Source organism: Schistocerca serialis, chromosome 5, assembly GCF_023864345.2.
Source record: "Schistocerca serialis cubense isolate TAMUIC-IGC-003099 chromosome 5, iqSchSeri2.2, whole genome shotgun sequence".
Lineage (NCBI taxonomy): Eukaryota > Metazoa > Arthropoda > Insecta > Orthoptera > Acrididae > Schistocerca > Schistocerca serialis.
Window position 1 is genome coordinate 674,972,158 of NC_064642.1, and position 72,089 is coordinate 675,044,246.

The window sequence follows — 72,089 nt, forward strand, 5'->3', positions numbered from 1 at the left end:
CTCGGCCGGTGCAATTCGCAAGTCTCTGTCCGTGCCACACGGTGGCGCGAGTCCTGCCCGCATCTCGTGGTCGTGCGGTAGCGTTCTCGCTTCCCACGCCCGGGTTCCCGGGTTCGATTCCCGGCGGGGTCAGGGATTTTCTCTGCCTCGTGATGGCTGGGTGTTGTGTGATGTCCTTAGGTTAGTTAGGTTTAAGTAGTTCTAAGTTCTAGGGGACTGATGACCATAGATGTTAAGTCCCATAGTGCTCAGAGCCATTTGAGTCCAGAGAGATTGCATGTGCTGCACCGCTATCGATTATCGCAACCTCTAGCGTGGTGTCCAACGTTGACACTACATATGTATGGTGAAGTCCCACCTCATGTCTTACTCGTGAACACACGCATTACATGATCCCTCAATGGTAAGTAGGAAGGTGGTCAGTTCGTTCACCTTATCTGACACAATTTTATTTCTTCTTGCAGGGTCACATGAAAAGCTCTGTATATGGGACAACTCCAACGACCGACATTTACTGTGACACTGTTTCAGTCCACAGAGGTTATATGAATAGTAAAGCAGAAACTTGCATAATGGTATTATTTGTGCAGAGAATTAGACAGGTACTAATTTCTACTACAGTTCCTAACGTGGTATCTCGTGAAAGATGAGCAAATAATAAGTTTTTTACAGAAATATACAACAACATTAATGATTCTAGTATTGATACTGAAATGCTGTAGGGATGCTGGGAGTAATGGAGTAAGGGTGTTTCTACGACACTCTGCATTGTTGCCAAATTAATTCAATATGGTGGACATCCCCTACCTCCTCTCCCTTGGGAGAAGATGTGGCAACATCATAACACACCATCATCCCCTCTCCTCCTATCTCCCCCACTTCCCTTCCCCTCCACTCCACCATTTACCCTCCCTTCCCCACTTGGAAATTGTGGGAAGAAGACTCAGTCTGTGCTGAGCTGCTGGCGAGAAAGGCTGTAAGGTAGTGTTTTTATTTTATTTCTGTATTAATTTTTCAAGGTTTTATCCTGTTGCTGGATTGTCCTAAGCTGCCTCTACATTAACTGCCCACCGCCCCCTTTCCGCCAACCCCCACCCCCCACTTTGTCCAATTGCCCATGTGTATACTCACCTTGAAGTTTGAAGAATGGCTGCTCTAGTCCACAATACCACCACCAGAGGGTGTTCAAAACTGTCCTCCAGCTGTCCCCACAAATACCTGATTCTCATCCCCCCCCTTCCCACTTGTGAATTGTAGTGAAAAAGAATGGAGTGGAAGGTACTGCCTTTATTTGGTGCGAAAGGTGTTCAGTTGACATGATGATGATGTTGGACAGAGGTGAGTTTAATAAGCGTATTACCTGTAAGCGTACAGCTGAGGATTGCATCCATAGCCTCCAACATGAGAAAAGGAAGGAGGCGATAATGGATCAGCGTAGGGGAAATACTTTGCAGCAAATAATTGTGACGTACCAGGATGCGCTGAGGATGCATTTCGCAAATCATAGAGGCCACTGCTTGTGCTGGAGCTGTTCATGTGTTTTTAAGGGGCTGGTCACTTCACAGTGCAGGAGATGTTTGTGGAAGTCATATAAATAGATACTAATGCATGTGGGCATTACATACATTTCGGACGCATAAATATCAATACAGAACAGCGGCCTTCACGCTTTTTATTCACGTGTCGGAAACAAACACATGAAGTCTTACACTCCACAGCAAGTTACAAGTCACACCCATCCCTCCTCATTATTTCGAAGAAAACAACTGAGTGAAATTATGAACTCGGTTTACGATAATGTTGTCGATGACAAATGAGGGCCGGCCGCTGTGGCCGAGCGGTTTTAGGTGCTTCAGACTGCAACCGCGCTGCTGCTACGGTCGCAGGTTCGAATCCTGCCTCGGGCATGGATGCATGGATGTGTTGGGGTTGTTTTTTCGGAAGGAGACCAGACAGCAAGGTCATCGGTCTCATCGGATTAGGGAAGGATGGGGAAGGAAGTCGGCCGTGCCCTTTCAAAGGAACCATCCCAGCATTTGCCTGGAGCGATTTAGGGAAATCACGGAAAACCTAAATCAGGATGGCCGGACGCGGGATTGAACCGTCGTCCTCCCGAATGCGAGTCCAGTGTCTAACCACTGCGCCACCTCTCTCGGATGGATGTGTGTGATGTCCTTAGGTTATTTAGGTTTTAGTAGTTCTATGTCTAGGGGACTGATGAACTTAGATGTTAAGTCCCGTAGTGCTTAGAGCCATTTGAACCATTTTTGAACAAATGAGGGAAGATTCATCACACATGCGTTTGAAGTCATCTGCCGCCTGTGGTATGAGGAAGGTTTGCTGTTAATGATTGCAGACAGATAGCACTCTAAGTCACACACAGGACATACGAACTGTATATGAGTCGAACCCAGGTTATATCATACAACTGACACAGCCTGAGAGGACATAAGAAAAAGAAGAAATGTGGGATAACTAACCTGCTATAACCTCTCCCTTCCTCCAGTGTGCCTTGTTACAAACCCTGTCAACCGATTACTCCATCTGCTTTCTATCAACCTTTAACTTAGGTCCATGTCAGTTTATAGGCAGATGGTTCTCTTTTTTTTAGGAAAGCAATCAAGAGAGAAGTCAACTGGAACGAGTTCCTATTACCTCAATAGACATTTTGCAAAATGTTGTTAAAACCGTGTATCAACTGTTCTGTATGTTACATAGCTGACACCACATGGTTGTAGTTGGTAGAAAGTACAGGGAACTATACTGTAAATACTGTGCATTAGAATCTAAAACATTTACATAGTCTTGTGCGAGGGAAACACGCTATCCATTCTGTAGTTGTATATTGCAGTCCCGAAGATGGTAATACAATGCTCTTTAGATAAACTCGTATACAACTGATATGGTCTTGCTATGACTTAGAGCGCTATCTACCTACTTTCATTAATAGTAAACCTCCCTCATTCTACAGCTGTCAGAGGACTTCCAGTGCATGTGCGATCAGTCATGTCCACCAAACCAACGGAAAAACTTTTTCGGTACCCTCCTCTAGACGAATGAACATGAATGCAAAGAACACAATTTCTCCACTACATAAGAATCTACGAGTTTTTCTTTTTGCTGTAGAAGGTAGTATTTTTAACATTTTAACGTTTGCCAGCATAGTCAGTGGGATAGAAAACTTGCTGTGGTGTCACCGCCAGACACCACACTTGCTAGGTGGTAGCCTTTAAATCGGCCGCGGTCCATTAGTACACGTCGGACTCGCGTGTCGCCACTGTCAGTGATTGCAGACCGAGCGCCACCACACGGCAGGTCTAGAGAGACTTACTAGCACTCGCCCCAGTTGTACAGCCGACTTGGCCAGAGATGGATCACTGACAACTACGCTCTCATTTGCCGAGACGATAGTTAGCATAGCCTTCAGCTACGTCATTTGCTACAACCTAGCAAGGCGCCATAGCATTTTATATAGAGATTATAGCATGTACCATCAAGAGCGATGTACACCAATTGTGGATTAAAGTTAAGTATTATATCAACTACGTACTTTATTTGCTACTATTAATTCCTTTAACTGTTCCAGACCTCACGCCAATCTGCGTGAGCTTAACGCGTACCTTTCGGCTTCCTCTAATTGTGACTTGGCTGTCTTGCCAAGTCACAACACTTGCAGGGTGAATACATGTCAGAAGTCGGAAATATATTTCATGCACTGGAGTATTAACAGCGATGCATTCCGCGACTAATGTACTGTAGACCATGTTGCCTTAACATTATAGCCGGACCGTATATCCTTAGGAGTGTTTGTCTGTGTTCTATAATCATCTCTCTCTTTCCAATACCTTCTTGGTACGTACTCCATACAATAGAACGATATTCCAGAATAGGTAGCACAAGTGACTGACGTAAAACATTACCTTTCTTCTAGGGCTCCATCATGCATAAACCATACGTTTCTTCTTCTCCTTGACTGTCAGTTATATGAGTACAACACTATCGACTGTGTCAGGCTCGTATCAGCAATCTGTAAAACAGCAGTTACGGTATTGGGTCCGCCTGCTTAGTGGGCGATAACGGGCTCGTCTCCCATGCAAACTGGCCCGGGTTCGATTCCCGGCCGAGTTGGAGATTTTCTCCGGTCATGGACTGGGTGTTGTGTTATCTTCATCATCACTTCATCCTCATGACCGGCGCGCAAGTTGCAGTTGGCGCCCGAACTTCCCGATAGTGCCTCCCACCTAACGATCCACACGCTCATTTCATTTTATTTCGTATGGTATTGGAATGAGAGTACCGGTCAATATTACTAGCGTCAGTCGGTTGTACAAGTTTGAAATATGTGTTAAACTCTTTCCAAAAGCAAAATACCAAAGGGTATTGATTATGTGGAACTCAGCTTTTTCTGTTCTTTCATGAGACATCGATTGTAGTTGGTATAGTGCCCTCCTACCTCTGGTCAGTTCCAAATAAAATCGGAGGCAATGTTTCATGGAGGGTTGGTTATAGGCACAGGCAGAGCTACGAGATGCATAGGGAGAGACAATCTGGCGTTTCACTCAGACTACTTAGCTGATAGGATCAAACAGGTTGCAGCTCGTGTCGAAATAGAGGACAGAATGCTACAATGGATGTGATTCGTTTGTTGGGCTGATATAACTAAATGTGTTGTCAGATCTTTCAATCATCTCCTTCATCCTACGAATGCGAGAATACTTTGTGACATCCATCCACATAGGGAGAGATGGCCAAATGTAATAAAATCTTACCGAGTTCATTGCTTCAGCTAAGAAAGATGGTTTTTGCAGTTCCTCTCTGCTGCTGGCTATTTCCCACACTACGAAACAGTATTTGTGTCGTTTGAGAAAATGGTTCAAATGGATCTGAGCACTATGGTACTTAATTTCTGAGGTCGTCAGTCCCCTAGTACTTAGAACTACTTATACCTAATAACCTAAAATGGTTCAAATGGATCTGAGCACTATGGTACTTAATTTCTGAGGTCGTCAGTCCCCTAGTACTTAGAACTACTTATACCTAATAACCTAAAAACATCACACACATCCATGCTCGAGGCAGGATTCGAACCTGCGACCGTAGCGGTCGCGCGGTTCCAGACTGCAGCGCCTAAAACAGCTCGGCCACTCCGGCCGGACGTGTCATTTGATGCAGACAGTGTAAAGGTTCACGATATGTCCAAATGTTTACAGCACTCACAAAGTGATGGAGAGGGCGGTTTAGTAAAGATACAGAAATTGAGATCCATCCTGCAATGTCATTGGCTGATAGCATCACGAGGTCAAATCGATGAGACGTTTTGCTGACAGGAGAAGTCGTTGAGAACAGTGGTTTTGAAATCGAGTAACTCGGTAAAATGCGTTGGAATTTCTGAAAAACGTGGTAAAATTTGGGACTGATGGAAAATCCGATAGCTCCGAATTCGACAGTTTCCTCATCCGTCATCGACAACACTGTTGTAGACCGAGTTATAAATTGCACTCAGTTGTTTGTTACGAAATAACGAGAAGGGAGAGATGCAACTTGTATCTTGCTTTGAGGTGTTTTTTCCCTCGACCTGTGCATATAACTTAGTGTGGAAGGCATTGTTCTGTACTGATATTTATGCATATGAAACGTATCTAATACCGACATGAATGACAATTTATTTACACCACTTCCACAGTCAGTAACTGTGACTGCTTGGGCGACGAGAGGCTGCTGCAAGAGGACGGCGGCGGCGGGGTGACTGGCGCCAGTGTACTGTATACTAGCCACCCTCAATGGCCGCCGGTGACTGGAGACAACCTCATGACTCCATAGGGTGTCAGCAGGAGCCTGTTCAAGTTGGCGGAGGCTCTGCAATGGTGTGGGGCGTGTGCAGTTGGAGTGATGTGGGACCCCTGATATGTCTAGATGCGACTCTTGACAGGTGACACGTAGATAAGCATCCTGTCCGATGACCTGCATCCATTCACGTCCATTATGCATTCTGGCGGACTCGGGGAATTCCAGCAGGAAAATGCGGCACCCCACTCGTCCAGAATTGCTACAGAGTGGCTCTAGGAACAGTCTTCTGAATTTAAACGTTTCCGCTGGCTACCAAACTCCCTACACACGAAAATTTTTGAGCATATCTGGGATGCCTTGCAACGTGCTGTTCAGAAGATATCTCCACCTCTTCGTACTCTTACGGATTTACGGACAGCCATGCAGAATTCATGGTGTCAGTTCCCTGCAGTACTACTTCAGACATCAGTCAGGTCCAAGCCACATGGTGCTGCGGAACTCCTGAGTGCTCTTGAGGGCCCTACATGATATTAGTCTGTTATACCAGTTTCTTTGGCTCTCCAGTGTAAGAATTATAACAACACAGATATTCAGTGTATGAACTACAACTGTAAGGTGGCATCATTTTGAGCGACATAACAACTACCATACGACATCTTGGCAGCGCGCCAGCGGCGGACTTAGCGCACAGTGGACTTCCGTATAAACATCGAGACAGGAAACCATTAACGATACTGACATTGGCTAGGGATCTTAATTTGTAGCAGAATATCTGCACGTTGGGCGATAGTGAAGCGGACGGAGACGGGAGGCTAGCAGGGGAATGGGAAAGACACAAGTGTGGCATGCAGGCCTGAGAGCTGAAGACAACAGCGCCCATAAGCTACTCTGGAAACCCCCGGCCGGTGGACGCGGCTTAGCGGGAGCCATGTGGCCGAGGACAACGAGAAGACACAAGGGCTCGCACTCAAAACACGTGGCGGCGTGTAGGTGGTTTTCCTAACGGCCGTAGCTTCTAGAAGCTTCGGTCAGTTGCAAAAATGAGATTGGTCGGCGCTCGGAAACGAACGCCTTCCAGCAACATGATTGGCCACACACATTAAAAGGGGGAAGAAAAAAGAACAGGAGCTACGAAAAAGCGTAGCGACTGGGACACTTGTTCCTGGAGCGTCGAGGAGAGAGGTTGGTCCTGGCGAGGTGTGCGACCTCGTTACTGGGACAGAGTACTTGTAGCGACGCGTCAGATCACTGTAGTGTTCGTGCGAGGGAAGTAAAGTAAATTGCTGATCACGTGTCTTTTTCGTTCTATGCTGAGGCTTCACGTTGCTAGTCGCGAGTGTAGTTCTAAATACACTCCTGGAAATGGAAAAAAGAACACATTGACACCGGTGTGTCAGACCCACCATACTTCTCCGGACACTGCGAGAGGGCTGTACAAGCAATGATCACACGCACGGCACAGCGGACACACCAGGAACCGCGGTGTTGGCCGTCGAATGGCGCTAGCTGCGCAGCATTTATGCACCGCCGCCGTCAGTGTCAGCCAGTTTGCCGTGGCATACGGAGCTCCATCGCAGTCTTTAACACTGGTAGCATGCCGCGACAGCGTGGACGTGAACCGTATGTGCAGTTGACGGACTTTGAGCGAGGGCGTATAGTGGGCATGCGGGAGGCCGGGTGGACGTACCGCCGAATTGCTCAACACGTGGAGCGTGAGGTCTCCACAGTACATCGATGTTGTCGCCAGTGGTCGGCGGAAGGTGCACGTGCCCGTCGACCTGGGACCGGACCGCAGCGACGCACGGATGCACGCCAAGACCGTAGGATCCTACGCAGTGCCGTAGGGGACCGCACCGCCACTTCCCAGCAAATTAGGGACACTGTTGCTCCTGGGGTATCGGCGAGGACCATTCGCAACCGTCTCCATGAAGCTGGGCTACGGTCCCGCACACCGTTAGGCCGTCTTCCGCTCACGCCCCAACATCGTGCAGCCCGCCTCCAGTGGTGTCGCGACAGGCGTGAATGGAGGGACGAATGGAGACGTGTCGTCTTCAGCGATGAGAGTCGCTTCTGCCTTGGTGCCAATGATGGTCGTATGCGTGTCTGGCGCAGTGCAGGTGAGCGCCACAATCAGGACTGCATACGACCGAGGCACACAGGGCCAACACCCGGCATCATGGTGTGGGGAGCGATCTCCTACACTGGCCGTACACCACTGGTGATCGTCGAGGGGACACTGAATAGTGCACGGTACATCCAAACCGTAATCGAACCCATCGTTCTACCATTCCTAGACCGGCAAGGGAACTTGCTGTTCCAACAGGACAATGCACGTCCGCACGTATCCCGTGCCACCCAACGTGCTCTAGAAGGTGTAAGTCAACTACCCTGGCCAGCAAGATCTCCGGATCTGTCCCCCATTGAGCATGTTTGGGACTGGATGAAGCGTCGTCTCACGCGGTCTGCACGTCCAGCACGAACGCTGGTCCAACTGAGGCGCCAGGTGGAAATGGCATAGCAAGCCGTTCCACAGGACTACATCCAGCATCTCTACGATCGTCTCCATGGGAGAATAGCAGCCTGCATTGCTGCGAAAGGTGGATATACACTGTACTAGCGCCGACATTGTGCATGCTCTGTTGCCTGTGTCTATGTGCCTGTGGTTCTGTCAGTGTGATCATGAGATGTATCTGACCCCAGGAATGTGTCAATAAAGTTTCCCCTTCCTGGGACAATGAATTCACGGTGTTCTTATTTCAATTTCCAGGAGTGTATAATTGCAATTTCCATAGCTGATGTCAGTATTCCGCGCTTGAATTAACGACCGCGATTATATATCACAGGACAGTGCCAGACAGAGTGATTACCAAATGTGAATAGGTAGAACTATAATGTTACTCGTACTGTGTAATCTTGAATAGAGTGAATTGCAGAAGAGTAAAGAATTTATCACTACTGAGTGTATCATTTCATAGCTAGTACTTTTCTTTGTCATTTTACTATGTCCTTATTTGTATATTTCATGTTTGCAACCACCTGGTGGAGGCAATGTTTGTAGGTCAGCACATCTGAACATTCTAGCGTATACTGAGGATATGGTTAGAAACTAATCAGATTTGCATGTGACTAGCTAACGTCACTTATTGAGCAAAGGATAAGCTTACCCTTCTGGAGAGCGTATAAGTGTCAGGGCGACAAATTAGCGTTATAAAATCCGTTGTGTAAAATTTTTCACTTTTACGTTCGGCTCTCAGGCTTAACCATCAGCAGAAAAGAGCAAAACAGAAGCGGTAGCTTACAATTGGCTTATCCTGCCAGGATAAGTTCCTGAGAATCCTGAAACACTTTCAGCAAAAATTCGAAGAGATAGCAATTTGAAGTCACAGTAAATAATTACTTACATATTAATCGTGATCACAGCTTGATTGAATAAATTATGTGTAGTTGCATAGAACCACGCGTTATAAATGCTAGTTTAATAAGAATTGCATTTGTTGCCGCGCTCTAGCGTTTACTCACTGGCTTCAATGTCTTAGAATAATTTGTAGAATTACTACTGCGCTTGAGCGTCTGCTCGTTGGTTCCAGTGTTTTCAATTGTTTGAAATAGTGACTTGTTTGAGCGTCTGCTCGCTGGTTGGAGCCGTAAGAAGTGTTTCCTATATGTGTTTGTATGTGCACTGCGCAATGACGACGTTGTGTAAGAAAATTAAATGATTACTATGTTATTTCTTGTAGGTGTGCGTGTGACAATTTAGTTATTATTTGTGTGAGGGATAATAGTGAGTAAGCCCAAGCCTCATGCTAACAAGAACTAAAGCTCGGTTACAGAAAAAAGTAGATACAATAGACAAAATCACTAGTGAAATGGCGGGAATAAATAAGAGTAACGAGAATCGATGGGACCGGACATAATTGAGAATGCTACTTGCGCAGGTTACTGATGAGATGAACGCGGATCACAGGGAGTCTCTGGAGCAAGATAGATTCAGCCAAGCCAGGGGAGGAGAATCTGATAGCGAGGAAGATCTTAGAGAACACGTAGATGCAGTTGTTACCATCAGAAACTATGGTGTAGTTAGCCCACGTGAACATAAAGGCGACAGTAATTACTACGACCGACCACAATCAAATGCATCAGCACGCAGCCACGCATCAGGTTATAATAGGTACAGCAGGCAAGAAGAGGTTGATAGAACACAGTACCGGTATGTCCGCGCTTGTTCAGAACCTGTTGTGTCAAATAACGTGCAAGGTCGTGACGCGGTAGGAATGGCAAACATACTCGCGTTTCTTAAAAATATGGGTAAAGAAATGCAAAGTAACAAGACAGAAATCCAAAATAGTATGAAAACCGAAATTAAGGGAATTCAGACTAGTATAAAAAACGAAATCAAGGGAATTCACTGCCGGATAGATCACGTTAGTATGGATATTGATGTGAGACGGAAACGAAAGACATGAAAGACGACGTAGCTGCGTTACAAGCCACAGTGGCACGTGAGGTAGCGGAAGTTAAAAGAACGGCAAACGAAGCGAAATTAATAGCAAAAGGCGCGAAGCGCATGGCTCGTGCAACCAAGGAGGAAACATTGCAAACCGCGAAAGTGGGAAAGGGAGCGATACACAAACTCCAGAACCATATAAAGAAGGTCGAAGAGACACAATTACGTACCAAAGACGCACCACAGAACGGAGCACCGAATGCAGAGCTCGAACAACTAAAAATAGACGTGACTAAAGAAATGGAGCGGCTAACAGGGGAAATAAAGTCACTGAGCAAAAATGCAGAGACTATAGAAGACCGAAGTAACAGCCCCTCAAGTATGGAGGGAACGACGAGAACAGGAGCAATTTCACTGCCAACCAATCACACGCAAACGGCGAATGGCGGATAAGAAATTAATGTAATACACCATGGGAACATGGAGAGGGAGTTTAATATGGCCAACGGTGGCATAGAACGGACAAATCCTTTGACTCCACGTGCCCCACTAATCAACAACCGTGCGAATAGCAACATTACGGTCGACTCAAGTAATTGCAGTCCGCTAATCCGAACCACCGCACATCAACTGTATAATTCCGAATGTGCCGTTACAATGATGAAAGGAAACTGCCGGTACAGTGAACAGGAAGGAAGACAAGAAAGACCATGGGAACACGGAAAGGGAATTTAATATGGCCAACGGTGGCATAGAACGGACAAATCCTTTGAATCCACCTGCCCCACTAATCACCAACCGTGCGAATAGCAACATTACGGTCGACTCAAGTAATTGCAGTCCGTTAATCCGAACCACCGCACATCAACTATATAATTCCGAATGTGCCGTTACAATGAGGAACGAAAAAAAAAATGGCTCTGAGCACTATGGGACTCAACTGCTGTGGTCATCAGTCCCCTAGAACTTAGAACTAATTAAACCTAACTAACCTAAGGACATCACACACATCCATGCCCGAGGCAGGATTCGAACCTGCGACCGTAGCAGCAGCGCGGCTCCGGACTGGAGCGCCTAGAACCGCACGACCACCGCGGCCGGCCAATGAGGAACGAAAACTGCCGGTACAGTGAACAGGAAGGAAGACAAGAAAGACCATGGGAACACAGAGAGGGAATTTAATATGGCCAACAGTGGCATAGAACAGACAAATCCTTTGACTCCACCTGCCACACTAATCAACAACCGTGCGAATAGCAACATTACGGTCGACTCAAGTAATTGCAGTCCGCTAATCCGAACCACCGCACATCAACTGTATAATTCCGAATGTGCCATTACAATGAGGAACGAAAACTGCCAGTACAGTGAACAGGAAGGAAGACAAGAAAGACCATGGGAACACGGAAAGGGAATTTAATATGGCCAACGGTGGCATAGAACGGACAAATCCTTTGATTCCACCTGCCCCACTAATCACCAACCGTGCGAATAGCAACATTACGGTCGACTCAAGTAATTGCAGTCCGTTGATTCGAACCACCGCACATCAGCTGTATAATTCTGAATGTGCCGTTACAATGAGGAACGAAAACTGACGGTACAGTGAATAGGAAGGAAGACAAGAAAGACGTGAGATACCGAAGTCAGAAGACGACTTCGATTTTAAGCACTTTACATCATTCCGGTGGTTCCAGCACTACAAAGACGACGGTAATCTGTTGCACCCGAAAACATTCATCAGACAATTTGACCTAAGTTTACCACCGCATTGGCCGCTCCAATATCAGCTAGACTTTGTCTGTTCACATATGGGAGGCGCCATCGCAGAGTGGATGCGAAACATTGCGAGAACTTGCAATACCTATGAAGAATTCCGTACTATGTTCCTCAACAAGTATTCGTCGAAAGAACCGCAACACAGAATTAAACAAGAACTGATGATGAGCAGAAATTTTGAAAGTTCAGGTTTCCGCAGCCCCGCCAAATATTTAGAAAACATGACCAAACGAAACCAGTACTTAGATCAACCGTGTAGCCAAGCAGAAATAATCAGATTATGCTACATGAAATTACCGATCGCGTATCAACGAACCCCAGCTGGTAGGTGTGGCGACAACATCGAGATATTTAAAGGCACGTTAAGGGAACTCGACTTCGCTTTTAATGAGCAGCAAAACAGGGAAAGGAAAGTGCATAAGGACACACAAAGGGCTAATTGGGAGAACCAGAACGAAAACGGTAGAGGACAGGGTCGTAGATCGCCTCAGCGAAACTTCCAACATGAAAATCAGACAGGGAACAATCCCAATTGGACAAACAATCGAAATAACAGGCAGCATAATGATCAGAGAGCGAACACGTGGAGGAGTAATAGTGGACAGTGGAGCAACAACAGAAACCACAGCCGAACGCAGACGTATCAGAATTGGCAAGGAAACGGACGCACCGGAAACAGACATGACGTTGAAATTCGGCCACCAAATCCGGGACGCGTACAAGCGATCGAAGTAGACAATGATAATTGACTAGGCCACAGGTCGGGAACGTCACAAAGACAGCCCAAAAACGATATCGGATACGGTCAAATGAACATGCTAGAATACGATGATATGGGTAAACTACTATTAGAAGAAAAGGATACGAAATGCAGGGCAGAAATATACCCTCTGGTAAAAACAAAGATAGGCGAGATCAACTGCACGGCGATAACAGACAGTGGAAGCGAGCAGTAAGCAATATCTGACTCCCTATATAATGAATGTAGAGACTCCGTAAATCCACCAACGCTTGCAGTAAGCAAATCGAAAGTGAGGGGCGCGCTAATGGGGAAAGGCACTGAAATTTCGCAACAGACGCAAACTGACTTTGACAGCCAAGGGCACAAACTCACAGCAAATCTGTTTGTCATTCCCAAATTAACTGCAGACCTCATAATAGGGGTTGATTTTCTCTCCGCCCAAAAGGCAATAATACATTTGGGAATAGGCGAACTTACCATAGGGGAGAAAGAAAGAATCACAATCAGGTTTGACGAGGAAGCCATAAAGGCGAAAATCCCGACAAACTGCCGAAGGTTACAGTTTACTGAACGACAGGCCGAAAACGACAGTGTTCCCCAGGAAAAGATAAACTGTATAGAACCTTGCATGACGGAGAGAGAAGAGCTACGAGAAATTCATCAGGAAATAGACACTAAAATTCTGGCATTAACGAACATACCTCCTAGGTCGAAAGAAGAGTTAGAAGTGACGCTGCACAATAATGCAGAAGTCTTTCTACCCAAGACCGGTACAATAAAAGGATACCGATACAAATTCAATGTCAGGAAACGTAGACCTTTCCGCGTCCTACCCAACATCATACCTTGGGCATACCGAGACAGAGTTTTGTCAGAATTACAAAAAATGAGGGATGATGGAGTCATTGAACCGGCAACATCAGAGTACAACAGCCCTTTAAGAGTAGTCGAAGGATGGCGGAATCCGGCTTGTATTAGATTCGCGTCAGATCAATACAATTATTGTGCCGGAAACGGACAGACCTGAACGATTAGAGGAACTACTCCAAAAATTCCACGGGATCACTGTATTCACCTCATTAGATATGAAGTCTAGCTTCTGGCAAATCGAGCTGGATCCAGCGTGCTGTAAGTACACTGCGTTCATTGCATTTGGACAGTGCTTCCAATTCTGCAGGTTGCCATTCGGTTTAAGTATCTCGTCAGCCGCATTCATTAGAGGCTTTAGTAGTATATTAAGTGACAACCTAAAAGAAAGGACCACTTGTTACGTCGACGACGTCCTAACAGCTGAGGGCACGTGGGAACGACATAACGCGCTAGTGGGAGAAATGCTGGGCAGACTGAAGCAACATGGGGTAATGGCAAGCATCAGGAAATCATGTTTTGGAAGCAGTCAGGTGCACTTTCTGGGTCACATTGTAAATAGTGATGGTATCTCTCCTGATCCCGAAAGCCTGGCGGCTATAGCCGAATCTGCCACTCCAAAAACGAGGAAGCAACTGAGGGGATTCCTCGGAGTAACCAATTTCTACAAGAAATTTGTTTATGTAAGCTCTTTAGCGACCCCCGCCTCTGTCAGTTAATGAGTAAGAAGACACCATGGGTATGGGACGAGAATGCAGACAGGGAGTTTCGGGCGCTCAAATCAGCACTTGTTACGGCTCCCATACTGTCACACCCGGGTTTGTCGCGGGAATTTTGCATGGCGACGGATAGTACGAAGACTGGATTAGGGGTGATGATATTTCAGGAGTACGAGCAGGACGGAAAACAGGTACACAAAACAATCGCGTTTGGGAGTAGAGTTTTGACGAAGAGTGAACGCAATTATTCAGTGACGGAACTCGAAGCCCTAGCCATAGTTTGGGGTTTTCAAAAATTCAGATATTTCCTTTTTGGCAGAAAAACAAAGGTATATACCGATCACAAGGCACTTGAGTTCCTGCTGACTGCCAAACTCACGCACGGAAGACTGGCTCGATGGATTACCGCATTACAGGTCTACGAGTTCACGACAGTACACGTACCAGGGTCCACCAATGTTACTGCCGACGCGTTGTCGCGTTCACCGATAGGCGTAACTGAACAGGCAGCAGAGGAGCTAGAACACGAACATTTTCCGTTGTTTTACCTCCGAAAGGTGGCGTTCGAGAATTTCATTACCGTCACTATGCAGAATATCATGACGGAACAGGACAAGGATCCCACACTCCTGGAGATAAAACGGAAATGGAGGGATCGTATACAGGCAAATATACGCCAACATTACCTCCTTAGAAAGGGCATTCTCTTCTATAGAACGAATATGGATGAGTCACTATGGTTAGTGTGTGTGCCAGAAGAAGTCATCAATAAATTAATTTGGTACACCCACTTAAGTTATGCACACTTTGGTGCTCGTAAATGTTTTCTAAAATTAAAAGGGATATGTCACTTTAAAAACATGGAGAGGCGAATAAGAAAGGTGTTGGCCGTCTGCAAAAGGTGCCAAAAGGCAGAGACGACAACAGTAGCGTTGCAAGCCCCGATGTACCCAATCATACCCAAGAAATTGCGCCATATCGCGGCCACTGATTTAATGGGTTCTTTGCCGGCAACGCCAAGGGGATATAGGTACATCCTGGTAGTGTTAGAACTAACGTATAAGTTCGTTACTCTGATACCACTACGGAGAGCCACAGCCCTCACGGTAAGCAAGGCGTTCTGCAAAGACTTCTTGACCCCAGTCGGGACGGTTGATGTAGTTCTTTCTGACAACGGTCCACAATACAAATCAGAGATTTGGGAGAGAATGCTACGGAGGCACAAAACAAAGCCCCTGTTCATCTCTAGGTTTAAACTCAGTTAAAACCCCTCAGAGAGAAACCCTCGGAAACCTGCTCCGACTGTATTGTGGCAAAAGACATACAACGTGGGATGTCTTCCTGAAAGATTTTCGGGATGTTATTAATAAACTTCCTCATAGCACCACATTGTTACCACCAATCTCTGTATTAAAGAATAGGCCGGCTCCAGATAGGATAAGGGAACTAGTCGATTTCCCGCCCAGGAAACGACAACAATATGGAGACATCGTAGCAGAGGCGCTATGTAACATTCGCATGGCACGATAAAAACGTAAGAAGCGAGCAGATACAAAGGCAAATGAGCGTGAATTTGTTGTTGGGCAGCGAGTGTTAGTAAAATCTCACCGTTTGTCCAACAAACAAAAGAGGCTTTCCCACAAATTCTTCGATGTCTATGACGGGCCTGTAAGGATTAGGCGATTGGCACATGTGAACGCATTGGAACTGGAGTCCATCAAAACAGGGAAGTCACTTGGTTTACACCACGTAAGCCATATCAAGTTCTTCGTAGAGTAAAACAAGGACCGGAAAACAGACAAACGGAGAAAGAGATGAACATTATGTAAATTATTGCTAAGTCTAGAGTAAGCAGATATAATAATTCTAGTATAAAATGATTAGTATTAAGCAGTGGGAAACGGACAATAGATATGACACCAGCATATGAAGGACCTGTTAATGATTTCATCTGGTCTGTACCTGAAAACGACAGAACGATACTAATGAGTTTAGTCATGAAAAGCTGTATCTATTTAAACATATTCTAGTCATCTGGGTGTGTAATAACAGAATCACCTGTATAAACGGGGGCGACAGCTTTCTGAATGACTAACTGTACAGAATATTTAATTTGCGTGAATACAATGCCACCAGTGTGTGACTTGATAGACATTATTTACGGAAGCAAATGGGTATGCCTGCTGTGTTATGTCGAAGTGTTTATGTTGATGAACTGGTGGTCTGCTTTGCATAAAGTTCGCTAAAGCGCACCGCAAAATAAAGAGGGGCGTTTGATGTATTTATAATGATAAGAGGTCAGTTGGGTGGCCAGCTCTGCGCAAAGTTCGCGAGAGTGCACCGCGAGGTTATAGAGGGGGAATTCTTTTTGTTAGTGATAAAATGTATAAGGCGTATGAACGCACTAATATCTGAGAAAAATGTGAGGAAATTTGACGTCATAATGTCAAGTACAGTTACTCGATCACATAAGATTAAATACAAGTAGGGAACACGCCAAATAAAGGCACAAGAAATTCCGAAACTTGTGGCTTGAAAAAATGGGTTAATTATAAGATCGCATTATAGTACCTGTGATACTGAGCAGTGATCACAATATCACACAAACGATTCATCTGTCTACAGCTACCAAACAAAGACGCAACCAGCGGGGATCTCAACAAGAAAAAACAAAATTTCCAACTTGTTTGCGCTGTGGTGCATTCTGTTCTTATGTTAACAGGGAAGGCTACACACCTTCCGCAACCAGAGAACCACGGCGCAGAAGAAGGCTTCTGAGATGATAAAAAAGGGAAGGTTTTTTTTTTGGTGTTGTATGAATAAAAGTAGAGTAGACATTCTGGCCAGCGTGTATGTGAATTCTTTAGCTTTTTAGTTGTATAGTTTTAACAAAAAGTGTAGAAAACGTCGAACTCATGTCATGGACCTTGGTGTTGGACTGCACAAAATGTACTACTGAAAATATTTCTCCCACGTAAGCAAGTTTAAATGTAAACCGAGAGCTTCGTAGAATACATGTAACCATCAAATTGGAATAGGATAAAATTAGAAATTATAATATTTGCTGAAAAGGGGTCACTGCCGACCATCTTAGAAAGTCATTCTATGTTTATGTATGTGTTAAATTCCCTCTACAGGTATTGAGATTGAGACAGTGTACTTTAGTGGGTGCAGGTATTCAGAGAACCGGAACGAGTATGACGTGCTGCTCACTGGAGGAGACAGGCGCCGGGGTGGCTGAACTGCTGGCGGAAGCAGTAGGGAAAACCGCTGTTGGCGAGGACTGCACGCACAAAAGATAATGGGACAGCGGACACTGGCCGCTGCCTTCCAGGTATCAATGGGCCCGCGCAGCAAGCGCCCTAACGACTTACAAAGTGGCGGCATGTTCAATAAGACATCGACAGCAGATGACATGGCAGATAACTGATAGGATCACAGCAACCGAACGCAGGGCTTTCCCAGACGACGTATGTGTATTGATAAAGAAAACATTATCGCTACCATTGTAGCAAAATTATTACTTAACGAGCGAATTCCACGTCGCGAATACAATAGTTTCGTGTCTTCTGACATCATCCAACGGGAACCAAGGCTCGGATTTTGAAGCAGGAGACCTAACCCAATCCTCATAGTAATATTACCCACAAAAACCTATGTTCCTTACCTCATTACAAGAGTTTACAAGAGAAAGAAGATCACGAAGCAAGAAGATTAGGAACACAAAAACTAAAGGCCAAAGAAGAAATACATGAAGATTGAAATAGGGACAGCTACACAAACTCTTAGACAACGAAGAAGAACTATAGGTTTCCTTATACCCACTACTTGCACCTCATAAAAACCGGTGTACCTTCCTATCGATCAGTTATCTGTCTCGATGAAGAAAACCCATGAAAGTGCCCATCAAAGCAGCACTTTGCCTTGCTGCTCACCTTGTGAACAGACATGCCATCCCCCTACGTCACTGTACCTCAACGATCAGTGATAATCGATGGGAAAGCGGAGTGCCCATGGACCCTATTGCCAAGGTACTAGAGTGAACTCAGGCCAGAGACGCCCGTCAGTTCATACCCTATCTCTCACACGCAGACTACAGTGCTCTCCTGTAAATAAACTAGCATCGATAGTGTCAGTGTAATGTCAAGCAGTGCCTATGTGTTATGATCATACAAACAGTAGAGCCACGTCAGATAGACTCGTACTAACACCCACAGACAAAACTTTATCGATGCCTTTTGTTTTTTTTCTCCTCTTTGTTTTGTATTTTGTAAACTGTATTAATTTAAGGTGTATCTGATTAATCATGTTTACACATTTTCCTGTAAGCAAACTCATTGAATACTTATATATTGTTTCTCTTTATTATATTGAGAGGTCGATCCAAACACGGGCATTGGTAATTTCCTTTAATACAAATTGCCAGAGTAAATAACAGTATTGACTCTATTGAATTTACAAGATGTATACTAAAAGTAAGCACTGGACTTACCCAGACAGGTTATCAATTATGTAATGCTAACTGACTCATACACCAGAGTCAGACGCACTTCCAGATCCAATTACACAGGAAATTGAATATGCGATGAATATTAATTAGTTAAAATGAAATTGAATATCTATTTGTTTAAATGAACTGATAATGACGAAACTGCCCTCTGTGAACATGAGAACCGTTAATATTGGACGAGCACGTATACAAAATATGTTTTTATGTTGCATTACTATAGATTCAGTTAGGGGAGGATGAGTGGTTACGTAACAAGAACTTAATTTAAAATAAAGGGACTACCATTTTCCATAATTAAATAGATAAAACTCATTGTTAGTTTACAGTTTTCTTTTACTGACATGCGTAATCTTGCACCTGAACATTGTAATCGTCGTGCCACAAACAAGGACTATTAACAACATAAAGCACGAACGAACCAATCTATAAATAATTACCATGTCAATTAATTTAAATTAAATTCAAACAAAGTTGGTAGAATCCCGAGTATAAATGTTGCAATAAAGACACATTGGTATTCATCTGTCCCACTGCCTTCGTCAAATTTGGAATGTCAACAAGGGCAAAATGTAAATGAATTTTGTACTGCATAAGATGACACTATTAGAGTCACCTCATGCGAGTACAAAATTGCTCGGAACGGGAAGGTATTGCAAGGTGGCATCATTTTGAGCGACATTACAACTACCACTCCGGAAGTATAAACATCGAGGCAGGAAACCATTAATGATACTGACATCGGTCTATGGATCTTAATTTGTAGCAGAATATCTGCACGTTGGGCGATAGTGAAGCGGACGGAGACGGGAGGCTAGCAGGGGAACGGGAAAGACACAAGTGTGGCAGGCAGGCCTGAGAGCTGAAGACAACAGCGCCCATAAGCTACTCTGGAAACCCCCAGCGGGTGGACCGCGGCTTAGCGGGAGTCATGTGGCCGAGGACAACGAGAAGACACAAGGGCTCACTCACAAAACGCGTGGCGGCGTGTAGGTGGTTTTCCCAACGGCCGGAGCAGAAGCTTTTGGAACAGTCTGGAAGCTTCTAGAAGCTTCGGTCGGTTGCAAAAATGAGATTCGTCGGCGCTCGGAAACGAAGGCCTTCCAGCAACATGATTGGCCACAAACATTAAAAGGGAGAAGAAAAAAGAACAGGAGCTATGAAAAAACGTAGCGACTGGGACACTTGTTCCTGAACGTCGAGGAGACACGTTGGTCCTGGCGAGGTGTGCGACCTCGTTACTGGGACAGAGTACTTGTAGCGACGCGTCAGATCACTGTAGTGTTCGTGCGAGGGAAGTAAAGTAAATTGCTGATCACGTGTCTTTTTCGTTCTATGCTGAGGCTCCACGTTGCTAGTCGCGAGTGTAGTTCTAAATATAATTGCAATTGCCATAGCTGATGTCAGTATTCCGCGCTTGAATTAACGACCGCGATTATATATCACAGGACAGTGCCAGACAGAGCGATTACCAAATGTGAATAGGTAGAACTATAATGTTGCTCGTACTGTGTAATCTTGAATAGAGTGAACTGCAGAAGAGTAAAGAATTTCACACTACTGAGTGTATCATTTCATAGCTAGTACTTTCGTTTGTCATTTTATTATGTCCTTATTTGTGTATTTCATGTTTGCAACCACCTGGTGGAGGCAGTGTTTGTAGGTCAGCACATCTCAACATTCTAGCGTATACTGAGGATATGGTTAGAAACTAATCAGATTTGCATACGACTAGTTAACGTCACATATAGAGCAAAGGATAAGCTTACCCTTCTGGAGAGCGTATAAGTGTGAGGGCGACAAATTAGCGTTATAAAATCCGTTGTGCAAAATTTTTCACTTTTACGTTCGGCTCTCAGGCTTAACCATCACAAGAAAAGAGCAAAAGAGAAGCGGTAGCTTACATAACAACACAGAGGTTTTATGCGATTGCAGGCTTTCTCGGCGTATTTCAGCTATGAAATCTTCACGGGTTATCAGCCGAGTGGCGTCGTCTTCTAGTCGCAACGTTTCTATGGATTGCGTATCCATCATCACTTCGCCTGAAGATGATGGATACGCAATCCATTGAAACATTGCGACTAGAAGACGACGCCACACGGTTGATAACCCGTGAAGATTTCATAACACAGGGATTGCTGCATGCACTTCCAAGTTTTGGAATAGTGGCATTAAGAAGCAGTTGAGATAAAATTTGCAAGAAACTTTATTGAATGGAAAGTCCAGGATTGAATAACAACAGTATTATGAGAAGGGTAGATTGCTATACAGGCGTTAGCACGCTGAGTCGCACAGAATCCTAAAAGAAATGCTACTATACATTTAAGCTTTTCGCCAAGAGGCCTGCTTCCGAAGTACAACACACAGAGCTGTCTTTCTGTTGCGTCTGTCTGTGACTCGACGCCTCCTCTATATGGTGAGTAGCAATCTATCCTTTTCGTAACTTTCAAGTAACTTTATAAACACTTATACAGGTTTTTGTTGAAACTGCTCTTAGAATCCTGCTCTCTTGCAGGTTAAAAAAAAAAAGGGGTGTCAGAGATGCAAGAGTTGAAATGTCACAGTTTTAAAAGCGTAAGGCTGTCTATAGTTCGTTAAAGCAAGCATGAGAATCACACCTGGAGAGTGAGTTTACACGTATTTCGCTGGAAATTTCATTGATTTAGTGCTATATCCACTATTTGCACTGTCACAGTAATCGTTTTAAAAGTGTAAGGCAATTTACACAGTGTGAGGTGAGGATCTGTTGGTACAATATTTGTTGTAGCAAGCAAAAGAATCACACTTGGAGCATGCGCAATGGTAATACTTCACGCAGCTTATGAGTGTTCATGTTTACTCAGGCACTTTCTTAAATAAATGAGTTGTAAAGCAGTTGAGTTGCGAAGAACAGCAACCGTTTAGGCAGACACACAGTGCATTACTCCACGAGGAGCAAGTCATCTCTGTAAAATTTTACAATCATCTATTCCTCTGCCATCTGTACAGCAGGAATCTCATCTTTTCACAGTATACGAGAATACACACACACACACACACACACACACACACACACACACAGCTGTTATTCGATACATTGAAGCATCTGAAACCCGTACCAGACAGCTTTTTGACACTACCTGAAGAATTAGAATAAATGCAGTAGATGACGGTTTATAACCGCATGCAGTGGTGGAGGCTAGAAAGTGCAGACACTGCTCTCCACCTCTTAGGGGCAAAGAGGGTGGATAGGTACGCAGTGAGAGGACTAGTGTAAAGATCTGTGTGTATCTCATTTCCACATGACGTATTACTTCAGTGTTTTTCCTACGTCAGACCGATTTTCTTTCTTAGCTGAAGATCACTTTTAGACAGTGTTGACAAGTCCAGAATGTCTGACAGCACTCCGCTGCTGACCGTCCACTACTTTACCCATGATAAATAGTCATTTCGCTATTGTTCCAGAGCGGTCAGTCTTCTTGAGAAATATGTTTAATAGATTTGAAGGGAGCGTCGTGTTCCGAGTCTTTCGTCCATCTGTGACTGATTTGTGCAGACCAGAAACAATATATCACTGCCAGCAGATGGATCTCCTTGTGTAACATCAGTGACAGGCTAGAACAGGTCTGGAAAACCGGTATCCATACCTACCAGAGAAGGAGGGGTTGGAGGACAGGAGGTAGAAGGGAGGTAATATTGGTTCTAAGATGATTAGTCTGCATCCACTCATCGAGGTGAACACATTTGCAGCTGCCGCCACTCTTTCCTGGTGGGATCTTTTGTGGTCGGTTATCGTGGTATTTGTGTTATTACAATGTTTTTTTTTAAATACTAGTGTGTGGGTGGCAATATGACCCATTGTTTACGAGTGGTGTTTCTTTTATTTTCATGACAATTTCGTTGAGTAATTACAGCAGTGAAGCATTTTCTATCAGTTGCAGTAGATTATATTGGCTTTCCCACACTTCAGTGATAGTTTGCTGCCGTACCCTTTCTTACCATGTATCTGCGTTCAAGTTCCTCAGCAGTTGTACACTTGTAGATCGGTAGGAGGCCACTCTTCCTACACTTCAGTGATAGTTTGCAGTACTGTCCCTTATTACCATGTATGTGTGTAATTGTGTACAACTTCCTCAGCAGTTATTTCACTTGTAAATCGGTATGCAGTACCTGCAAGACAGTTCCCTTCCATTTCCGAGTGGTATTTTGGACCGGATCACACAGCAAGGTAAACACACACACGACCGGGAAGGGGAGCAAAACACATTTCATGTGTCCTTAGTTGAGCCCCATACTCCAAGGTGAGCACCTCTGGTTCATTCAATTCAGGACAGTGGAATAGGACAAAGCTGTCTCCTGCTCTGTGGATTGACCAGCCGTTTCAGGAAACACAAACAGCTCCAGCTTAGGCAGCAGTCTCTGTGAGTTACAAAGTGCAACCTCAGTCTATCCCCTTATGCTCAGTCATTATCACCTCCTTCCATTCCTCATGTAGAAGGCTATGGATGTAGTCCTTAACTGTATGCTTAGAGCTAATATGCTTATTAAACTCCTCTCTGTCCAACATCAATATGTTGTCAGTTGAACACGTTTCCCCTCTCCCCCCCCCCCCCCCCCAAACAATAAAGACAGTACCATCCACTCCAGCCATTTTCCCACCAATTCACAAGTGGGTGGGGACGGGGGTAGCAGAAGATGATAGCAGATAGGGGCTGATGTAGAACAGTTTTGAGCACCCTCTGGCTGTGATATTGTGGGCTAGAGCAGCCAATCCTTGAACTTCAAGGTGATCATACACATGCACGATCTGAAAAATTGGGGACAGGAGTATGGGAAGTTGGGTCAGGGTGAGGTGGAGTGTGGGGGGCAGCTATAGGACAATCCAGGAGCAAGATAACACTTTAAAAAAATGAATATATGAAGACGGCACCTTACGTATTCGCCTGCAGCAGTTCAGCACAAAATATATCTTTTTCCAACCATCTCACACGAGGAGGTGAAGAGGCGAAGTTGGGGAGAGGAGTAGAGGAAGCAGGGAAGAAGAGGGGAGGGAAGTTGGGGAAGGGGAAGGATTGGGGTGGTGATGTCAACAATGCGACATTGCCACATCTGCCCCCTAGGAAAAGGAGGTGGTGGACAGTCGCCATCTTGAACAAATTTGTCAACAATGCAGACCGGTGTCACTTCGACTTTATCGCACTACTTCTGAGCTGCCTCCATGTGAACTGGCAGCAGTGTGTGCTCACGTTTTTTCCTAACAAAATTCATCGTGAGTTTCAGTAGATCATATAATATCATTTGATTTCTGCTATCATATAATCTGAACCTGATAGTGACATGTTAGAGACTCATGCCACAGTTCACTGACTTCCCATATGACGTTGGATGGGACTGCTCTTCCACTAAGTACCAAATGCTTATGCCTTCAGTACGTAGCTAACAACGCGTATATTTGTAGTTTCTAATCGAGTGCCACGAATATTTGCGGAACATAAATTTCCTTTCTTCCACATGTCCACCATGTGTAATCGTCCCTAAGATTGTATTTTGTTCTGAGACTGTACAGCATGTTGCACGAGAAGCAGGGACCGAGTACAGATTGATCGCTAATTACCCATGAATCGTTCCTCTTCTCGAGCATATGCAACAACAAATAAACATGTAAAATGAAATAGTAAAGAAATAACAAATAAGCTAATGCAAAAGTCTATATTTACTGAATTTATGTTGTCTTTTACATTAGGTGCTAAAATAACCTTGTGCTTCAATGCATTTTTGCGCGCGACCTAACTCTGTGCAGCTCCGCTGCATCAGTTCTCAAAATTTCATTACGAATATTTTCCTTGAAGACTTCTAATTTTATTGAGAAATTCACTACTCTCTTACCTTTAGACTGTTCCATAGATAAACGTCAGAAATTGTTAGATCCGACGAACACTGCGGCTACAGTCCTTTGCTGACAGTCCTTCCTTCTGTGAATCTTCTCTTCTGTTGAAAGACAGCATGCATACGTTCATGGGGATCAACTGTTCGTAAGATCCTTCAAAGATTCGCATACACGCAACAGTGTTTGCTGTTGTTTAAAAAAATATGGGACCCCGAAATCGACTTGCTGAAAAGGCACATCACTCTCCGATTTTCTTCACCATAAACAGGTTCCTCATTAATCGCATATAGAATGTTTGTTGACCAGTATCTGGTGTTCTCGGAGTTCACATGCCCTGTCAGATCTGTCAGATGGAACTGGGCTTAATCACTTATGTAATGCAGCAGCAGATGCAACATCCCTCCTCAACTGTTTGACGTAGCCACGTACAGTAATTCACACAATTTGCCTTATCTTCCGCCTACAATTTTGGACACCTGTCATCTTAAAGTGCTTCATCCCTATAGGATGTAAAATACGTTTACAAGACATACGGCGAAACGTTCACTAGTTGCGACAATTTATCTGTCGACTTCTTTGCACGGCGGACGATTCTTGCTGGAATATCTGCGAACACAGTAGTGGTACGAAAGGACGGGGATAGAATCCTTTTTTGCTTTAGGAACTGACCCTGTAGTAAGCCACTTTTTCACCAAATCCTGTGTACTGTTCTTTGCTGGCATGGAAACGCCTCCTTTGCAAAAATGTCTCGTGTTTCCGTAAATGAACCTGTAGACAAGTACGCCTACACTATTGTGATTCCTTCTTGAAGAGGATACCTCTCGCTGATATATTTACTTCATAGGTCTTAACCAAATCGCGACATCTTCGAAACAATAGATGACAATCGGCGGGCGACAACGAGCAGTCTAGTACTCGGAACCGTCTTTCGTGCGTCTCTCTGTATTATTAAATACCATCCCTTGTACGATTCGGAATAAAATTAACGAATATTTACCTTAAATTTCGATACAGAGACTTTCTCCTCATTGTGTGGAATCTACTTTGTTAGTGAGTGGATGAACCATTTTATTCAGAAAGCAATACGCAGTTTTCTGTGTCAAACGAATCCTATAGGCCTCGGTAACTTCCTTCGGTTTGAGTAGAAACGCGTTTTGTAGCCTCGTACTTGCTTACGGAAGGAGAGCACACTCTCTCCGCTGGGTTCATTACAGTTATTTACCTGCTGGCTGTTGTGAAGAACGTTGCTTTCTCCTTGTTGTCTAGACGAACAAATGCGTGATTGATTCCTTTATGGTCATCCTTTCACTGTTTCACTCTGACTTTCCTCTCACCATACGATGCTGTGCCTGGCGGAGGTTCGAGTCCTCCCACGGGCATGTGTGTGTGTGTGTGTTTGCCCTTAGGATAATTTAGGTTAAGTAGTGTGTAAGCTTAGGGACTGATGAGCTTAGCAGTTAAGTTCCATAAGATTTTTCACACATTTGAACATTTTTCGACGCTGTCCCTAGTCGTAAGAACATAGGGGAGTTTGAGCCTGCTAATCCTGTTCTGTAAGAGAGTGATCCTGTCTGTAGCGTCACATTAAAATATCATGTTCGTAGTTTTGTATTGAGCGAAATATACACTATGTGATCAAAAGTATCCAGACACCACCAAAAAACATACTTTTCCATATTAGGTGCATTTAGCTGCCACCTACTGCGAGGTACTCCGTATCAGCGACCTCAGTAGTCATTAGACACCGTGAGAGAGCAGAATGGGGCGCTCCGCGGAAGTCAGGACTTCGAACGTGGTCAGGTGATTGGGTGTCACTTGTGTCATACGTCTGTACGCGAGATTTCCACACTGCTAAACATCCCTAGATTAATTGCTTAAGATGTGATAGTGAAGTGGAAACTTGAAGGGACGCGCACAGCACAATAGCGTACAGTCGACGTCGTCTGTTGACTGACAGAGACCGCCGACAATTGAAAAGTGTCGTAATGTGTAATAGGCAGATGTCTATCCAGACCATCACAAAGGAATTCCAAATTGCTTCGGGATCCACTGCAACTACTAAAACAGTTAGGCGGGAGGTGAGATAACTTGGATTTCATGGTCGAGCGGCTGCTCATAAGCCACACATCACGCCGGTAAATGCCAAACGACGCTTCACTTGCTGAAAGGAGCGTAAACATTGGACGGTTGAACAGTGAGAAAACCTAGTTTTGAGTGAGAAATCACGGTACACAACGTGGCGATCCGATGGCAGGGAGTGGGTATGGCTAATGCTCGGTGAACGTTATCTGCCAATGTGTGTAGTGTCAACAGTAGAATTCGGAGCGGTGGCATTATGGTGTGATTGTGTTTTTCATGGAGGGGGCTTGCAACATTTGTTGTTTTGCGTGGCACTATCACAGCACAGTCCTACATTCATGTTTTAAGTACCTTCTTGCTTCCCACTGTTGAAGAGCTGTTCAGGGATGGCGATTGCATCTTTCAACACGATCGAGCACCTGTTCCTAATGCACGGCCTGTGGCGGAGTGATTACACGACAAAAACATCCCTGTAATGGACTGCCCTGCACAGAGTCCTGACCTTAATCCCATAGAACACCTCTGAGATGTTTTGGAACGCCGACTTCGTGCCAGGCCTTACTGGCCGGCATCGATACCTCTCCTCAGTGCGGCACTCCGTGAAGAATGGGCTGCCATTCCCAAAGAAACCTTCCAGCACCTGATTGAACGTGTATGCCTGCGAAAGTCGAAGCTGTCATCAAGGCTAAGTGTGGGCCAACACAATACTCAATTCCAGCATTACCGATGGAGGGCGCCACGAACTTGTAAGACATTTTCACGCTTGTTTCCGGACACTTTTGATCACATAGTGTATGATGAAAATCGAAGCCATTTAAAGAAAGCTTAGTGAAGGGAATGAGTTCAAAAGGGAAGAGTTATGGTTTGGGGACCTCTTTCGCAGCCACCGATTCCCTACATTCTCAAACTGCATCCACTACTACGCGGTCTTGTAAGTATAGCTGAAGCTCTGAAAATCTTGAGTCTTCGTTACCCTTACAGGGCCGTTGTTGCTCTTGACTTAGGAAGATTATATTACTTAGTAAAAGTACAGTTTTATTTTAAACTGAACATTAGACTGGTTTTCTATATCACATTTGTTTACTTGCGATTTTGGCGCCCCAAAGCGGTGTTCTTCATCCTTGGTACACTGATAGAGTTGGTGTGTGACGTTACACTATTGTACTATTCATTTCGGCACAACTTTGAAATATAGAAATGTGTTGCTCACACAATTCCTTATTAAGCGTTATACGTTTCAAAAATTCACCTTTAGATTGAAGATTTAAATCAAATTTTAGTAAAAGGCTCACGAAAATGAGCACATGGACTGAATATAATACAGAACTGTATTTGATTTAAATCTTCAGTCTGATGATGGAATGTTGAAACGTGCAACGCTTAATAAAGAATTGTGCGGTCAAGACCTCTCTATATTTCAAAGCCTGCCTCTGCCATGGATGTATTTCTCCATGATGTAATGAAACTATTTATTTTGTCACTGTGTTTTTTGTGCAACTCGCTGTACAAATTTTTCTACATGCATGTAAACACTGTACACTTAATAACGTGCCTTCGAAAGTGTGGATGAATAAATGGTTCAAATGGCTCTGAGCACTATGGGACTTAACTTCTGAGGTCATCAGTCCCCTAGAACTTAGAACTACTTAAACCTAACTAACCTAAGGACATCACACACATGCATGCCCGAGGTAGTATTCGAACCTGCGACCGTAACGGTCGCGCGGGTCCAGGTTGTAGCGCCTAGAACCGCTCGGCCACCCAGGCCGTCTGTGGATGAATATCGACTGTAGCATTTTTCAGCGATATTCGCGATACTGGCAGGCTGATAGCCGTCTATTGCGTTAGAACTGGCTTAAGTCTACTGAAGAATTCTGAGTTTTTGAAGTCGGTTATGTCATTACCAATATTATCCCCACGTGTTCTATTATGTATGAAACTTTTCCTGTGTCTTTAATGTCGTTGCTATTTCTGTTTTGTTACATTTATCCACTATGTAGCAGTCTATACGTTGTTCAAACCAAGTTCTTGAGTTATGTGTTGGCCCATATACTATTTGTTGCACTGGCTGCAGGAAATTTTGTTGTAACAGTCTACATGTTCTTTAAATCGAGTTCTAGAATTTTTACCTGTTTGACAAGTGTAGTATTTGCTGCATTGGCTGCATAAAATTTTGTATATGCCCAATGTATCAACATCTATACCTGATGGTTATATATTGTGAATGAGCTTAGGATGTTGTTGGTGCTGAAACTGGTCCTTACATCCGTGTTTTTGAAAAGAATTATAATTTGTCAGACATTATGCGAAGACATTACATCTTTTACATATTGTCTGGTGGAATGCTTTCAGTTCTGAGTGTAGTGTGACGTTGTTTGCTCGGTTTATTTTTATGGATCGGGACTTCGTATTGTGTGAGTGAAGGATTACATCCAGTGTTTATTCTTCGTACATTTTATAGTTTCTGTTCTATGTTTGGGTCGTCTGTGTTGAATTGGAAATTCGTGGGATCTGTACAGTATTGATCTACAGCCAGGTTTTTTTTTTTTATGGGAGGTAGGCTTCGTAGAGGATTTTGGTGTAATGGTGTCTGTAACGGTAGGTTTCCTGTAAATTCTGAAAGACACTTTTTGATTCTGTTTAGTTATTTTCATATGCCTAGAAACGGTATGATTTTGTTTCCTTCATGCTCAAGGTTGAATTGGATGTTTTTACGCAGGCTATTGAATTTATTAAAAAGGTTTGCTACCTCATCATTTGTACCATCAGATACTTTTATAGAACTGTAGTTTGCTTGTGACGCTATCTTTTAAAGTCAGTTTTTTATTCTCTACACGCTATTTCAGTTATTCTTTTGTTCTGATACTTGCCGTTTAAGTACTAATTCGGTAGCGTTCACCTTTATAAGGTTAGGCCGAATACAGTGCCAATTACGTCAACATCATCTGGATGGTGGATCCCAGCATGTTTTCTTCGCGTAACATAATTAAATTAGGTGGCGCTGCTGAATCGTGTAAGACACACATTGTTTGAACCATGGGCTAGATGGCTGCAAACGTTTCTTGCAACATCTCGTGAGGGGGTATGGAACATGAAAAGTTCTGTATAATACATGAAATGTATTCGCAGCTACGAATATCTCCAACCTACTTTAGTATAACGGAATGTAGACAGTTAAAATTTCTGCCGGACTGAGGATCAAATCCGGATTTCCCGCCTATTACGAACGGCCAGCTTTCCATCTAGCTGTCCCAGCACGGCTCACGGCCAGACCCAAGCATCCATACGTCGTCAACAACGTGTCTTACAACCTGTATCCGTACATCCACTATCTTTCTTTCGCTTGTGCCTTTTCCCGCAGTTAGGCAGGGTCAGCATGGTTAATCGGATTTGGCAATGTTAGTGGAAGGGGTGGCCGGATGCCCTTCCTGCCGCCATCCCGTAACCCCTGGGATGGAATTAGTGTACCCCAACTGCCTGTGACTATAGTAGTCCTTGGAATAGTACGAAAGTGTACAAATGTCTGCGAGCCATGTAACTGAGGCGGGATGTGGGGACCAGCCCAATATTCACCTAGGGGGATGTGGAAAACCGCCTAAAAACCACATCCAGGCTGACTGGCACACCGGCCGTTGTCGTTAATGCGGCGGGCCTACCCGAGTCCAGGAAGTAGTGCATTAGCGCTCTCGGCTAACCCGGCGGGTTATTCGTACATCCACTATGAAGCAGATAAATATGATATTGCACTGACTGGTTATTCCGAATTACGATGCAATGCGTGTCCGAAGGCACAGGCACTGTAGCGATTACAACTATCATAAAATAAATGATACGTATTCGCAGTTGTGGCTCAAATGGCTCTAAGCACTATGGGACTTAACTGCTGAGGTCATCAGTCTCCTAGAACTTAGAACTACTCAAACCTAACTAACCTAAGGACATCACACACATGCATGCCCGAGGCAGGATTCGAACCTGCGACCGTAGCGGCCGCGCGGTTCCAGACTGTAGATCCTGGACTCGCTCGGCCACTCCGGCCGGCTCGCAGTTATGAATATGGACAAACATCAGCTGTCTAATAGAATGAAGACATGGAAATTTGTGCCGACCCGGAACCCAAACGCAGCATCACGCTTATCGCGAGTGGAAACATTATCATTTGGCTGTTCGAGCATGCATATGTAAAGGAACATTGCATCGTAATTCGGAATAATACAGGCAGTACAACATTGTATTTACCTGCTGACGCTGAACAAGCGACTTAGAAGTAAAATATCTCCCCTGTAAGGGAAAATACATAGTAGATGTACGAGTACAGGCTGTAGATAGATAGTTAGCCCTATATGGAACTTTGGGTCAACCGTGAGTCGTGCTAGAATACCAAAATTTTGAGGCGACCTTTCGCGATAAGCAGGAAATCAGGGCTCGAGCCCCAGTCGAGTACAAATTTTCATCGTCATTCCATTATACAGCTGATGGTTGTCCATATCTGCAACTGCCAATACTTTTCGTGTATTGCATAACGGCTGTAGTCGCCACAGTGACTGTTCCTTCGGATATGCATACATGTCCAAAGCAACTTTGCATCGCAATTTGGAATAAAAAAAGCAATGCAATTTTATATTTCAGTGTAAAGTATTAGCATAGAAATAGTTTGTAACGCATAAACATTTACTTGATTGAAGTATAAGGTTGGTCATGAAGTGCCAAAGCTACGTGATTGTCAGTGAGAACCACATAGAAAGCAGAAGAAAAATGTAAGTTCTGACCTTCTAACACGTGTTTTATTTATGTGAACTTTGCCTTTTATGCTCCTATTTTTACTGTTTCTGTTGCGCTCTTCTATGTTATTTACTAAACTGTTCTCGTACAATGAAGGGCCAAAGAAACTGATACATCTGCCTAACATCGTGTAGGGCCTCCGCGAGCATGCGGAAGTGCCGCAACACGACGTTGCATGGGCTCTACAAATGTCTGAAGTAATGCTGGAGGGAACTGACACCGTGAACCCTGCATGGCTGTTCATAAATCCGGTGATATCTTCTGAACAGCACGTTGCTAGGCGTCCCAAATATTGTCAGTAATGTTGATGTCTGGGGAGTTTGCTGGCCAGCACAAGTATTTAAACTCAGAAGAGTGTTGCCGGAGCTACTCTGTAGCAATTCTGGACGTATGGCGTGTCGCGTTGTCCTGCTGGAATTGCCGTACGGGTAGCCTGTCAGACCTGTATCTAGACGTATCAGGGGCCCCATATCAGTCCAACTGCACACGCCCTACACCAATAAAGAGCCTCCACCGGCATCAACAACGCCCTGCTCACATGCACGGTCCATGCATTCATGAGGTTGGCTCCACACCAGTACCCATCCATCCACTCGATACAATTTGAAACAAGACTCGTCCGGCCAGGCAACATGTTTCCAGTCATCAACAGTCCCCTGTCGGTGTTGACGGGCCCAGGTGGAGCGTAAAGCTTTCTGCCGTGCAGTCATCAAGGGTACACGAACGGACCCTCGGCTTCGAAAGTCCATATCGATGATGTTTCGTTGATAGTTCGCACGTTGACGTTGATGGCCCAGCAATGAAATCTGAAGCAATTTGGAGAAAGTTTGCACTTCTGTCACGCTGAACGATTTTCTTCAGTCTTCTTTGGTCCCGTTCTTGCAGGATCTTTTCCCAGCCGCAGCGATGTCGGAGATTTGATGTTTTACCAGATTCCTGATATTCACGGTACACTCGTGAAATGCTCGTACGGGACAAATCCCCGCTTCATCGCTATCTCGGAGATGCTGTGCCCCGACGCTCTTGCGCGACCTATAACACCACTTTGAGACTCACTTAAATCTTGATCACTTGGCATTGTAGCAGTGGTAACCGATCTAACAACTGCGCGAGACACTTGTCTTACACGGGCTTTGCCAACCGCAGCGCCATATTCTGCCTGTTTACATATCTCTGTATCTGAATACGCATACCTATACCAGTTTCTTTGGCGCTGCAGTGTATTACTCCATGTGGAACAGTAGAGGATACCTTACAAAAAGAAAAAAATATACTGCTGAGAGGTAGTAGTAAATGTGAAAGTTAACGCCACTGACGGATTAGACCTTAGAATTGAGCCTAATTGCCGGCTGCTGGTACAAGGCAGTGTGAGGAGTGATCTGAATCTGCGCCATCGAATGATTCGTATATGCTTATTGAGCAAATGTATCAGATAACACTGTGTGTCGTATCATGAAGAAAAGTGGATGCATCAAACACGAACAAAAGATCAAAGAAGCTACATGTGGGGTTATTAACGGTAATGAAGCAATGTAGTACATTATTAGCAGCGCGAATTTTACAAAAGAGGTATACTGATCTAATTCCAGTCGACAGGGCTCAGCACGAAGATCAGTACGAAGATCAGTAGGAAGAAATAGGTTGAAAATACATATCGGGTAAACGGTAATGCGCGTACTCGCACATCACTACAACATTTCTTGCATAATAACAGTACAAAAATGTTACAAACAAAACGTCTTCCTGTACATATTTTCCGTAGAAAATCCAAAACAAGGATGGACAGTTTGGCAACACCATAATCGCAAATGCATCTATTATCCTGTAGCTGTGCTGTGCATGTAAGTGGGTACTTTTCGCTTTAGAAAACAAGAGTTCACGAGTTTGCAACAGATTAGTGCTTGAAGTTTCTTGTTTACATACGTTATCTAAAGGGAAACCCAGGAGAACCTAGTGATGCTGACTTGCCGAATCGCCTTTGGGCGACTCTTGGTCAGGGTCTTACATAGTAAGTGACAGGTGTAAATTTAGGCTACCTCTGTAAAGGAATTCCTTTTTCACCCTACTACTTATACCTCCGTGTACGACCATGTCCTTCCACCAGTTCCTATCAGGTCTGAGTCTTTACACCCCAAACAAGTTTGTAAGAGGCTGAGGTTTATAATAATTTTGTTGGGATGTGGAACTATTGTTAAACATGACTGCCACGGTTTAGTGTAATAGTCAGGTTGCATTACTACAACACAGTGCCTCACATATTTCTCAGCTATTCGATTTTTCGAGTTTATAACCCATTTTGTATATATATATATATATATATATATATATATATATATATATATATATATATATATATATATATAAAAGAATAAATTTTATCAGTAATTAGTGCTTATGAAAATGTATGTTGATAGGATAAATAAGAATTTTTAATGTCAAATCATTGTAGTTAACACGCCAGCCATGTCAGAGAAGTTTTTATTGAATAATGCACAGAGAATTTCTTTCGTGTAATAGTAACATCGTTGGTAGGAGTGCGCGCAGTTGAAAAGCAGAGGCAGAGAAGCAGTTGTGAAGCTTCTGTTGTGTGGAACAAATGTATGTGTTAGCCCGCTAATGCTAGAGTGTTTTGTGTCAAAAATATTATTGTAATACCAACAAATTATTTGTTGGAGAGCAAGTATGTGGGCATAATATATGGTCTTAAGAACGTTTTGGAAGTAGTGAAGTATACTGTGTGGCCCAAATTTATCTAAGCACCTCGCTGATCAAGAAGAGCCTGTTGTTAATAATGGATCTCATGATAAGCACTACTTCGCACCACAAGCAACGCATAAAGATAAAGATAGTATTTTGTAACAATACACATGTCAGCGACTTAGTAACTTTTTCAAATGTGATACCGTGCTTAGTCAAAAAAGAAATTTGTCGAGAGAAACTTCATTGACCCGACTCGTTAACCGTCAGCAGGGTCCTGTCCTTTCACCATAAATTACGAGAAATTCACGTGTGGAATAAAGCGTCAAACCATGTCTAGCTATATTTACGGTTGATTTTCAGTCAAGTACTTGAAGTACTTGTTGTTGTTGTGGTCTTCAGTCCAGATACTGGTTTGATGCAGCTCTCCATGCTACTCTATCCTGTGCAAGCTTTTTCACCTCCCAGTACCTACTGCAATCTACATCCTTCTGAATCTGCTTAGTGTATTCATCTCTTGGTCTCCATCTGAGATTTTTGCCCTCTACGCTGCCCTCCAATACTAAATTGGTGATCCATTGATGCCACAGAACATGTCCTACCAACCGATCCCTTCTTCTAGTCAAATTGTGCCACAAATTTCTCTTCTCCCCACTTCTATTCGATACCTCCTCATTAGTTATGTGATCTACCCATCTAATCTTCAGCATTCTTCTGTAGGACCACATTTCTAAAGCTTCTATTCTCTTCTTGTCCAAACTACTTATCGTCCATGTTTCACTTCCATACATGGCTACAATCCATACAAATACTTTCATAAATGACTTCCTGTCACTTAAATATATACTCGATGTTAACAAATTTCTCTTTTTCAATTACTAATTGTGTTAAAAAGCAGTCGTAAATATAGTGGTTGAGATACTATGGCATTACTACAGCAGACAATCAGGTTAAATTAAAAGTAATGTGATTGAAATTCATTTTCTCTGACAAAAGTATGCTGGATTTTGTGTTGTCAAAGTAGTTTAGAATTTTATATTGTACATTGTAAATTGTATTATATGTGTACATCTACGTAACGTTAGTACTGAGAAATAGTTGCTGTTAACAATGGAAGTTATTATGGCGTTAATCTGAGACTCAATCATTTGTTAGGTAAGGAATAAAAACTGTTTTTGTACAGTTTAGGCAATTTTTCAAACCATTAAGAAACGTAACACAGTACAGTTTCCGTAAACTGTTGCTAATCATTGCTTATTGTGTTTGAATATTAAGGTAACTACCAACACTGCGTTCCAGATTAACGTCTTTTGTGTTCGTGTCACACGTGTCTTTTACAAGTAAGTTAGCGTGTCTGCATTTAGTGCGGTTGCTACTTGCTTCCTTTCTCATGCACTACATAATTTTAAGTGATGACAATCATTTACCAGAATTAACTTCCTTCTGGTTTTGCAGCTGTGGCCCGTCTTACTCTGGAAGCTAAATCCATTCAAACCATATTCTTGCATTCAAAATGGGAAACTTTAATTTATTACCATTTTTTACATTTCGGTCAGCTTGTATGCAGTAACAAACACCCGTACGATAGCGATCAGATTGTAACTATCTATATTCTCTCGGTAAGCACTGATCTTCAGATTAGATGCCTTCTTTGTACTAACCGCTGTAACATCCACGAGATAAATTTTAGCTACAGTGCGACGAGAGGAAATTATGTCTGTAAGAGTTATAAACATTATCTATTCGACATATAAAAAATAGTGAAAACGATGATAAATATTAATTATTTATATGATATTCTATGATGTAATTGGACATATCGATGTGTATCATACAAAGACAATGATAATTGTAAATTCCTTTTATGATCTGCGTTTGTCTTCCTTTGTTTTTACCTTTCGTTGGTTGGCTTTTGTGGGTTGAGGACGCATATCAAACTGATGTCTGTTACGAAATTGTAATTATTTGTTAATTATTACTTGAGAATAGAGTTCATTATTATTATAAAATGAGTGAATAATTATTTGTAACTTTAATTCCTCTCTCAGTAAGCATTATCTGTGTTAATTGTTTCTTTCCGCTGCAAGGAGCGCAGACATTGATGATAGCGATTTGTATCGCGTTTTTGTCTGTTTTTTTCCTTAGAAAAAAATCAAATGTTTGCTTGATAGTGCACAATACGAAAGTAAAGTTTAATAAGCATTTCCAATACTTATCTTATTTACTCTAACAATAGAAAGTCTCTATCAATTGTCTGCCGCCATCTTAACAATTATCTCAGCGGCAAATTCAAATTACACAAGTCGGCTGCGGTGGTCATGCGGTTCTAGGCGCTCAGTCCGGAACCGTGGGACTGCTACGGTCGCAGGTTCGAATCCTGCCTCGGGCATGGATGTGTGTGATGTCCTTAGGCTAGTTAGGTTTAAGTCGTTCTAAGTTCTAGGGGACTGATGACCACAGATGTTAAGTCCCATAGTGCTCAGAGCCATTTGAACCATTTGAACCAAATTACGCAACTCTGCAGACATAAATGCCGAACGAAATACAAATGTGTAAAAATAAATCTGCACCGGTGATCCCGAATCAGATTGGTTCTTTAAAAACAGTGCTCATAGCACGAGCCTTATAACAAACTTTTCTAGCTGATGTATGGAGCCGAAATTAATTAAGCACGAGTTGCGAAGAATATTGTTTCAGGTAACATACGTCAGTGTTGTGCGCGGCTGATATTCGGTGGTTTTAATGATCATTTTGCTGAAGATAACTGTTTCCGTCATAATCAATAGTTGTATAGTATCTGTTGTATGAACTGTGATTTAATGACACACTATATTCTCTCGGTAAGCACTGATCTTCAAATTCGATGCCTTCTTTGTACTAACCGCGGAATATCAGGTGCATGTGTCACAGTAAAGCCATGCATACAAAGTAGACCATAGGTACGTTACATGGTGAGCGGGAAACCATCCAATGGTTATACGATTTCGCGACTTGTCTCTTGGAATGTAGGAAACTGGGCCAGTTGTAGACATAATTAGCGCTCACATGCGACTGCGCTCATAACAGCACACAAATTACCTCCTCGCTTAGCTGCGGTAGCGGCAGCTGTGGTGGAGCAAGCGGCGACGCCTGGCTGTCTCGCAGCACGATACTCCTCTGGTCGGTGATGAGTGTATTTTACAGCGGGCTCGCGCGGCGCCTGTGCGGGCTTTCGCCACAACCCATTCGCTGGCTGTCGGAAGCGCGCGAGAGCGCTCCTCTGGCGCCTTTCTTCTCCACGGTGCACCGCCGAACGCAACCGACCGTAGGGAGAGTAAAACACGCCTGACGAAACGCCAAACAATGGCCTCTAAAATTCGCTACCACCCATCTCGGCGAACATCGCAACCTGCTGGCTACTGTATAGGCTTGCAGGCGGCTTCAGTAGAATTCCTCACGCACGGCACCGTGCTCGCGCAGGTTTCCACAGTTAGACGCTGACACAGTTCGTTGCCGTGTTTTAGCTAACTCCTAATACGATCTCTGCAGAGTACACTCGCCCCGTTGGAGAAATGTTGATAATGATACTTGTCCAGTTGACTGAACTGCTGCCAAAGCAGATTTGCTAAACACAGCCTTCCGAAATGCCTTCACAAAAGAAGACAAAGTAAATATTCCAGAATTCGAGTCGAGAACAGCTGCCAACATGAATAACGTAGAATTAAATATCCTCGGAGTTGTGAAGCTACTCAAATCTCTTAATAAAAACAAGTCTTCTGGTCCAGACTGCATACCAATTAGGTTCCTTTCGGAGTATGCTGATGCATTAGCTCCATCCTTAACAATCATACACAACCGCTCGCTCGACGAAAGATCCGTACCCAAAGACAGGAAAGTTGCACAGTGTAATGGTACTTGAATTACGTAACTATTACGGCACCTCACCTCAACCTCTCGATACCAGTAATATTCTACTGTGTTTCAGTAAAGTAGTTAACATATTTCTGAGACAACATTCAGATTTGATTTCATTAATGTAGAGGTACTTTGATACATCGATATGTTTATGTTGCAATGATATTTTTCTTATGTATATTCTTTCTTTTGTCACTATGATCTTTGTCGTACTTGTAACTCTGATTTTTGGGCGCCTAAGCGGTTATTAGAGAGTCAAGTCTTGGTCGTCATGTTGAAAAGACGCAAATTGTAGTCAGTTTATAAAATGTGAACTTTAACAATGAGGAAGATATTTTCAAGTATGTTTTATATTGTGAAGTGATGTTTTGTGAGTTACGTGATATTGCAACAAAAGTAATAAAAAAGAAGTGTAACATAAATTCGGAGTGCTGATACTTTTTTTACATCACCATTGTGCTAACTTGCAAAAGTTTAATCCTAAAGAATGGTTTATGAAACACATCTATAAATCTTCTGAATATCGCAGAATAACACCTAGGCCTCTTTGCATCCGAGCTTGGAATCATCACCACCTAGATTTTCGACGATTGAGCCATGAGTTCACAACGAGGCCAGCGGGGGAAACACGAAAAGATGAGTGCCTAGTTTACCCATTATTTCATGAAATGACTTTATTAACAGTGCCCTAATGACACCTGCCACATAATATAACTTTGTTGTTGCCCGAAAATGCAATATTTAGCAGCGTGAGCAGCACTACAAATCATAATTAATTTTTGACCTTTGTTGTGGTAGGGTTGTTTGAATAGGTCACACCAATATTCACGAAAGGTAGTAGGAGTAATCCACTAAATGACATGCCCATATCGTTAACGTCGATATGCAGCAGGATTTTAGAACAAATATTGTGTTCGGACATTATGAATTACCTGGAAGGAAACGGTCTATTGACACACAGTCAACATGGGTTTAGAAAACATCGTTCCTGTGAAACACAACTATCCCTTTATTCAGATGAAGTGCTGAGTGCTATTGACAAGGGATTTCAGATCGATTCCGTATTCCTGGACTTCCGGAAGGCTTTTGACACTGTACCATACAAGCGGCTCGTAGTAAAGTTACGTGCTTATGGAGTATCGTCTCAGTTATGTGATTGGATTTGCGATTTCCTGTCAGAGAGGTTCGTAGTAATTGACGGAAAGTCATCGAGTAAAACAGAAATGATTTCAGACGTTCTCCAAGGTAGTGTTATAGGTCCTTTGCTGTTCCTTATCCCTATATAAACGTTTTGGGAGACAATCTGGGCAGTCGTCTTCGGTTGTTTGCAGATGAGGCTGTCGTTTATCGACTAATAAAGTCATGAGAAGACCAAAACGAACTGCGAAACGATTTTGAAAAAATATCTGAATGGTGCGAAAAGTATCAGTTGACCCTAAATAACGAAAACTGTGAGGTCATCCATATGAGTGCTAAAAGGAACACGTTAAACTTCGGTTACACGTTAAATCAGTCTAATCTAAAAGCCGTAAATTCAACTAAAGACCTAGGTAAGATCAATTGTTGGTTGCCCTCCGCCGCCGGTTTGACAGCTTTTTTCCCATGAAAGACAGACGAGTACTTTTGTGTGTGTGTGTGTGTGTGTGTGTGTGTGTGTGTGTGTGCGTGGCTAGGTGCTTACGGGCGCTCAACGCCGAGGTTATCAGCGCCCTGACACACATTGAAAGAAACGAATGTGGACAAAAGTAGTAAAGACTGGAAAAGTTAAAGATGCTGTTGTGACTGACAATTCGCAATTTTTCACAAACACCACTTTTATCTATGTAAGTTTACAAGGTTGGTGACGGAACAAAACAAAAGACAGGTAACAATAACGGTGCCAGTAAAAGTCTCCCAATTGAGGCAAACAAAAGTACACTTTTAATTTTCCTCAAACGTTCGTGGTAACGCACACACACTAGTAAAAGTCCGATTCAGAGACGGAGACGTAATCTTCAGTGGTCGAAGTCCATGAGGTCGGCATCCGGAGTGAACTGAATTTCAGGGCTGGTTCTAGCCTCTAAAAGCTGTCTCCAGTCATTGAGATTTTGACGTAGTGATACTTCCTGCATACTGTGGCTCAAGCTCCACCTGTAGGAAGCAGTGCTCAGAATGTCTGTTTCCATTATCTTGTATGTAAATAGCCAGTGTTTACCATAATGCTTTTGGTACGCCTTGGACATAGACAACCCCATCCTCTGAGGTGTAATATGGGTTGCCGGCCCTCAGGGACTACCTTGGCGCCAGCGTAACAGATGCTACACAAGTAAAGCGAGAAAGGAACTCGCCCCAGGAAATTATCACTGGCTGGTCACTTACAGAAAATATAGGCGACCCAGTCACTCTGTGGACAAATTAAAACCATCTCCCTAAAATCTTAGTAAAGACATTGGACAATTCACAAAACTTTAAATCCTGAACCACGTTCGTTTGATCATTACATAACATAGACTACCGACCAGCCGGCAAATCCGCGGCAGCCCGCTGGGCGGCAAATAAGATGCAGTCTAACAAAATATGGCGCACATCACAAGCACCACACATTGGAGGGTCTTCTCGCCGGAGTAAGAATCCCCGTGTCATAGGGCTGTGGCCTATGCGAAGTCGAGTAAGAGGGACCTCGTCCCGCCGACGTGGCTGGAAGGAAGTATTCTACAGCTGAGTAAGCTTGATGATACGGAGCTTTTTATCGACCACTGCCAGCCACTCGGCTTCCCATCGACACATGACTTTGTACCTCAGCAGCGAGGTGATAGCACGCAGGGGGATAGCACACCGAAATATCTTGGCTGCTCGATCGGCCCTTTCATCCCCCGCAATTCCAATGTGCCCAAGACACCTCCTCCCCCAGTCGTTGTAGCTGTAGGAGGGCATTCTGGACATTCCGCGTTACTTTATCTGCTGGGTACAAACGTTCGCGAGAGTAAAGGGAGCTCAGAGAATCTGAGCAGACGAGAAATCTAACACCGGGAGAACGTCTCATCTGCTCCATTGCACGCAAGATCGCGTATAATTCTGCGTCGAAGGTAGTAAATTCTGGAAGAGACGATCCGGGAAATCGACAGAGCAACCAACGGAGTCTCCCTGCTTACAAGGGAACCTCCCCATCGCACCCCCCTCACATTTAGTTATAAGTTGGCACAGTACATAGACCTTGAAAAACTTAACACAGATCAATCGAGAAAACAGGAAGAAGTTGTGTGGAACTATGAAACAAAATAAGCAAAATATGCAAACTGTGTAGTCCATGTGCAAGATAGGCATCATCAAGGAGAGTATGAGCTCAGGAGCGCCGTGGTCCCGTGGTTAGCGTGAGCAGCTGGTTATGAGAGGTCCTTGGTTCAAGTCTTCCCTCGAGTGAAAAGTTTACTTTCTTTATTTTCGCAAAGTTGTGATCTGTCCGTTCGTACATTGACGCCTCTGTTCACTGTAATAAGTATAGTGTCTGTGTCTTGCGACCGCACGGCAAAACCGTGCGATTAGTAGACGAAAGGACTTGCCTCCCCAATGGGAACAGAAAACATTTGATCGCAAGGTCATAGGTCAACCGATTCCTCTACAGGAAAACACGTCTGATATATTCTATACGACACTGGTAACGGCATGTGCGTCACATGACAGGAGTATGTTGTCGACCCACCTAACTTGGCGAGTAGGTAAAAAGATTCTTTTACCTTGCCCGATTTAGGTTTTCTTGCGGATGTGATAATCACTCCCAAAAAAGTGATGAAAACATGAGAGTTTGTCACACAAACTGCAACAAATGAATGTAACAGTTTCACAGTCGCACAGTTTTCCCTGTGCTCTGTCAAAACATATCTTTTTAACGTTTTCAAATTTTTCCGAGTGTAGACCGTCAAATCCTGCATATGTCCAAGCAAACTTCTTCCTGTTTTCTCGATTGTCTGTGTTCAGTTTTTCAAGACCTATCCTCTGTGCCAACTTATAACTAAATCTGAGGGGGGTGCGATGGGGAGGTTCCCTTGTTAGACCCACCCGTAAAAACAGCCACATGGTCGTTGTACTTAGATAAAATAGCAGAGAACGCATTAAAAACAGAAGCAGGAGTGCTATCTCTCCTGTACGGCAACAAATCTAGAATCACTCTGGGACTCTCCAGTAACCAGTCCGGCGGACACTTAAAACCCTGGATTTCTGGTCGTAATGGCGACATACCAAGTGACTCCAGCACATCCAAATGCCATCCTGGCCCGTGGACGGTTGGAAGAAGGACGTCCCAGAGGTGTATGAGCAACAATATGTTGTGCCGGTGGAGCTGACTCATCAGAAGTAGGCTTTTTATGTACAGAAACCCTGAACGAATCGAACTAATAAAATCGATTGATTCCTACAAATAAACACATACTGCGGTAATAGGTCTCCAACCCTTGACTTTCGCAATCTAGAATCTGTGTTGCAGGTAAACACAGACAGGGACGGAGAGCGAGTGAGTGACTTCACTGGCGTGGCGCTGCGGAGAGAGACTCGCGTTAGCAAACCGGTTCCGGCGGCTGGGGCGCGGCGCCGGCATCCGTCAGGTCCCGTTACGGCGTGGCCGACCTTGCCTCTGCCTGTGTGGCCGCGCGCTGCCGTGCGCGCACTCGTCTCGAGTGGGTAAGGACCGAGCGCCTGCCGCATTACATCACCGTAGCCTAACACCCGTGTTATTCAGTCTGGAAATCTACAAATACAGAATGCAGCAAAGGAAGCCAAAGACACGACTGAAAATGAAACGAAATTTCAGGATCAGAAAGCGAATGATTGAAATGGCTCTGAGCACTATGGGACTTAACATCTGAGGACATCTGTCCCCTAGACTTAGAACTACTCAAACGTAACTAACCTAAGGACATCACACACATCCATGCCCGAGGCGGGATTCGAACCTGCGACCGCAGTAGGCGCATGGCTCCAGACTGAAGCGCCTAGAACCGCTCGGCCACCGTGCCTGGCTAGAAAGTGAAACTTTCATTTTCTGCGATGACACTGGAATTCAGCCGAGCAGGGTCTTGAAAAACCTAGATGACAAATAAAAGCTGAACGAAGCGAAAATAAGCGTAAGGAGAGCAATGACAGAAGCGTTCAATGATTTTGAAAGTAAGACGTTGGCAACCGATTTGAGTAGATGCCCTAAGAGATTTTGGTCGTATGTAAAATCACTAAGGTGTCAAAATCATCTATTAATTCTCTCACCGACCACACCGGCACCAAAACGGAAGATAACTGAGAGAAGGTCGAAATACTGACTTCGGTCTTCCGAAGTTGTTTCACCGCGGAAGATCGTAACGTCCCTCCTTTCAATCGTCATACGAACGTCGAAATGGCAGATATTGACTGAACCGATCGCGGAATTGTAAAGCAGCTACAATCACTTGGTAGGAGAAAGGTGCCAGGATCAGATGAGATACCTATAAGATTCTACAAAGATTATGTGAAAGAACTTGCTCCAATTCTAGCAGTAATTTATCGTAGATCGTTTGAGCAACGAAAGGAAAAAAGTGCAGGTCATTCCTGTTTATAACAAAGGCCGTAGGACAGATCCACACAATTATAGACCTATATCGCTGACGTCAATCTGTTGCAGAATTACGGAACATATTTTATGCTCAAGTATTATGATTTTTTAAAAAATAAACATATCCTCTATAAAATTCAACATGGATTCCGCAAACAGAGATCGTACGAATCTCAGCTCGCTAAGTTCCTACATGAGATCCAACGCGTAGTGGGCAACGGCGCTCAAATTGATGCCGTGTTCCTTGATTTCAAAAATGGTTCAAATGGCGCTGAGCACTATGGGATTTAACATCTGAGGTCATCAGTCCCCTAGCGCTCAGAACTACTTAAACCTAACTAACCTAAGGACATCACACACATCCATGCCCGAGGCAGGATTCGAAACTGCGACCGTAGAGGTCGCGCGGTTTCAGACTGAAGCGCCTAGAACCGCTCGGCCACAACGGCCGCCCCCTTGATTTCGGAAAGGCATTTACAGTCTCTCGCATTGCCGTTTAATGAAAGAAAATGCGAGCTTACGGAGTATCGGAGCAGATCTGTGATAGGATTGAAGACTTTCTTGCAGATAGAGCTCAACACGTCGCTCTTAACGCAACAAAATCGACAGATGTAAAGGTAATATCCGGAGTACCACAGGGAATTTTGCCGAGCAGGGTCTTGAAAAACGGTAGAAAGGGGAACATCAACAGAAGTATGACGAGGGTATCAACTGTAGTCGAATAAAATCAGATGATGGCCAGGAAATTAGATTAGGTATAAAAGAATAACACAAAAAAATTTCGAACCTAAACGAAAATTCTGCAGCAAAAATAAAAATACAAAACTTTCTCTCACCTGTAATTGACGTTACAGAAGAATTGCATCAGCGAGGAAGCCTATCACTGACACTCTTTCATTTAGAGGAAGGCATTGCAAAGTAAGAGCATGGGAATTCCAGTAAATGATAGCACTACATATTCAGTACAATTTGGCTATGACCGGCTAAATTTGAGACCACATGGAGAGAATGAATGCATCATCAGAAAATTAATAAAGCATCTAAAATGAGGCCTTCACATTATCATGAATAAAAAAATACTTGGTAATAGGAAGAGTAAGTCATGATTTGACACTGGAAGACAGATTTGGATAGTGAAGAATACAAATTCAGAGAAGCTGCAAAACAAAATAAGGAAACTAATTAAAGAAAAAAATGCTGGAAGGTTAACTATTGGCAATTTTTGTTGGTTTTTTATGAGATCGACAGGATATAAAGCGAACAAGAGCAAACACGAAGAAACAATAAATTACAAACATTAGAATACCGGTGAAAAGATTAATGATAACAGAGATGGAGTCTTGGAGACTGAACTCATCTTCAGACGATATAGTGCCAGATATGGAGTCATCAGGAAGAACCTTGAGGCAGAAGTTTTATTGTTGATTATGTGGAATAAAAGCAACCCATATGGTACGGAAATATGAAAAGGATATCAGAGGAGATATTTCCACGGCGTAGCAGGGAATGGAAACCACCAGAAAGGAATAAAAGATGGTGACCACCGGACACATTGACTGCGAATTAAGACATGAAGTAGAAGATTTGTTGAAGAAAATTAGTCGGCTGATAGACACAGTGGAAAATGAAAATTAAATTTAATGTATAATATTGTCTTATTGGAAAATAAATAAGAAAGTAACGAAAGAATACTCAAATGAAACTATATGGTTCCAGAGATTCTTCAAAGTCTCGAATATCTATGATGTATATATGCAGACTGAAGCAATGAAAGAAATTTTTTATCAAAACTGGGATTCGAACCCAGGACTCCTGCAGACTAGGTAGGTGGTCCAACCACAACACCACGCTGGCACAGTGGTTTTCCACAACTACACACACTACCATACTACGCCTCCCTTCTCTATCCAAATTCCCATTCACGCCTCAATCCACTTGCTATTCCCCCTTGGTACAAACTTTCATTCATCACTTCAGTTCGAATATGCACATTATAGAACGAAAGAAAATTTTGTAATGGAAGGAAGTGTGGAAGTCAGTCAGGAATTATAGAGGTAGACCAAGATCTGGCCACAACAAGTGCATCAAAGCTGCATTTGTAGGGCAAAGATATAATGGCTTTTACAGGATAGCGTCAAGAAGACACAAAAAGAGTTCTGTAATGAATGAATAAAATTAAGATCTTGAGAGATGCATTGATGTGAACACTGTACCACTCACTGTAATAATGACAGAGAATACTTTTCCTTGATTTAGATATCCATCCAGGCATCCATGCGCGATAAAGCATCTCTTGCGGTATGAGGAGGTTTACCGGCCCCAAATCGAATCCGCTCAGCAGGTTAATGACGAGGATTAATGTGACGACCAACATGGATGTGGTTTTTAGGTGGTTTCCCACATCTGACTACATGAATGCAGGACTGGTACCCAAGTCGTGCTTCAGTTACACGATTCATAAATATTTGGAAAATTTTTACTCATTTTCGCGTGAACAACACTGTACGCACACAGCTGGGGTACACAAGTCATATTCCGCAATGGGATGATGGCAGGAAGGGAAACCAGCCACCCATTAAACCATGCCAAATTCGTTAATAACCATGCTGACTCTGGACCGATGCAGGGCAAATTCACAAGATAAATACGAAGAAAAAGAAGAATTCCGGCATTTCGGATACCGTCCTGCGTTGGATTTACTTTCCTACACTGCCTTTACTGCACAATACAGTTAACAACTAGCTTGAGCAAACAGCACAATCTATTTAGCAGAGGCTATTTAATGTTTAACGATTTTTCCAGACGCTTAGCTGCAGAGCACGCCGATGGGATGACGGGCGAATGAAAACATTCCACTGTGAGTGAGGCAGTAGGGCGGCGCAGCACTGTGCAACTAAGGGCCCAGGATTAGCTCGCGGCGCTGCGCGGCGCTCAAAATGCTTCCCCGAATCAGCACGCTCGCCGAGCCGTGTAATTGCAGCCCGATCGTAATGGATGGCCCCGCGAGGAAGGCCCACGCAAAACACCATCAGCCACCAGCCCTCCGGCGAGCTCCCTGCGACTTCACTCTGTTCCCTCTCGGAGAAGAGCTGAAGTGCGAAAGCGAGTCTTCTACAGTCACGCGCAGATGTCTGGCTAATCAACCACCAAATACGCAGCCTGTCCTGTTACAGCGACTTCACACACCATTTGTACCGTGAAGTACTATTTTGAGAGGGACGGGGCTGTCACGTAACATCCAAGTCCTTGGAGATTTAAATGCGAGGCGAGGGCTATTCGGAAAGTAGGGTCTGGTGGATCACGAAATGGAAACGAAGCGGAAAGCCGATGAAGCTTTCCACAGATTTGTCGATCGCGCCACGTCACTCTTTTCCGTTCTGAGCACTCAGTGAGCATGTAAAGGTGTCTAGAGCAGTAGTGTCTCCCGCCAAGCATGGATGCCCGGTGCAAGGTTCCGCCTGTTTCATGCAACCCAACATAACGTACATGTCATGCATTTCCTTCTTCATGACAATTCTAGGCCACACACTACAGGGGCAATGAGGAAGTCCCTGCAGTGTTTTCCATGGGAATGTTCGATCACCCATCATACAGCATGAACTTGGTTCATTCTGATGTTCGCCTCTGCTCACATGAACCGCTGGCTATGCAGACAACATTTTAACACAGACAGCGAACTGCAGACCAGCGTAGAGTAGTGTTGGAAAGCACTGCTGGCTGCCTTGTGAGACAAGGGTATAGGAAAGTTGGAACAGCCCTCCGATAAACATCCTAGTCGAGGCGGCGACTATGTAGAGAAGTAGTTGCAAATAAAATATTTTTGATTTTCTCTATGGTTTACATTTCGTGGCCCAATGGCCCTTACTTTCCGAATAGCCCTCGTAATTCACCGACCAAAGTATACAGATACTTAAAAGAAGTGGAATGTGATTGTTTGAAAAATATGTTATATCTTAATGTCTGTTTACCCTGCTCCCCGATACGAAATTTAGATAAAACAGGTTTAAATAAAATTTATTGTTGTTGTTGTTGCAGTTATTGTCGTCTTCCGTCCGAGGACGGGTATGAAGCAACCCCACATGATAGTCTTTCCCGAGTAAGGCTCTCCATCTCTGAATAACTACTGCAACTAAACACCCGTTAAAACCTGCTTACATGTTCATGCCTAGGTCTCCCTCTACAATTTTTACTCCCGCACTTTCCTCCGTTGGCAGATTTATTCCTGAGTGCCTCATGATGTGTCCTATTAACCAGTTCCTTCTTTTAATCAGGTTATTTTATAAGTTTATTTTCCCCCCAATTCTCTGTAGTATCTTCTAATTGCTAATTCAATGTAATTTCAGCGTTGTTCTGTAGCATCAAGTTCTAATGCTTCCATACAAGGCAACACTCCAGACAAATGCAATCAGAGAAGACTTCCTAACAGTTAACTTCGTGATAGATGTTCATAAAATTTTCTTTTTCAGAAACTCTTACCTTGCTATTGCCAGTCTGCATTTTAGATCCTCTCCAGAAATTGTCAGCTATTTTGAAGTTCAAATTGCAAAACTCACTCACTACCTTTAGTGTGTTACTTCCTAATCTAATACCCTCTGTATCACTTGATTTAATTTGACTACTGTCCGTTACTCTTATTTTACTTTTGTTGGTATTTCTGTGGCTTTGGTTAAGTTTAAAAGAAAGCAAAAAGAAAGCACACATTTGTAGTATGTATGGTAATTGGATATCTCTCTTCTCCCTCTCTCTTTGTCAGTCTTCTCCTCCTTCCACTCTCTCTCTCTCGATCTATCATGTCCTCTGCCTTTTTTATACCCATCTTTTCCTCCCTCTTCCCTCCATCTCCTTTTGCCCATTCTTTCTGTCCAGTTCCTTCTTTCCACTTTCTATGTCAACTTCCTCCCACCCCTCCATCCATGGGCTATATGCATAGCCTGTGTCCGTCCGAATGCCCGTTAGAGTATTCGAGATTTATGGTAATAATGTTTCTCCTCTATAGATTACGTATTTATTTACATATTATATGTATTAAAAATAGCTATATATAAAACCATGCGCGTATTAGAATGCAGGGTCTCCAAAAATTTCAAAGCATACGGTAAAGAATTTTCGGAGATTTAAGATTTTGAGCAAACGAACATTTACCTTTATATTTATATAGTTGTAAATGTTCGTTCGCTCAAAATCAGAAATTTCCAAATGTTCTTCACTGATTCCCTTGAAATTCTGAAAAATGTTGCATTCGAATACGAGCGTCTCTTATATAGTTAATAGAGCACATACATAAGCCATATATCGTTCCAGTAGGTGTATAAAAACACGGGCGTATTTGAATGCAAAATTGTGTTAAAATTTCAAAGGAATTGATGAAGAACTTTTAGGGACTTAATGGTTTTGTAAAAATGAACATTTACGTTCTTATTTATGTACACTGAAGAGCCAAATTTATGACCACTGCCCACCGCGAGGTTGAATGCCGCCTGATGGTGTTGCAGGCACGTAAACTGAGAGAATCTCGGTCCTCGCGGATCAGAGACTGGAACGATTAAAATGATTTTAGTAAACTGTAGGAGCATTCAAGGAAAGGTCCCAGACTTAGTATCGATTACGGAAGGTTATAATGCACAGATAGCATTGAGAACAGAGAGATGGTTGAAACCAGATGTCAATGACAAAGAAATCCTAAGTTCCGATTGGAGTTTTTATCGTTAGGGTACGTTAGTCTCCAATGGTGGCAGCGTGTTTTCCTGCAGTAAAAAAGTCGATAAAATCTAGCGAGGTTATTACGGATTCCGAACGTGAATTAATCTGGGTGAAACTGAGTATCAAAGAACGGTCAAAAATGGTGATCGGATGCTTTTGTAGACTACGAAGTTCAGGATCTGTAGTTGTAGAGAACGTCAGACAGAACTTGCAGAATATCATTAGTAATTTCCCTGATCATGCCGTTGTAGTAGGGGGTGACTTCAACTTCCCAGGTATAGACTGGGAGCGTTATGCCATCAAAACTGGTGCCAGAGACAGGGAATCGTGTGGCATTGTTCATGATGTCTTGTCCGAAAATTACCTTTAGCAGATGGTTAGAGGACCAACTCGTGAGGGTAATGTCTTAGACCTCCTGGCAACAAACAGGTCTGAACTTATCGAATCAGTTAACGTAGAGGAAGGTATCAGTGATCATAAGGCTGTGACAGTATATATGACGACTGGTCCTACAAGGAATGTTAAGAAAGGTAGGAAGATATATTTGCTCAGCAAGGGTGACAGGATACAAATTTCAGAATATCTCATCTGTCAGCATCAAATATTCGGTGATGACGACGAAGATGTGGAGAACAAATGGAAAAAAAAACATAGACGTCGTTAAATATGCCCTAGACAAATAAGTTCCGAGTAAGGTTTTAAGAGACTGGAAAGATCAACCATGGTTTAATAATCGTGTTAGGAGAGCTCTACGTAATTAAAGAGCACTTCTTCTCAGATTCAAGAGAAGTAAAAACCTAGCTGACAAATAAAAGCTGAACGAAGCGAAAATGAGCGTAACGAGAGCAATGAGAGAAGAGTTCAATGATTTAGAAAGTAAGACGTTGCCAACTGACTTGAGTAACGAACGTCGAAATAGCAGATATTGAGATAACCGATAGCAGAACGAAAGCAGCCACAGTCGTTTGGTAGCGGATAGGTGCCAGGACCAGATGAGATACCTATAAGATTCCACAAAGGTCATGCGAAATAACTTACTCCACTTCTAGCAGTAATTTATCGTAGATCGCTTGAGGAACGAATGGGAAAAAACACTGGTCATTTCCGTTTATAACAAAGGCCGTAAGACAGATCCACACAATTATAGACCTATATCGTTGACGTCAATCTGTTGTAGAGTGATGGAACACGTTTTATGCTCAAAAATTATGACGTTTTTGGAAAATAAATATCTCCTCTATAAAAATCAACATGGATTCCGCAAACAGAGATCATGCGAAACTCATCTCGCTCAGTTCCTACATGAGATCCACAGCACAGTGGGCAACGGCGCTCAAGCTGATGCCGTGTTCCTTGAATCCTGTAAGGCATTTGACATTGTCTCGCATTGCCGTTTAATGAAAAAAATACGAGCTTACTGAGTATCAGAGCAGACCTGTGACATTATTCAAGACTTTCTTGCAGATAGGACTCAACACGTTGCTCTTAACAGAACCAAATTGACAGATGTAAAGGCAATATCCGAAGTACCACAGGGAAGTGTGACAGGACCTTTGCTGTTTACAATATACACTCCCGGAAATTGAAATAAGAACACCGTGAATTCATTGTCCCAGGAAGGGGAAACTTTATTGACACATTCCTGGGGTCAGATACATCACATGATCACACTGACAGAACCACAGGCACATAGACACAGGCAACAGAGCATGCACAATGTCGGCACTAGTACAGTGTATATCCACCTTTCGCAGCAATGCAGGCTGCTATTCTCCCATGGAGACGATCGTAGAGATGCTGGATGTAGTCCTGTGGAACGGCTTGCCATGCCATTTCCACCTGGCGCCTCAGTTGGACCAGCGTTCGTGCTGGACGTGCAGACCGCGTGAGACGACGCTTCATCCAGTCCCAAACATGCTCAATGGGGGACAGATCCGGAGATCTTGCTGGCTAGGGTAGTTGACTTACACCTTCTAGAGCACGTTGGGTGGCACGGGATACATGCGGACGTGCATTGTCCTGTTGGAACAGCAAGTTCCCTTGCCGGTCTAGGAATGGTAGAACGATGGGTTCGATGACGGTTTGGATGTACCGTGCACTATTCAGTGTCCCCTCGACGATCACCAGTGGTGTACGGCCAGTGTAGGAGATCGCTCCCCACACCATGATGCCGGGTGTTGGCCCTGTGTGCCTCGGTCGTATGCAGTCCTGATTGTGGCGCTCACCTGCACGGCGCCAACACGCATACGACCATCATTGGCACCAAGGCAGAAGCGACTCTCATCGCTGAAGACGACACGTCTCCATTCGTCCCTCCATTCACGCCTGTCGCGACACCACTGGAGGCGGGCTGCACGATGTTGGGGCGTGAGAGGAAGACGGCCTAACGGTGTGCGGGACCGTAGCCCAGCTTCATGGAGACGGTTGCGAATGGTCCTCGCCGATACCCCAGGAGCAACAGTGTCCTTAATTTGCTGGGAAGTGGCGGTGCGGTCCCTTACGGCACTGCGTAGGATCCTACGGTCTTGGCGTGCATCCGTGCGTCGCTGCGGTCCCGTCCCAGGTCGACGGGCACGTGCACCTTCCGCCGACCACTGGCGACAACATCGATGTACTGTGGAGACCTCACGCCCCACGTGTTGAGCAATTCGGCGGTACGTCCACCCGGCCTCCCGCATGCCCACTATACGCCCTCGCTCAAAGTCCGTCAACTGCACATACGGTTCACGTCCACGCTGTCGCGGCATGCTACCAGTGTTAAAGACTGCGATGGAGCTCCGTATGCCACGGCAAACTGGCTGACACTGACGGCGGCGGTGCACAAATGCTGCGCAGCTAGCGCCATTCGACGGCCAACACCGCGGTTCCTGGTGTGTCCGCTGTGCCGTGCGTGTGATCATTTCTTGTACAGCCCTCTCGCAGTGTCCGGAGCAAGTATGGTGGGTCTGACACACCGGTGTCAGTGTGTTCTTTTTTCCATTTCCAGGAGTGTATGTAAATGATTTAGTAGAAAGCGTCGGATGCTCTTTAAGGCTATTCGCAGATGATGCAGTTATCTATACCAAAGTAGCAACGCCAGAAGATAATAAGAATTTTCAGAAAGCCCTGAAGAGAATTGATGAATGGTGCAGGCTCTGGCAGTTGACCCGGAACGTAAATAAATGTAACATATTGCGCATGCATAAGAAAGGAAATCCACTACTGTACAACTACAATATTGACGACAAACAGCTGGAGATAGTGTCTGCTTAAAATATCTACGGGTAACAATCCAAAACGACCTTAAGGGGACCACATCCTGCGTATCTAACCCATGTTAATTTAGGCAAGTATTTGACCCTTTTCTGAAAAAAACTATTTGATGCAGGACCTTAATATTTTTACTGTATGTTACATGATGCAAATAGAGTCAACTGTACTAAAATCTACTTTATCCATTTTGTAGTTTTTAAGAAATACTTTTTTGAATTTATTAACAAAAATATTAAGTTTTTTTCTGCAGAAAATATTTTTTGTGAACTTCCTAATGGGGGAATATTAATGGATGTAGTACCAGAGGTGGCTTTTTTTGTTATGCAGAGTCTCTGAAAATTTCATTCACTTATCTGCGATAGTTTCTGATATGATGGGACATACGTTCTGGAAACTTTAGTTTGCGGGAAAGAAAAAACTTTTCAAATTTGTTACTTAAAGTTAATTAAAACTGTCCTGCTGCATATGATGGCCCTTCCAGCTTCTTTTTCACCTTCCTGGATGTTTGTCTTGCTTTCTTGGCCATATTAGATGCAGACCTGTCTGCATCGGCTATTCTCATTTTATTGCAGTGTTGCAGCCCAGTGATCATATTTTCACAAGGATTAATTCCCGGCTTTTTCAGTACCCAACACTTTCCAATATTACCACAGTTGAATGTAATTACAGCATCATGACCTTCTAGTTTCATTGTATGCATGTCTAAAAATGCAGTTTTAGGAAGGCAGTTCCAAATTAAGCTCTGTCTGCCCATGCAGACATTTCCTTAGAAGGTCAGGTTGAACCAAGTCTCAGAAAATAGGTTTAATTGCTGTAATGACAGCAGGAGGGAGAGAATGCTGGTGAGAATAAGATTCTCCAGTTGCCTGGGCCCTATTGTATTTGCACCACGAATTTTCTTCTGATGCACACAATCCATGACATGACTTATAATCAGTAAAGGACTTATGGAAGAATATGGCCGAAACATCTCTCTTCATTGCCATCAGATTTTCTTTATTTCTCCTAATTACCTGCCCATAGTATACCTGCAAGTTTTCTATAACAACTACTCGCAATCACACTTGAACAAAACTAACCACCTGTTTGAAAGCGTGTTGTTTACAAACAGCAGAAACAAAAGAATACCGACCGTTGCATTCCAAGGATAGCCAACACACTCGGGAGTAAAAAAACAAAAAAAACTCCGTAACGTGCAATGTAGGGGATATAAAGAACTAAAATATATGCTGAAAACTGGGTGACAGAAAAGTGGACGTGGCACATAAATACACGTGGTAGGAAAATGCTCGAAAAAATTTTTTTCAGCAAAATAGTTTTCAGAGTACTTCAATAAAACCTTAATCTATCAAAATATGATGAAAACCGGAAATCGATTTTTTTCGGCCTGAACCACGGTGTGGTCCCCTTAAGTGGAATTACCATATAAGACAGATAGTGGAAAAAGAGACAAAAGCCTCAGATTCATCGGAAGAATGTTAAGGTTCAAAAATATGGTTCAAATGGCTCTGAGCACTATGGGACATAACATCTGAGGCCATCTGTCCCCTAGAACTTAGAGCTGCTTAAGCCTAAGTAACCAAAGGACATTACACACATCCTTGCCCGAATCAGGATTCGAACCTACGACCTTCCGGCCTGAAGCGCCTAGAACCGCTCGGTCACACCGGCCAGCAAATGTTGAGGAAATGTAACTAATCCACGAAAGAAGTGGCTTATAAGGCACCTGTTCTCCCGATTCTTGAGTATTGTTCATCTATCTGTAATGCCTATCGGGCAGGACTGATACAGGAGATAGAGAAGATCGAACGAAGAGCAGAGTGTCTCGTCACGGGCTCGTTTGCCTGGCGAGAGAGCGTTACGGAGATGCTAAACAAACTCCACTGGCAGACGTTACAAGAGAGGCGTGTTGCAACAAGGAGAGATTTAGTACTGAAATTTCTTGACAGCACTTTTCAGGAGTCGGACAGCATATTATTTCACCCCCACATATGTATCTCGTGGGTTGACCACGAGGATAAAATTGGAGAAATTAGAGCCAGTACAGAGGCTTACCGACGATCATTCTTCCCACGCACTATTCGCTAGTGGAACAGGGTAGGAGAGATGAGACAGTGATACCAAAAGTACCCTCTGCCAACACCATTAGATGGCTTGCGGAGTATGATGTAGATGTAAGGGAAGTATGCAAGCGGAGGAGAGACGAAGGGGCAATCATTTGTCACTGTAGTGAAGCGTGTTGCAACAAGGAGAGATTTAGTACTGAAATTTCTTGACAGCACTTTTCAGGAGTCGGACAGCATATTATTTCACCCCCACATATATATCTCGTGGGTTGACCACGAGGATAAAATTGGAGAAATTAGAGCCAGTACAGAGGCTTACCGACGATCATTCTTCCCACGCACTATTCGCTAGTGGAACAGGGTAGGAGAGGTGAGACAGTGATACCAAAAGTACCCTCTGCCAACACCATTAGATGGCTTGCGGAGTATGATGTAGATGTAAGGGAAGTATGCAAGCGGAGGAGAGACGAAGGGGCAATCATTTGTCACTGTAGTGGAGACACGGGCGTAAATGCTGAAATCCACTTATATAAGCGGTTTTGAGATAGGGAACATTGTTTTGGCGCTGCGGCTGGAGACCAGAATCACTGAAACGGTGAAACGGGTTGCCTGTTTGCGTACTGTTGTCGTGAGCACCCACTGAAAGTGGTTGAACGGTGGTGAAATAAGAGATAGGCCGCATATTATTGGACGAGCACGTCTCATCACAAAACGTAGACGTCTGAGGGTTCCCCACAGTGTAATCCAGGATAGACAGCTATCTCTGGCATATCTGAAGGCAGAGTACGATGCTAGTGCAGGCACTAGTGTTTCGGAGCACACTGTTCAAAGACGTTGTTGGACATGGAGGTCCAAAGCACACACCCTCTACGTGTTCCTCTGCTGACCAAAGTATATTGTCAGTTATAATTTCCATGGGCACAGCAACACTGAGTTTTCACCGTGAATCAGTAGAAACGTGTCGCCTGTCGAATGAATCGCATTTCTAGCTACGCGAGGTCCGTTACTGTGTCCCTACACGCCGTCATCCAGGCGAATGGCAGCATGAAACACGCATTCACCGCAGACGCAGGCGGTGAGTGCAGAATTATACTAGTGTTACACTGAGTTGCGGCCGGCCGCTGTGGCCGAGTGGTTCTAGGCGCTTCAGTCTGGAACCGCGCGACTGCTACGATTGCAGGTTCGAATCCTGCCTCGGGCATGAATGTGTGTGATGTCCTTAGGTTAGTGAGGTTCAAGTGGTTCTACGTTCTAGGGGACTGATGACCTCAGATGTTAGGTTCCATAGTGCTCAGAGCCATTTGAACCATTTGAACTGAGTTGCGCTTCCATGGTATCTGTGCTGGTAATCAAATCCATCACGACAGCGCTGAACTAAGTGAACATCATTATGGACCACTTGCATCGCTTAATGTTTGAAGTCTCCCCCCACGGCGATGACATCTTTCAACAGGATAACTGTCTGTGTTGCTAGGTCAGAATCGTGCTACAGTGATTTGAGGGGCATTATAGCGAACTCACGTTGATGTCTTGGTCAGAAAATATACCTGATCAGTACCCACTGGAACAGATATCTGGCGCCAGCTAGTGCCCATAAACCACCATCCCATTATCTGTTGGAATTTTTTGACCTGTGCGTAGTCATCTGGTGTCAAATACTTCTGGAATTCTATCAAGGACTTGTAGAATCCATGCCAAGCGGAATCTCTGTCGTACTTTGTTTACAAAAGTGGAACAACACGATATTAACAGATGGTCATAATGATTTGGTTCATCGGTGTAGATAATCCAATACGTTTAATTTGCAGCTTCTGACAGAATTTCAATGACATTGGCAGATCTTAATGTTTTTTTCTTCCTCCCTTACTTTATTTCCCTTTCCAAACTGCCCCTTCGTTTTCTGTCCAGCTTTCCCAATGCACAAATTGAATAACATTGGGGTCAGGCTACAACCCTGTCTCACTCTATCGTTAGGTACGGAAGTAAGTACAAATGTGGCGTATTGAGAATACATTGGCAGAAAGACACTTTATACTACAATTCTGCAATTGTACAACAATTACAGAAATACCTTGGAGTAAGCGTACTGAGCGATTTGACATGAAACAGTCACATAAAATTAATCACGAGTAAGGCAGATGCCAGACTGAGATTCATCGGAAGACTCCTCAGCAAGTGTAGTCCAACAAGGAAGGAAGTAGCTTACAAAGCACCTGTGCGACAAATACTTCAATATTGCTCGTCAGTATGGGATCCATACCATGTATGTCTGGTAGAGGAAATGGAGAAGATCCAAAGAAGAGCGACGCTTTTCGTTACAGGTTCATTTACAAGTCCCAAAACGTCATAGATATGATCAACCGACTCCAGTGCCACACGCGGCAAGAGAGGCGCCCTGAACCACGGTGTGGTTTAAAAATCCGATGGCTTACGTGCCGAAAAGAGGCAGTCAAAATTTTTCTTCCTCTTAGGTATATCTCACGAAAAGACGATGGAGAGAGATTCGAAGCTAAACGGAGGCTTACCAGCAATCGTTCTTCCTACGAACTATCCGCGACTGGAACTGGAAACGGCTAGAAGACACAATGGTACTCAAAATACCCTCCGCCATACACCGAAGCGTATGACGCGGAGTGGAGGTGTAGATTTATTTTGTTACTTTTATTTTGAAGTAACTCGTCTCAATTTAAAATTATTTTCGACGAGCATGCTTTGACCGTCAGATACATTCCGTTGTGCAATGAGCAGAAGGATATTTCAGCTGAACAACAATTTTTGATTAAGGCTACCCAAGTAATGGTAACCTAAAGGATGTAGGGAATCCTATACAGCTCGCAGACTGGTGCCTTCGGTACTTCCATATTGGAATCACTTCTCGTCCATATCAGTCAGGTATCACATAGATATTAATGAGGAGCATGCATCTGCAACCTTGTGACTAAAGGGAAGATGCATTAGAAATGATTTCTGCTACGAGGATGGCAAAATACAGCGAAAGAAATGGCGGTGAATAGCAACGGGAGTGGAATAATAGTGACAGGGTCAAAAGATGTGCAATTCATTCCCCTACAACCAAGATCGAGCAAAACTGCATCACAGCCGGCCGAAGTGACCGTGCGGTTAAAGGCGCTGCAGTCTGGAATCGCAAGACCGCTACGGTCGCAGGTTCGAATCCTGCCTCGGGCATGGATGTTTGTGATGTCCTTAGGTTAGTTAGGTTTAACTAGTTCTAAGTTCTAGGGGACTAATGACCTCAGCAGTTGAGTCCCATAGTGCTCAGAGCCATTTGAAAACTGCATCACGTTAGTTCCTATGGCCACAAAATTTGACATATGCTTCAGCTGCACATGCAGAAACGGTAGGGAGACACCAGAAAAAGCGAAGAACTCGGTACTCCGGATCAGACTGTTGATAAATGAGGACACTGATGATAAGAACGTATTGTACACGGGAGGTTCAAATTTTCAAATATGTGTGAATTCCTAAGGGACAAAACTGATGAGGTAATCGGTCCCTAGACTTAAACACTACTTAAACTAACTTATGATAAGAACAACACATACAGCCATGCCCGAGGGAAGATTCGAACCTCCGGCGTGAGGGGCTGAGCAATCCGTGACATGGCGCCTCTAACCTCGCGGTCACTTCTCGCGGCTCAGCAGGATCAGTGAGTTCCGGGACGACAATGAGATAAAGTTAAAAAGGGTGTAAAGTTAAAAATGGTGTAAGAGTTTTCAACATGCATTTCATCCGTTGCCACATACCTTCAATACTTAACACAGGGGGTCTCCATCACCCTGACAAAATCTTAGAGCGGAAGACTGTTGTTCAGAGTTGCTTAACATTCCATTGAATCGATTCTGTTTTGTCAATAAGCTCCCCGTCGAGTTTGCGGTAGAACTTGAACTCTTCTGGGGCCGAATGAGCCGAGCGCATTGTGCATTCGTGGTCTCTTGACACACTTCTGTCCAAAACTGACGCAAAGACCGGAAAGCAAAAGGATATACCATTCCAGATTTTGTACACTCGAAACTGATTGATGTCATCCGATTTAAATAATCGTTTCCTTAGTAAAGGAAACCTCACTGTGCGCAGTCTTACATTTTTCAAATAATAACGTCCATGTTCCCCGTCCACAAAATGCAGTTCCGGGAGTTTGAGAACCGATTGTGTAAACTTCCTCCTAGGTTCTAATGAGCAGATACACAAGGTAGAAAACTGTTCACACTGAAACGAATAGAATATTTATCACCGTGCTAAGGAAAATCTCGTTTTTATTGGACCACAATGATCGATCTGAATGCGAATGTTGGGAAGACGTATGATAATTCTGTCAGAGTGGTTGGATGTGTCACTTTATAGTGGAGAACAAATTCCAGACAGTTGTAGTTTCTTAACCATTGTAATACATCATGGTCTCCTGACCTTCATTGCTTACATATTCCGCCCTCACAATCATATTCCGCTCATCAAGACGCTTCATTCGAACCCAAACTCGATAAGATAAAGTCAATGTTGTATGAATTCATGTAAACGGTATGCAATTAACAAGTAAGCTCACTGTGGTTGAAATACTCGAAGCTGGCGTACACACATACATTGCAGACACGACGATCACAGAAGCTTTAGTTCGGGAGAGAAACCGCACAACAAGACGCCGGTCCCTTCAGAGGATGACCCAGCATATGTCGGCCGGTGACCACCTGTGTAGCGGACAGCGTGGGCCCAAGTGAAAGGGAGGAACAACCCCGTGTTCGGCTCTAAAGCAAATTCCGCTGCATTGTGTGGGAGCGGGTAGCCTACGCATTCTTTAAACATAGTACGCAGTTTCAGAGATTTTAACAGGGAGACGGCAAACGCCAAACGCCAATGCTACAGGTCTCCGGATTGGTCACCTTAAACGAAACGTCATTCTCCCATCTTAGAAGAGCAATGCTCATTGGCAGACGATATTTCTGACGCCTTGAGCTGAAGGAATAATGGAAGAGACCGAAAGATATACCCCTTCACATCTGGTGTGGAGAGGCGCCGTTCAGTTGTCGCTCCTGGAGTGAGGAACAAGTCTCTCCTCAGTACTTCATTGGGAGAGCACCTCTGTCGAGAGAGAATCGAAGTGCTATTCTATATTGAGTCCTTGCAATTAAGCGTTGTTCACTGTATTGGCCGTCACACTTATTGTGCAGTGTGAATGGAAAGAGTTATAGTTAAACGCCACCGAGCGAATTTTGAGTGGCATCGCGGTGGACTAGTTATCTGACCAGTGTACCACGCCAATAGTTAGACTAGGGGCGAATAGGAATCCTTGACTTCATCAAGACATAGGGAGAGTTTGATTGGCGCAGGTCAATCCAGATAGAACGAGAGTTATCTTATTTGTCAGCAGCGAGCGGCGCAGACAGCAGTCATCGCAGCTTATGGTATTGTGCGCTACAGCTATTGCGAGCCCCGTATTTCCTCCACAACAATACGCTTCACTGCATTTCACACGCGACAGCCTCGACCGTACCTAGAAACATTCTAAAGGATAATTATTCAAGTTCAGTAGGCGCGCCTCTCAGCTATTCTGCCGAGTCAACAACCATCTTAAACTTTGTATAGAAATTTCATTAGCGAATCCTATCCTTGAGAGGTAGCTTCACATTCCGAAAAGAACCAGGATATAACTTGTTCAGTTCATAACTAAAAGTGCCATTGAGATTTTTCAGAATTTTGCAAAATAAATAATAACTTTCATTAGTTTCATGTTTTTCTTACACTAACTAGCACTGCTCCAGTACCCATGTATCCCACTAGTTACGTAAGAAATATTGCGAATTTTTGTGTCATTTCCTTACAGCGGACGACTTCAGAAGATACTTATTGCTGAAAGTTTTTCAGGCATTTCTCTTTAGAACGTTAGGAGCGTCTGTCTGACTTCTGTAGTAGTGTGGGGGTGGAAATTGCATCTTGCAGGAGCCACAGGGTAAAGGGTACATCTCAGATTAATCCGTTGCGCAGAATAACAGAATAACAGATCAATCCCACACCTCAGACCATAAACAACCTCTTAGTCATACATAATTCAATCTTACAACTGCTTGCATCTTTTGCAGCTTATTTTCTTTAAAACACACTCTAAAAGGAAAAAAACAAAAACGACACACCACGTTGGGATTACCGAATGGGACGGAAATCGGTAAATGTCATTTATGGACAAAGAAATAACTTCAATTTAAGAAAAACTGGGTGATTTATTCAAGATCAAGAGCTTCACAACTGAGCAAGCCAGTAAAGCGTTGATCCATCTCCGGCTCTTATGCAAGCAGTTATTCGGTTCGGAATTGATTGATAGAGTTGTTGAATTTCCTCTGACGGACGTCGTGACAACTTCTTTCCAATTGGTGCGCTAGATCCTCAAAATACTGAGATGATTGGAGGGGCTTGCCCATAATGCTTCAAACGTTCTCAATTGGGGAGAGATCGGGCTACAATGCTTGTCAATCACGAATACAAGCAGTAGAAACTCTCGCCGTGTGCGAGCGGGCATTATCTTGCTGATATATAAGTCCAAGATGACTTAACATGGAGGACAATAAAAGGGGGCCCAGAATAACGTCGACGTTCGGCTGTTCTGTAACGGTGGCGTGCATGGCAACCAAAGGGGACGTGCTGTGAAAAGAAATGCCCGCTCGCATATGGCACGAGTTTCTACGGTTTGTCATCGTGCCTTCAAATCATACCTTGGGTAGCTAGGTCTCTGGGCCTTTTTCCTATTGCGAACGTTTGGAGAATTATAGCCAGCGAACTCCAGCGAGCTCGAGATTTTGAAGATCTAACTCGCCAATTGGACACAATGCTCCTCAGGAGGATATCCAGTGCCAAGCCGAATAACTGTCTGCATAAGGGCCAGAGGTGGGTCAACGCTTTATTGACGCGCTCAATTCGTGGAGCTCTTTCTCTTGTAAATCATCCAGTTTTTTCTGAAACTGTAATGATTTGATTGTGCATGTACATCACGTCTACCGACTTCCATCCTATTAGTATAATTCCTTTGTGGTGCGACTTTCTCTCTCTCTCTCTCTCTCTCTCTCTCTCTCCCTCCCTTAATTTAAACGCAAAGCTATATGCATTCTGTGTGTTGTTTACTTCTTTAGAATGACTTGTTGATCTACTGCGCAAAATAATCAAAGTATGAATAAATAGTATTACTATTTTAATTGTCACTTAGGAGCTCACTTATTTTTCAAGTTACTAGTGTAAACGTTATGGTTGAAATAGCACGCTTTTATTAACTGTGTGCTCCAAGAACAAGACGAATTATTTCCAGATGCCCTGTCTTCTGCAGGTCATATAGGATTCCACACTCTGATATTGCCACATAGTTTCTACCTCAGTTGGCATATTCCGATATTCGGCTATCTCTTCATTGCAAATGGTTTGAAAATTACTTGTGTGGGACGTGTGGGATACAATTATAACATTGAGAAAGGTGACTGGCTCGCTTTTATCTATCGCTGTTGTAACTCGTCAATTAGAGCTGATGGATTTATCGGTTATATCCCGTGGCTCCATTAAATAATGATGTTTTAATTCGCTGTAGTAGTGTGAGGATTATTATACAATGAAGGCTTTCGCTGGCAGTATTTTGGTGCTTGCTGATTTTTCCCGGTCCAAGGCATATTTTTGTGCATATCGTCTCTCAGTACTGGAGACACCATCAGAAGCAATAAAAACATAGAAAGCACTATCGAAATTAATCAAGCTTAGCAACATAAACGATTTATATATATATCCATGCAAATGTCAGTTCCTAACGTTAGCAGGCCGTTGCCTAAAATCGTGGAATTGCGACGAAGTGTGTTATGGAACTTCCACCGGGGAAGAGTTAGCGCTACTTGTTTTATTTAGCATTAAAGCGCAAGATTTGTCTAATTTCAGTGCTTCTTATTTTGTGTTAAAAGCTGGTTTTGAATTTCTGTGACTTTTCTGTACTTTGTGATGTAATAGTCTCATATTCAACTACATTATTTGAAGGGGGGGGGGGGGGGGGCAGGGGCATCAATCTTCTGACTGGTTTGATGAGACCCACCATGAATTCCTCTCTTGTACCAACCTCTTCATCTGAGAGTAGCTCTTGCAGCCTACATCCTCAACTATTTGCTATATGTATTCCACTCTGTGTCTCCCTCTACAGTTTTTGCCCTCTACAGCTCCCTCTAGTACCACAGAAGTCATTCCCTTATGTCTTAACAGATGGCCTATAATCCTGTCCCTTCTCCTTGTCAATGTTTTCCATGTATTCCTTTCCAACATTCGCCTGTACACCACATCTCCAATGCTTCGATTCACTTCTGTTCCGGATTTCCCACAGTGCATGTTTCACTACCATGCAATGCTGCGCTCCAGACATATATTCTCGGAAAATTTTTCCTCAAATTAAGGAAAACGTTTGATGCCAGTAGACTTCTCTTGGCCAGAAATGCACTCCGCTTCACTAAGCCGATGGATTTTGTACGGATAGCATCGGAGGGTACGCCTACGTGCCAACCAAACAGTAGTGTATGGAATGCCGGTGCGACGCGCGAATGCAGGAGCGCTGACTTCCCCGTGCATAGACGAACCCGCTACAGTCTCCATTTCTTCCTGAACTGTCTCAGCAGCATTACGCCTTGTGCTCGGTCGGCCACTACGGGGTCTATCATCTAAACAACCCATGGCTTCGAGCTTCGAAATCATTTTCGCCACAACTGCATTTGTCAACGGACCTTTACCCGTTCGAATCCCCTTCCTATGGCGATAGGATCGTAGCACTGAACTAGCACATTCCCCATTCTGATAATACAGCTATACTAAAAGCGCCTTTTGGGGAAACGTCAAAATCCTGCGACTGCTGGCGCATATGATTTTCTCTCTCATTACAGCTCGTTTTATACACAATTGTCTTGCGCAGTTACTGACGTTTTGCTGTCCAGCGCCATCTGTCGGACATTTTGTGAACTTTGTTTTTTTTTGTTCTAATAAAACCCCATGTCATTCCAAGCATGCGTGTCAATTATTACCTCTCTATCTACATTATTCCGTGGTTTATTAAGTTTTCAAATTTATACTGACTTTTTGATCAGTCAGTATATTGCCCATCTGTCCTTAGAGCTTATCCCAATTTTTCTCAGAATTTCGAACATCTTGCACAGTTTCACACTGTCCAAAGCTTTTTTCAGGTCGACATATCCTATGAACGCTCCTTGACTTTTCTTTAGTCTTGCTTCTATTATCAAACGCAACGTCAGAATAGCCGCTTTGGTACATTTACCTTTTCTAAAGCGAAACACCTTCATCTAGCAGGACCTAAATTTTATTTCCCATCCTTCTGTCTCTTATTCTTGTCAGCAACTTGGATGCATGAGCTCTTAAGCTGATTGTGCGATAATTCTCGCTCTTGTCAGCTCTTGCAGTCTTTGGAATCGTGTGGATGATATTTTTCCGAAACACAAACGGTATGTCGCCGGACTCATACATTTTACACACCAACGTGAACATTCGTTTAGTTGCCACTTCTCCCAATGATTTTAGAAATTCAGACGGAGTGTTATCTACACCTTCTGCCTTATTTGATCTTAAGTCTTCCAAAGCTCACTTAAATTCTGATTCTAAAACTGGATCCCCTATCTCTTCTAAATGGACTCCTGTTTCTTCTTCTATCCCATCAGACAAATCTTCCCCCCTCATGGAGTCTTTCAATGTATTCTTTCCACCTATCCTCTCTCCCTTCTGAATTTAGCAGTGGAATTTCCGCTGCAATCTCAATGTTACCACCCTTGCTTTTTGTGTCACCGAAGGCTGTTTTGACTTTCCTGTATGTTGTGTCAGTCCTTCCGACAATCATTTCTTCTTTCACATTTTTCACGCAGCCATTTCGTCTTAGCATCCCTGCACATCCTATTTATTTCTTTTCTCAGAGACTTGTATTTCTGTATTCCTGAATTTTCCAGATCATTTTTGCACTTCTTTCTTTCATTGATGAACTGAAGTATTTCTTGTGTTACCCATGGTTTCTTCACATTTAACTTCTTTGTACCTATATTTCTCTTTCCAACTTGTGTGATTGCCCTATTTAGAGATGTCCATTCCTCTTCAACTGTACTGCCTACTGAGCTATTCCTTACTACCGTATCTATAGCCTTGGAGAATTTCAAGCGTGTCTCGTCATCTCTTAGTACTCCTGTATCTCACTTCTTTGCGCATTGATTCTTCCTGTCTAACCTCTTAAACTTCAGCCTACCCTTCATCACTATCACATTGTGACCTGAGTCTCTTTCTGCTCCCGGGTACGCCTTAGAGTCCAGTCCGTGATTTCGGAAAGTCTATCTCATCATCATGTAATCGAACCGTAATCCACCTGTATCACTCGCATTTTTGCAAGTGTACCTCCTCCTGTTGTGATTCTTAAACAGAATATTTGCTACTACTAGCTGAAATTTATTATAGAACTCAATTACACTTTCTCCTCTCTCATTCCTTGTCTCAAGTCCATAATCTTCTTCTACTCTTTCCCCAACAATTGTATTCCAGTCCTCCATGATTACTAGATTTTCATCTCCCTTTATGTACTTAATTACCCTTTCAATACCCTCATATACTTTCTCTATCTCTTCAGCTATCGACGCCATCATGTATAGGTGAACTATCGTTTTTGGTGTTGGTTTGCTGTCGATTTTGACAAGAACAACACCATCACTGAACTGTTCATTGTATCACACTCTCGTCCTGGCTTCCCATTCATAATGAGTCCTATACCTGTCCCACCATTTTCCGTTGCTGTTGATATTACACTATACTTATCTGCCCAGAAATCGTTGTCTTCTTCCCATTTCACTTCACTGATCCCTACTATATCTAAATTGGGCATTTGCATTTCCCTTTCAGATTTTCTAGCTTCGCTACAACATTCAAGCTTCTGACATCGCACAGCCGAACTCGTAGAGCGTTATCCTTTCGTTGATTATTCAGTCTTCTCATGGTCACCTCCCTCTTGGCAGCCCCTAGAGGAAATCCAAATGGGGTATTGTTCCGGAATCTTTTGTCACTGGAGAGACACTTTTTCAATTACATACCACATGTCATGTGGATACATGTAATATGTCTTTAATACAGTGGTTTCCATTGCCTTTTGCATCCTCATGCCGTTGATCATTGTTGATTCTTCCACTTTTAAAACAGTTTGAGAGATAGCATGGCATTCTCACTTCTGATACAGTCTTATGCTGCTTAATGTTCTTAGGGAAGATGATCTTTATTATTTGGTTGCTATGCCGGATACAATCTGACTTCATTCATATGATGAAATGGTTGGCAGTAGTTAACACTCTTGCTTGTGTGCTCTTGTGAAGGAATAGCGGTAAGCTTTACCTGCATTCAAAGGAAGAGGGTGCCAAGTTAATTGACCAGCAAATGTGTACAGTGGCTGAGGGAGAAGGAGAGCGTTTTTTTCTGCAGAACCTGGGTGGAAACGTTTGTGGGCTGCCCAGTCCCTCAGTCTCAATGTGCAGACACATTGGATGACGCCAGTCGGTCGTCAGCTGCAACCAGGTATGCTGACTAGCGCTGAGGAGTCGCTGGAGCTATGAGCAGAGCATTGATGACTGGCAATAAAGCAGAGGATGGGGTCTTGTTAGGAAGCCGATGAGATGGCTGTGAGTTTCTGCGAATTTCTGTGGGACAGGCCAGTGGCACCCAGGCGTCCAGACTCTGCTACAAAACATATTTGTGAAGGCACAAGGCTTTTAGTTAGTTTATTGCCGTTCTTTGGAAAGTACGAGATGGATGGAGGAGGGGAGATACCGATCTTTTTATGGAGGGCTGTGGTTCCATGCAGGTCATGCTTTTAGCAAAGGCACAGCTTAAATACGTAGGGCAGAGGCTGTGAAGCTGAATCTTTTTCCTTTTCTCCCAATTAATTTTTAAAGTCGCTTTTTGGTCACATCTCTGTATGCAGAGCAGGGGCTGTCTCCCAACTTCAGATGCTGTGCTCCAGTTTGTGACTCGCTTGTGCTAAAGTGGAAGTAGTCTAAGGTGTAATGTGATACGCTACCGAGCTGGCGAGGAAAGCTGAGAGATAGATACCACACTCTTGTACTGGTGCTTCGCTAGTAAAGAACGGCAGGTCTTTACCTATACGGTGAGACTTGTGCTATTTGCTAGTGTGCCACTTAGAGCCTGTGCCAGTCACCATCTGAACCGTCAGAGGTACTGCTTCTTGCATCATGCACACAACGAGTGATGCATGGGTGTGCTTATTTGTTTTGAGTCAGCCATCTAAACATTTGACATATTCCGTCACACATAGTCGTGTCACAGAGTCAAATTGGTTTGGCAGACCTGCAAATGGGTCCACCTGCACATTGGAATCCACTGGGTTTCAGAGGCTCGTAGGGAAGTACCTGCATTCCCAATTAGCTGAACGCGAGACAGCGTATTTGCATCCTTCCAGGCACGCGCCTTTAATAACGGATTGTTGCTGTCCATGACTGCTGAGCGCATCGTGGTGTGCTGCCCTGACCAGCAAAAGGGTAAAACATTCGCTGCTAAGGCATAGGGCTCCAATATATGCTTCTCACCAACTTTTTCTGTGGAACCATATTTTTCTTCATGGAATAGTAGAGTGTAGATGCTTGATAGTAGCGTAGTTTTTGGGCCATACCACGGATTCACATATATGTAGCCAGCTAAAGTGATTAGTTTTGGTTAGAGTCGTGTGTTGATCCTCAGCTGATCACTTTGTTCACCATAGACTGCACACAATTGAAAGCGTTTGTCAAATAAAAAAAAAATGTTTGTGTGGCATTTATTTAGCCATCTTTTGTCATGTGATGTTAGGAATGAATAAATCAGTTATTTAGACCACAGCTCCTCCCAGTGTTCTGATTAACATTACCTTTGCAATTTTATCAAAGTCTTGATTGTAAATGAATGATGAAAGTATGCAAGTTTCCCATCCCAAGGAAAAGAGTGTGGCCTGAACCTCTGTCCACTCGATCACCCTCTTTTGACAAGGCTGTTGGCAGAATGAGGATGGCTTCTTGTGCTGGAAGCCTTCGGCTGCCAATGCTGATTGTTAATCGAAATTTAACCTGTGTTGGGTTTCGAATCTCATTCTATTAGTAATCAAATCAAAATTACTGATAGAAGGCGCTACCCCTAGACAACAGGTGTAAAGCTATTATAGTACACGATAGACCTGTTTGAGTAAATAACGATACAAAACTATATTTTTATTATGATGTTAAACATTTATGATCATGGCTTAAATTTCAGCTTAAAATAATTATTTAGTGGCAGTTGAAATGATATATAGAAGATAATTTGTCCAAGTCAGGAAATGGCAGATTATAATGGACTAATCAAAATGTAAAATGTAAACAGTTACCCAATTCTTTGTATTTGGTAGTACTGGAAATGCTTTTCTCTGTACAGATTAATAAAGGTTTATCATTCGTGCCACAAACACTGAAAGGAGTTACAATACGTATATTTACTTTTCATGAAAATGTATATATGTTAATGGCAGTTGTTAAAGAGATTTATTTTATGACTTTTAGCATAGAAAAACTTTTTGTCAAAACTGTTAAATTGATAACGAATTTATATTTCTTCGTAACCTATGAAGTAGTAATTAGTTCATTATTATGAACAATAGTGTGGGAGAGTTGAGGTGCTGGTAAGTTTGTGTTGTGTGAATAAATGAAGACCTATACAATGATTCATGACTTTTCAGCTAAATAAAATTTTCTCATGTAGCTACGAATATGAAAAATTCCGAAATATTCAAGGAAGTACTGCTGCAGCTACGTCTAATAAGTCAGAGCATTTTGGTAATATTTTCCTACTCTAAAAATCGACTTGGAAACGAAGCATTAGGCAGAGAAATACGCCTTGGACCACGATCCAACGCACACGGAACAAAATCACCTAGTCAGAGGACTGTGTGTAGTGTGGCGCAAAGTCTTTCATTATATGATACGCTCTCGTCTTTATTAGTTTGGATGTTTCATAATTCCCTTTCAAACAGTGTGTGGGTAGCAGCATGTTAGCGTTTCCAACACATATTACACCTACAAAAATGACTTATTCTTTCATTTGAGAGGCAACCTGCCCAGCCCGCAAAGCGTTGTTCAGTATTTGACTATTTAAAATATTAATATTGAGTTGAGTAATATTTCTATTCAAATAATATGAATATTTGAGTAATATTTTTGTTCAATTATAGAAATCGATTCACGGTATTTTAATAATAAAAACTCCTTAACAGGTCATTATAACTCGGGTTTCTTCTATTGTGGCTGCAATATATATGAGACCAGGTAACAGAGATAAAATTTTGCTCTTTCTTTATTGAGGATATTTTTACACTTATGAACCGAATGTATGAGCAGTGCACCGTCAGTGGAGAACAGCTTTCTATTTTGTGTAAGGTATGCATGTGACATGCTGTATCACATCATTCCAACGTTTCTCCTATGAAATCACTGTCGTTTTACAGTCCCAGACTTGACTAATTCAGGTACTGTAAAAACTAAAGAGGTTCCGCCGTGAAAATCCAATCTTCTTGCTTCCATTAAAAAAACAGGTAGTAAAGCAGGTATGGAAGGGTCTCTCTTCAGATATGAAAACTAATGATTGTGCAATAAATGCTGTTTTCATGTAGTTGTAACGTCTGTGTTGACGTCATATGAAATCATGTAGTGACCTTCTAGAGTCTGTGACTAACAGCCGTAATTCAAAATCTGTTGCTAATAACACGTATATCTTACGGCATAGCTACATTGACTGGTTTACTAAGAAGAAATAAACGACCAACAAGCAAGGGCAGTTGCGATATTTTGTATAAGTACACGTTTAAAAAACGATTTCGTCCTTTGATTTCTGGATGAAGTCTGGGATTACGAAAACGCCTCCTCTACAAAAAGGCAGGTTTTCTGCGATGTGCCACGCAGAAGACGTAGCTAATAACAGTGATTAAAATCGATTAAATCTTTTTTATACCAGAGAGCGATGTAAAAGGTTGTCAGTTTATATCAGTTACGTAGCAAATTATATTTCTGACAGTGACAGCAACCGCAAGAAATATCGCTTTGCAAGCGAATCTAAACTTAGTGCACACACATGCTTTATTTTTGTTGGTGTTGTGGTCTTCAGTCCAAAGACTGGTTTGATGCAGCTCTCCCTGCTACTCTATCCTGTGCAAGCCTCTCCATCTGAGTAATTATTACAACTTACATCCCTCACAATCTGCTTGCTGTATTCATCTATTAATCTCCCTCTACTATTTTTATCCCCAGCGCTTATCTTTCGTGCTAACTGGGTGATCCCTTGATGCCTCAGAATGTGTCCTACTAACTGATCCCTTCTTTTAGTCAGATTGCGCTACAAATTTCTCTTCTCATGAATTCTATTCAGTACGTCCTCATTAGTTATGTGATCTACCCATCTATTCTTCAGCATTCTTTCTCTTCTTGTCTAAACTGTTTACCGTCCATGTTTCACTTCCATACTTGGCTACAGCCATACAAATACTTTCAGGAAGAATTTACTCACATTTAAATTTATACTCGATGTTCACAAATTTCTCTTCTTCAGTAAATCTTTTCTTACCATAGCGAATATACATTTTAAATCCTCCCTACTTCGACCATCATCAGTAATTTTCCTTCCCAAACACTAAAACCCATTGCGCCATAGATTGGTGGGGTTTCGGTTTCCGCTGGATAGGTCAGGGGTCCACTACATACAGCAGGCGGCTACACGGGTAGCAGGGTTGTGTGGCGTGGACTGGGCGGTTTTTTAGGTTAGATGGCCTCGGGCAAGTACAGAAAGGGGAACAGCCTCAAAGGGTGCGGGGCAAAGTCAGGACATGCAGGAACAAAGCAGCAATCGGTATTGTAATTGTAAACTGTCGAGGATGCGTTGGTAAAGTACCGGAACTTCAAGCGCTGATAGAAAGCACCGAAGCTGAAATCGTTATAGGTACGGAAAGCTGGCTGAAGCCAGAGATAAATTCTGCCGAAATTTTTACAAAGGCACAGACGGTGTTTAGAAAAGATAGATTGCATGCAGTCGGTGGTGGCGTGTTGTCGCTGTTAGTAGTAGTTTATCCTGTAGTGAAATAGAGGTGGATAGTTCCTGTGAATTATTATGGGTGGAGGTTATACTCAACAACTGAGCTAGGTTAATAATTGGCTTCTTTTACCGATCTCCCGACTCGGCAGCATTAGTGGCAGAACCACTGAGAGAAAATCTGGAATACATTTCACATAAATTTCCTCAACATGTTATAGTCTTAGGTGGAGATTTCAATTTACCAGATATAGACTGGGACACTCAGATGTTTAGGACGGGTGGCAGGGACAGAGCATCGAGTGACATTATACTGAGTGCACTATCCGAAAACTACCTCGAGCAATTAAACAGAGAACCGACTCGTGGAGATAACATCTTGGACCTACTGATAACAAGCAGACCTGAACTTTTCGACTCTGTAAGCGCGGAACAGGGAATCAGTGATCATAATTCCGTTGCAACATCCCTGAATATGGAAGTAAATTTCTATTCCGACACTGACAATGTTGAGTGTTCATGGAAAAAGTTCAAGGCAATCGTAAAATGCGCTTTAGATAGGTACGTACCGAGTAAAACTGTGAGGGACGGGAAAAACCACCGTGGTTCAACAACAAAGTTAGGAAACTACTGCGAAAGCAAAGAGAGCTTCACTGCAAATTTAAACGCAGCCAAAACCTCTCAGACAAACAGAAGCTAAACGATGTCAAAGTTAGCGTAAGGAGGTCTATGCGTGAAGCGTACAGTGAATTCGACAGAAAATCCTAGGAAGTTCTGGTCTTGCGTTAAATCAGTAAGTGGATCGAAACAGCATATCCAGTCACTCTGGGATGATAATGGCATTTAAGCAGAGGATGACAAGCGTAAAGCTGAAACACTAGACACCTTTTTTCAAAGCTGTTTCACAAAGGATGAGCGCACTGCAGTTCCTTCTCTAAATCCTCGCACAAACGAAAAAATGGCTGACATCGAAATAAGTGTCCAAGGAATAGAAAAACAACTGAAATCACTCAGCAGAGGAATGTACGCTGGACCTGACGGGATACCAATTCGATTGTATACAGAGTACGCGAAAGAACTTGCCCCTTCTAACAGCCGTGTACCGCTCAAGTCTCTAGAGGAACGGAAGGTTCCAAATGATTGGAAATGAGCACAGGTAGTTCCAGTTTTCAAGAAGGATCGTCGAGAAGATGCGCAAAACTATAGGCCTATATCTCTGACATCGATGTGTTGTAGAATTTTAGAACATGTTTTTTGCTCGCGTA